Source organism: Mus pahari, chromosome X (genome assembly GCF_900095145.1).
Source record: "Mus pahari chromosome X, PAHARI_EIJ_v1.1, whole genome shotgun sequence".
Taxonomy (NCBI): domain Eukaryota; kingdom Metazoa; phylum Chordata; class Mammalia; order Rodentia; family Muridae; genus Mus; species Mus pahari.
The window spans coordinates 29,808,302-29,864,313 of NC_034613.1; the positions used below are offsets into that span (position 1 = coordinate 29,808,302).

The 56,012-nt window shown below is 43.1% G+C and overlaps 2 protein-coding genes across 2 annotated transcripts; one reads left to right on the forward strand and one right to left on the reverse strand.

Annotated features, from left to right (window-relative positions):
• Positions 1-7,967: 7,967 nt before the first annotated feature.
• Positions 7,968-14,332, reverse strand: LOC110314259 (rhox homeobox family member 1-like). The gene is made up of 4 exons (XM_021188698.1): positions 14,085-14,332; positions 11,673-12,099; positions 11,059-11,104; positions 7,968-8,179 (listed from the first exon to the last, which is right to left on the reverse strand). Exons 2-4 carry the CDS (start codon positions 12,089-12,091, stop codon positions 8,084-8,086), a joined length of 561 nt encoding a protein of 186 aa, XP_021044357.1. The 5' UTR covers positions 12,092-12,099; positions 14,085-14,332; the 3' UTR covers positions 7,968-8,083.
• Positions 14,333-28,998: 14,666 nt separating this feature from the next.
• Positions 28,999-35,507, forward strand: LOC110313284 (homeobox protein Rhox13-like). Its single transcript, XM_021187299.1, has 3 exons — positions 28,999-29,537; positions 30,776-30,821; positions 35,284-35,507. Exons 1-3 carry the CDS (start codon positions 28,999-29,001, stop codon positions 35,401-35,403), a joined length of 705 nt encoding a protein of 234 aa, XP_021042958.1. The 3' UTR covers positions 35,404-35,507.
• Positions 35,508-56,012: the final 20,505 nt, after the last annotated feature.

Here is a 56,012-nt window from a genome sequence, read left to right on the forward strand (position 1 = left end):
CTCAACCTTTGGTGCGGCTACCTCATCCCCACTATTGTGGCTTCCATTTCTTTCTTTCTTTCTTTCTTTCTTTCTTTCTTTCTTTCTTTCTTTCTTTCTTTCTTTCTTTCTCTCTCTCTCTCTCTCTCTCTCTCTCTCTCTCTCTCTCTCTCTCTTCTTTTTAATTGCTGGGCTGACTTTTATTTATTCTTGGTTTTTCAAGACATAGTCCCCTTGTGTGGCTCTGACTGCCCTGGAACTCTGTAGACCAGGGTGGCCTTGATTGAACTCAAGAGATCTGCCTGCCTCTGCCTCCAAAGTGCTGGGACTAAGTGCTGCCTCCCTCGGTGTTGGGCCGATTTTTTAGCCTGGGGTCTCCAGAACGACCTGAAGGGTGACAGGGAGTACTTTGGGGGAGAACATAATAAAGTCCTCTTACACACTGTGTCACCCAGTCAGGAGAAAAATATATACCGCAGAGTTTTCCTGGTAAAACCCACACTCCGGCTCTCTATTTGCCTCAGCACTTGACCAGCTTTAGCGCCCGAAAGACTCCAAGTGCAGGGTCTGTGCAAAACCCTCTCGACTTAGGGTTTTAATCATGAAGACGTTCCTCTGCAAAATGGAGGAAAGGACCTGGGTCCTCAGCAAGCGTGCGCTCCAGACTTCAGACCAGGCTGTCCTGCGTGCACGCGGAGGGCAGCAGCACCTACCTCCCGCGACGGGAGGGGGGACGCACACCGTGCTGCGGAGCCCGTTGCTCCCCTCACCTCGACCCCAGAACCCGCGGAACCGTCCTCCACCTCTGCAGCCCGTCCTGCGGATCACATTGGGCGGCTGTGGCTTCCATTTCTATCTGGACTCCTGGACATCAGGAGGTGGTGCTTTACCAAAAGCAACATGAGAAAAGATGTAAACACTTAAGACCCTTTCCACCTTCTTAAGGATCTCTATAGTGTCCCTTTCACTTCTTCTCAGAGAAGATTGAGAATAGGTACAACTCATGGACCACATGAAGCTCGAGAGGAAGGAAGACCAAAGAGTGGATGCTTCAGTCCTCCTTAGAAGGGGGAACAAAATAATCAAGGGAAGTAGAGGGTGGGAGGGACTTGGGAGGAAGTGACGGGAGGTACAGAAAAAGAAAGGAAGAATCAATCATGGGAGAAGATGGAGGAAATGTATAGGGGGTCAGGAAATTGAACAGAGGTCTGTAGCAATGGGGGATGGGAACTGAGGGGAGCAACCAGAAAGTCCCAGATGCCAGGAAAGCAAGAATCTCCCAGGACCCCAAGGAGATGACATTAGCTGAAATACCCCACAAATGTTGGGAAGAACCTGTCGAGACCATATCCAGAAGTTAGGCATCCCCCCCCCCCGACGTTGAGGGATGGGGCCACCCACCCATCTCCAAAATTTTAACCCAGAATTGCTCCTGTCTAAAAGAAATACAGGGACAAAGAGTGGAACAGAGACTACAGGAAGGACCATCCAGAGATTGCCCCACCTGGGGATCCATCCCATATACAGTGACCAAACCCAGACACTATTGCAGACACCAAGAAGTGCTTGCTGACAGGAGCCTGGTATAGCTGTCTCCTGAGAGGGTCTCCCAGAGTCTCACCAATACAGATACAGGTGCTCACAGCCAACTGAGCACAAAGACCCCAATGGAGGAGTTAGGAGAAGGACTGAAGGAGCTGACGGGGCCTTATCTGGCATCAGTGGGAAGAGAAGCCCTTGGTCCCGTGAAAGCTTGATGCTCCAGTGTAGAGGGATGCTAAGGTGGGGAGGCAGGAGTGGATGGGTGGGCGGGGGAGCCCCCTCATAGAAGCAGGGTAAGTGGGATGGGATAGAGGGTTTGCAGAGGGGGAACCTGCAAAGGGGATAACATTTGAAATGTAAGTAAATAAGGTATAGAATTTTTTTAAAAAAGACAGAGAGTTGGAAAGACAAAAAGAAAAAAAAAAGAAAATCGGTACAGTTGGGAAGGTTTGAGGACCATACTCTCCCACTGTCACACACCCCAGAACTGCCGAGGAGGATAGGAAAGCTAGGCTATGAAGCTCTGTAACTCTAGCAGCTTCTCTTCCTCCTCAGGCTTCCCATTCATACTAAGACTCCAGGGGCTCAGGGCCACAAGAAGTAGGGAAAAGCACTGGACATTAAGAACCCACCCCAGCCCCACTACAGCCTCTCCATTTCTCATCTCTAAGTACTCCTTCACACTGGCAGGCTTCAGGGACGGCTGGGGAAGGAGTAATAGGGAGAGGCACCTGTTCTCTGGTGGGGCACTCTGAGCCTGGGGAGGCCACTGACTTCAGTGTGGCTCAGGTAATGTGCCCTATGACTAGAGAGGAAGAAAGGTGGCTAAAGCGCCTAACCACCTAAGGCTTGCTGTGCTCCAAAGCAGAGTCTTTTGTCTTTGGTCCTCTTGGCCTTGTTTTATCCCATCGTGTATACCAGAGAGACACATTTGCTGATGGCTTAGTCTCCTAGGCCTACTTCAGTGGCTCCCATGCAGTTAGTTGCCTTCTCCCAGGCCTCCCTGAAGAATTCCTTCAGGATTTGTTTGGGTACTTCAACTACGGACCCCTCTTGGAACTTCTGAAGAGGTAAGGCAGGATACACGGGCCTTAAAGCAGCAATCAATGGAAACTAGGTGGCAGTTCTAGGTTCTTGGTTGTTCAACGCCCATACTTGCAGGAGATAGATGTTCTGAAGGTACAGGAAAGCAAATGGGTCTTAGAAGTGGCCAGAGGAAAGTCGTCTGGAGAAACTTCCACAGAAGAGAGGGTCTGATAGATACCTGCTCCCTCCAACAAGGGCCCCTCCAAGCGCAATGGGTACCTGCACCTCGTGCTTCTAGTATTTTATTTAAATTATTTTTCCAGGACCACATTTCATGGGACCATCTACATAAATATAAGAGATTTCATTTCTTATTTGTTTGAGTTGTATGCTGCCTTGAGTGGCAGCTTCCAGCCTGGGTTAAGCTATGATTTTGGAGTTCGAGAAGCCATTATGACTCAGTCCCTCCTATAGTCTGTGAGAAGGGGGAGCATTAATGGCTCCTCCCTGGCCCAGAACTGTCTGTTCTATTATTGGATGTTGTTGTTGTTGTTTCCTCGCGGCATCACACGCATTGTCTGTTACCATGTGAACGTTAGAGGATGAGATCAGCTAACAGAGCTGTTAGTGAGATGAACAAAGTCAAGTACTTATAAAACTGTATGGACTAAAAAGCATTCAAGAGAAAAATTAATTTTTAAATTACATAATCTGGGCCCTTTCCTTTTTCCATTTATTCGTTTACTCATTCATTCATTCATTTTACATACTGATTGTTGCCCCCTCCCAATCCCCCAGCACACTCTCGCTTCCTCATCCCCCTTTTGTTCTCCTCTGAGAAGGTGGGGACCCCCTGAGTGTCCCCTCACACTGGCACACCAAGACTCTGCAGGGTTAGGCACTTCCTCTCCCACTGTGGCCAGACAAGGCAGTCCAGCTAGGGGAGCAGACGCTTCAAAGCTCTTTCATGCTCTTGCAGTCTATTTCCTAAATACCTTCAATGCAGTGAGCCACAAGAGACTTACCCAACACACAGGGAGAACCAATATACCTCTCCAGCGATTGGACAGTTGTCTGCAGGATCCAGTTGCTGTATAGGCAATTAATTCCCACAGGCTTGTAGATTTACAAGTTCACTAAACATTGTTGTGTTTGTGGATCTGTAAGGAAATTACTGAGGTGTTCTTTGAGCTAACTGCTACAGGCTAATGGTTTGGAAGGGTTATTTCTGTGTGGTTCTGTGCCCCAGACATCACTCCATAGCCTTCTCAGCCTCTCCACCGTTGGATGGGCAGTCCTCAGAAAATTTCTGTATGCAGCCCCTGGCTACAGAAAGAGAGACCTTTTCTATGTCTTTAATTTGATGTGATGGGGTGTTCTGGTTTCTGAGACTAGAGAAGTTTGCTAAGCCATTAGCAAGAGTCTTTCCGGAAGTGAAAAAAAATGGAAGCTCTGTCCAGTGTGAGAAAGTAACTTTTCTGTTTACTGTGGGACTTGCCACATACAGCTGTCCAAAGCAGATGGACCTAAGGAAACAAAAGCACGTAAATCCAGCAGGTTTTTCCCAAGGCTTAAGGCCTGCGGTCAGATTCTAAATATGGGTGTAATAAAGCTGTGGAAAGCCTTTCTCCTAGACCTGTCCATTGCCTAAGTGAAGTTAAGTCTCTGCTGAATAATAGACCGTGACATCCTCAGTGCAGAACCTGACATACTTGAAAGGAAAAAAGACACAGGGCAGAAAGGGCTGTGTGACACCACCAGTGCTTCTGCTTATGTTTTGTGTATTACGTGGGCATATATATATATATATATATATATATATATATATATATATATTGCTCAACATATATTTTTCTTCTGGAACCCTCTTGAATCATGGGCAAATATCCATGGAATAATTTGAAAGGGGACAATTGCAAGCTCGTCAAGTCAAGTAATGGTGTATCCATTTTATAGTTGTAGTTTCATCAGAGAGCCATTAAGGTATATTTAAAATCGAGGTAAACGATAAATGCATGGCATGGAGGCTGAGCCTTAGTATGTAGCCCAGGCTGACCTTGTACTCTAGACTCTCTTGTCCCAGACTCATAAATGCTGGTGCCATAGGCATATACCACTACACACACCATGGGTTTCTGTTTCATGTGTATTTTTTATACATTATTAGAGATATATGCTAAAGAGAATTACTGGCACACTAGAGACATATCTCAGTGGTAAAGAGCACCAACTGTTCTTCAAGAATAGCTGGGCTCAGCATTCATTCACGCAGGTAACTCACATGCATCTGTAACCCCACATCCAGAGGGATACAGCACCCCCATATGACTTCTATAGTTACCAAACATACATGCATGCAGCAGACAAGCCAAACATTCATACACATAAAGTAAAACAAATGTGAAAGTAAAAATTGAGAGAATTTCTATTTGTATCTAAATGGCACCTTACCATTTAGCATATTCTTACAATGATTTGTTCCCTTCTCCATCCCAACATTTTAGGAGTGGAAAAATGTGTCCTTTAAATGTCTGAACTCCTATCCACTAGATTTTTTTTCAATCACTCTGCAGTCATAGACCCCCAAAGCATCACCTGTCAGTGTTAAAGTCAAAGAAAGGTGTTCCCTAAGACCCAAAGCAAAAAGAGCAAATGGATCACTGGTAGGCTGGGAAGAAATAGGTATGGTGGGCGTGATATATTCTCACAGCCAGCTTTGTGAAATCTGCAGGCAGAAGAGAGACAGGACACATGCAGCAGAGAGGGCACTGAATAACACACAACCCTGCCACACATCACTGAAACATCTGGCTGAATTTCAACTGAAGATCTGAAGACAGGATGCAGACAGGAGCATGGAATTAGAGAAGCAAGTACTTTATCGCAGGAGACACTGCCGCTGTGAGACGCTGGTTATTTCTCTGGACTGCCATGACGTCACCAGCTGGCTAGCATGGCTTTCTTGAGATGCCCACAAACTACCTGCATGGGATGTGTGACAAAACTGTTCCTTGTGAGACAAAACACACTTGTCTCTACCCACTGCAAATAGAGAACCCAGGATGGACCAAAGTATGGATACCACCAAAGTCCAACTTGGTGAACCGATGTATTTTACTGGGGTTACTTACAGGAATGTAGGGGAAGGATTATTTACAGGAGGAGAAATGTCTCGAAGGCAGCGGGATCACCAAAGCCCACCCCAACCTGGATGACAGAGAACTAACAAAACTGGGAACTTGGAGCAACTGCACAGCCTGCATTCAGCTCGACAGGTTGGAGCATGACCTTTCCAGGTGCCTCGATTGTTCTAAACCCCCTCCAGGAAGCACGAGTGTTTTCTGCTTCTTCGGGGGCAGCTGCTCTGGTCTGGGCTCTTGTTTGCAGCTTTTGTCTTTTGAGAGTCTTCTTTGCAGCTCGGCCTTTCTTTCTCTCCAAGGGACTCTCTGCTTTTATTGTTTACTCTGGCAAAGAGGCACCTAGGGAATCTGGTCAGTTTGGGGAAAGTTCTTGAGGTTATTTTGTATTGTTTACCTCCCTGCTTGGAAAGCCTGCAAAGTGAAATGTTTCAATCTCAGAGCAAACCGTTACAGAACAGCAGCAGCCCACTAGGTTGGGTGAGAAAGACGTTCTGGCTAGCCATTGCACTGAAGCCACACTTGGCCACCTCAGGGGCCTCCTGTCTTGACCCTTGTGGTAGTGGTGCTCAGTGGTCAGGGTTTTGAGATCACAGCTTGCTGAAGAGCTTTTGGGAACGGAATCTAAAGATTTTTTTTAGCAAGCCAGAGGAAAAGGAAGAGCATGGTTTGTTGTGGGAATGACAGTCGCTGGATTAGGAACACACACCACAATGAGGTCATCTTCCCATATGTCTATTGTCTACATACACTTTGCCTCTCCTGGTTTTGGAGCTGTGGGTGCTCGCTCTAGACCCACATACCTGGGGTCTGGGTACCAGCTGTGCAAGCCTTCCTTGTTGGTCTTTGCTATTTAAGTGAAGAAGCTTCCTCTGCACTTGTTGGGCCCTGATCTGCCAGTCCCGTATTGTGTGACCAGCCATTCTCCAAGTCTCAGGACTATCCTAGGAACCTGGCTGTGTCCTGTGGTATGTAGACCCCAGGGAGATTTTGTCCCTACCTCCACCTCACACCCTTTCTCTGCCTGTGTAGGTATCTGTCTACTGTGCCCCCTTCCTTCTAGGTCCTTCTCATGTTCCTCAATCCAGCAGCCACCCTGGTGCTTTCAACTCCAGCACACGTGACCCCAGTCCTGCTTCAGGTAGAAGGATGTTCTCTGGCCTCCAGACACTTGCTGTGTGGATCCACTTCTTCCATCCTTCTCAGTGCCTCTACCATTTAGAAACCTTCTTAAATATACTTTGCCAAATACACTCTATCCTCCCCTCCTCTGTCATACCAGACTGGTAGACACATGTTCAGTAAATAACTATTTACATATCTTCTCTATTATACATTTCAGATTTACAATTACCCATACTCAGTTTCCACGGAGGCCTTCAGCACACGCTGCTGCACCCCTCTTTCTTAGAGATTGCCATAGTGCACAGCATCAAAACCAGCTCATGCCTTGGCCAGAATCTCACAGTACCACAAACGCTACCCCCCCATGACATATACCACCATGCTACGGCCCCTTTCGTGTGTCTGTCCTGCTAGAACTCAGGCATAGGCCTCTCTGTATACTTTCCACACTGCCTCTCCTCCAATAACCCTTGGGCTAACACAGTCCCATTGCTCCCCACATGCCTTAAAACCTGCAGTCTGGCCTTTCATCCCAGTACTCAGGAGGCAGAGGCAGGCAGATTTCTGAGTTCGAGGCCAGCCTGGTCTACAGAGTGAGTTCCGGGACAGCCAGAGCTACACAGAGAAACTGTCTCAAAAAAAAAAAAAAAAAAAACCCTGCAGTCTGTGTCTCCCCGTAACCTGGCGTGGTATATATCTGCTGAGAATCTTTGCCTCTCTGGCCTGGTCTCTTGTACATCTTGTACATGGCATGGGAGAAGTAGCCTCTTTCTAATCTGCATGGCATGGGCTCTTCTGTTTCCTTTGAGGCAGTAGGACCTGTGGCAGATGACTCCTAATACCATGACAGGAAGGACAGTGAACAGGAACAGGTGGAACTCAGCCCTCTTTGTGAACCGTCTTCTCACTGGGGACTTGCCCTGCTCCTGCTTTAATATATTTGCTCTCACAGGGTCAAGGGTCATGGTGAGGATAGCAGCAACAGGGAAGAATGTGTGTCTGAGTGAGGACTTCTGTAGCTCCTGAGAAACTTTTGTGATTTGTGCAGTAATAAAGATGACCCTGGGTTGTCATCTCTCTTTGTCCTTCTGTTTAAATGATATTTTTCTCAATAATTTACATCAACAACTTACTGACCCCTAGAAAGGACATGAAACATTGAATGCACATCTCTTTATTGCTTAAGGGATAAGGATCCATGGTTAGTATTAGTGCCTAACATGCCTTCATCTGGTGGCTGGAGAAGATAATGTTTCGGAACTCCTCCAAAAGCTTTACTGCGCAGCATCCTGGCTATCAGCAGGCGCACACTGGAGCAGCCGAGACCGCTGTTCTTTCCTATATCGGGATCTTCTTTTCTTAAACCATATCTGCAATGACATGATGACAGAGATGGCTTTAGTATAATTCAGCAGTCAGTATAACAGTTGGGGAAAAAACCCACACTGTGTAACTGTATATGCCACTGAGCCTTTACATTGAAGGTTTCACTTTTGTATTTTTCATAGTTTTGTTTTCTTTAAAAGTATTTTATACAATATAATTATGATTGTTCCTCTCTAAACACTTCTCACATTCTCCACACCATCCTACCCACCCAACCTCTCTCTCTCTCTCTCTCTCTCTCTCTCTCTCTCTCTCTCTCTCTCTCTCTCTCAAATAAGACAATAACAAAGCAAAATGAAAATCAAAGCAAATAAAAAATAAGGCAAAAACATACCAAAACAAGTGAAACAAACAAACAAAAACCACAAAAAGTACAGAGTCAGCCAGAATATTCCTGGGCATGGGGCCTGCCTCTGAGCGTGCTTCATGCACCCAGTGTCAGTCCATTAAAAAAAAAAACTGATTTCTTCTCCCAGCAGTTATCCATTGCAAATAGCTCCTTGGTTGGGAGTGGGACTTCGTGAGCAGTTCCCCTTGTCAGCACCGGGGTTTTGTCTGGTTTGAACCCGTGCAGGTCTTATGCTTGAGAGTGAGAGGCTTTGTGTCAGGGCAATACCACAAAAACGTTCCCCCATTTCATATTCTTGCTGAGACCATTTACATTTAACTAAAATTGGATGTCCTTGATGGGGAATCCCATGGAAAGTTATCCAACTCTATTCTAGGAACCAAAGATCAGGAATGTCCTCCCTAACATATCAAAGCTTCAGTTAAGCTGCCAGTTTGTACAGAGCCTCCAGCCCCAGGTAAGTAGCTATTCTTAGCTTAGGTTAAATAACTTGCGTTCAAGTGTTTACTTCCGCAAAGCCCCCTTGCAGCTACTGAGAGAGATGCCAGAGCATAGTTTCTGCCTTTAAAAACCCCGTGTTCTGGACCATCTGGGCTACACCTTGGTGCCACAACACCTGACTGTGGTCCTGGAGGGCTGGAATAAATACTTTCAATCAGCTGGAAACTGTGTCTGAGTGACCATCCCCAGAAACAGCATTGGCATTCTGAGTCCTAAGTGGGATGTCAGCATCAAAGCCCTTACCTCAGGTCTCAGGGAGCCATGCAGAAGAGGAGGCAAAAATATTATAAGAGCCAGAGGTGATGGATGACTCTAAGGAAATAATATCTATTTTCTGTATGAAAGGATCAAAAATAAGAATGAAGTGGACACACTTCAACAATCACACCCTGATTGTTTACAGACTGACTGAAGGACTTGTGATGTCTTACATAAACAGTTAGATCCTAACTCTCAATGGTGCCACCTCACATGTACATATAATATTTTATTATATTATATATACAGGGCTTTTGGTGAAGCCTGTCTTCGAGGGTGCCTAAGGCACCCTTAGTCCTTAGACTCCAGAATTCAAGGGTGGTCAACTAAAGGAGGTCAGTCCAGAGCTATGACATTGTCACCTAGAAGGTTAGGAAAATGATACCAATTCAAATAATCATTCACGTGTCTTGATACTCCCCTGCTTCCATGGAGTTTAAGGGAGGGGGGAGCCACTTCTGCCCTCCCTCTTTTCCATGCCCTCCTAAGTTTTCTGGGCTAAGGACGAAGGAAATGTTCTCAGCAAGAACTGCAACTTAAAAATATTGATGCCCTACTTCCTGCCCAGCATGACAGGGCATCCTGGGTCCTTATTCAACCAGGACATTCAAAGCCCTAAAGTTGAATCTCCATTCAGGAAGGTGATCTGCCACAATGTGGACAGCAGTTAACAAAACTGCTTCTTCCTTAATACATTGGCTAACTATGGACATACAGACACAGTCACCTGTTAGAGGTCACCACCATCTCAGACTCCTAGTGAACGGCGTTCCATGTATCTGCTACATTAGGGAGTTCTCAAACTGCACATTTGTGACTGCTCACACTTTTTCTTCCAGTCTGGAATCCTCTATCAGGGGGATGTACTGTCTAAAGAAGATCAGCGGACCGAAGCCCTGCTGAGGGGGACTTGAACCTACCACCAGGATGCCTCCATGAACTTAACCAAAGCCCCAGCGGCTGACTCACGGGAGTTTGTGTTAGCTCAGACTTCCCCATGTTTGATTCTTCAAGCTCATCGATTATGTTTGCCAGAAGAAAAGGGAAATCAGGCAGGAAAGCCTCGGGAAGTTTACACTGCCGCATGTGCAAACGGGAGCACACGAGTGTTTTCTCCTCTCTCATGTCCTGTGGCCGTGCTCTCTCCCAGGAGCTGCAGTGCATCAGTGTCTCTACAGATGCTGTGCACTGGCCTGTGAGCATGGAGAGGGGAAAATCTCCTACTCCTTCAGCTTTTCTTTTCCTCTCACTGTCTCTCCATCCTGGGGAAAGCCTCTCTTCTTCCTCCCAGAGTCTCCCACGTGAGCCTGGTCCTACTGTAGATCCTACTTATGGTGTTAGGATGCCAGCACTCAGGGGCCTGCTATGTGGGAATGCTGTTCTGCAGTATCTACTGTAGCCTGCTTATGTCATGGCTATACACATATGTCCTCCTATATACATAGAATTATAGTATTTAATCCTGTCTATTCATCTGATGTGTACATACAGATTATAAGTTGTCTGATTTCTTTGGGGTTTTTTTCCAATTAAACGATCATGCTGCTTTTAGCAGTAGGAAAGGGTTATAAGCTGCTGGGTGCTTAGTCCATTTTCTTTTCTGGAAAACTCTGACACTCATTGCTTGATAGCCATTATACAACATCCAAGGACACTGCCCACCACACCTCTACTCGCTTTTAATAATGCCTATAAGAACATGGTCCATGTCCTGTAGCTGAGTGTTTTACCCAAAGCTGTTTCAGATTTACTGACCTGAACTCTGGATTCTGCTAGGTACAATTGCTTTGCAAGGTTCTTCCTATGAAAAGAAAATGGGAAAGTGAAGCTGTTAGAGGGAGACAGCCTCTTAGCTTGGCAAGATGAAGAGACTTCTGGAGATAGGTCACATACCAATGTATAAATATGTAAAGATGCTGAGCTCTTAAGTGTAAAAGTGGCTTTTCATTTATCTCTATTTCACCACAATAAATAAATACATTAATTAATTAAAACAAGAGAGATATGGCATAGTAGTCCGGTTGCCTAGAAACCACCAGGTCTTGAGTTCAATTCCCATTACAAAGGACAGGGGACAGAGAGAAGCATGAAGAGGAATCGGGGAGAGAAGGAAGGGGAGAAGGAAAAACATAAACAAAAAGAAAACTGAAGGAAGGCATTGAGAGGCACCAATCAATTTCTAGACATCAACACTGAATGAATAGATTGCCTTTGATCTCCCCCCAAAAATTCCTTCCCATATTCAGCAACACAAAGGTCCCCATGCCTTGGGGTTCAAGGCATATGAGGGGCCATGGCAGGAAGAAGGCACCTCCAAGGTAGATCCTAAAGGATGGAAGTTGGGATTGCTCCTAAAACAAGTTACATACCTTGTGAGTGCATCAGGGTACTTAGTTTTTTCAAAAAAGTCTTCCAGTTCACTCAGCTGCCTGGCCGTGAGACCCAACTGGATCCGTGGCCTTGTGCGCCGGAACTGTGGAACTCTGGCAGCCGCCAAGTTCTTCTGCTCCTCCTCCGGCTGTGGATCTCCAGATCCTTGGTGGCTCCCAGGGCACTCATCTTTGATGTCATTGCCAACGTCCTTCACGTCTCCAACGTAGATCACATCATCCTTGTCGTCTGGGATGCCCTGGTACTTTAGTTTGTCTGAGCCATTTAGAGAACCTTCTCCAAAGCTGCCTCCCTCTGCTGCTGCATCAGCCTCTTGATCAGCATCAAGTGTCACTTCGATCTCATTCTCCCCCAGTTTGTAGAAATTGGGGTCCACATGATGGGGTTGGAGAGCCATGGTGGGATCTGCAAGGGAGTGGCGTTATCTCCACAAATGTTTTGTGAATTGAAATGGAATAGCAGCCTATGAGTTTTTAGCAAGTTTCATATATGTCCTCTTTCCATCCCACGACCCCTATAAGAGACATATGCTCAGTGGAAGTAGCTCTAGGGAGCATGGACAGAACATGTTCGACTATGCCTAACCCTGCAGAGACTCGATGAACCAGGTTGGGGGGATAACTAAGGGACCTCACCCTCTCAGAGAAAAGGGGGAGGGGATGTGGGGGAGGGACTCTGTGAGGAGAGGACTGGGATGGGGGACAGCATTTGGGATGTAAACTAATTAACTGATTGATTAATTAAAACCTTCAGAGGAAGGGGCTGGAGAAGAGCGCAAGCTGTTGTGGATATACAAGTGGGGATGAGGACAAGAACTCACACTGAATACACGTCCTCCGAGTGAACTGCTGGAGAGCTTCTAGTCTCTATAGTTCACTGGGTGCACATTGCAAGAACTGAGAATTATGTGGACATGGTGAGCTCAGTTGGCGCACACCTTTAATCCCAGCACTTGGGAGGCAGAGACAGGCGGATTTCTGAGTTCAAGGCCAGCCTGGCCTACAAAGTGAGTTCCAGGACAGCCAGGGCTATACAGAGAAACCCTGTCTAGAAAAACAACAACAACAAAAAAACCACAGTCAACAACTGTCCTCCAACAGCAGAAGTGGCATGTTGGAGCCAGGCTTGTGTTGCATTTTGGTAGACAAGACACTGCAAAGAAAAACCTTGATGCCACCATTAAAAGAGATTTGTGTGTGTGTGTGTGCGCGCGCGCGCGCGCGTGCGCGCGCATGCTTATGGGAGCACTGAATCCCCTAAAGCTCGACTTATATACAGGTGATTCTGTTGCACCTGAGGTGCATGCTGGGAACTGAACTTTGGTCCTCCAAAGGAACAACAAAGGCTCTTAACCATTTAGCCATCTCTCCAGTCCCCACCTCCAAGTGCAAATTTTTTCTTTCCTTTCAACTGTAGAATCCTAAAGCTTTGTTATATTAGGGCAGCTAGTAAAATTCCTATGAAATTGTAGTGTGAATATCTTATCTTACAAATGTGAAAAACCAGTGTCCATAAATACAAAAGCCTTGTCCGATAACCATAGAGTTAGTAGCTGAATAGATTAGGATTCCTTTTAATTACTGAATTTATTTGATAAGTGTGTATGGACCTGTACCATAGTGTGTGTGTGCCACAGCCATGTTTGGATGTCAGAACACAACTTAAGAGAATCAGTTCTCTCTATCATGTGTGCCCCAGGGCTCAAGCTTGGGTCATTAGGCTTAGCAGCAAGTACTGAAACATTACATACACCTACTGAAACATTACAGAAGACCTCCACCAGGTTGTTTTTTTATGTACAAAGGTTGTGCTCCAGGCAGAGTCTCCTGAAAGTATGCCTGCTCAAAATCTTCAAAAAAAAACATTTAGAGTACCTTTGAATATTCAACTTACTGGACATTGAGCCCTGTGTACATTGCAAGGACTCATAACTCATAGCCACATTCCCTTCTACCCCGGACTCTTGGCCCAAGTATATCCCATCAAACACCTTCTAAGCAGCCCCTTACTGCCAGGACATCCTTGGATTCTAACCTACGAGAAGGAAGAAAGGAGGAAAAGAAGTAGGACTGAACGAGCATAAAAAGAATAGAAAGAGCAGGCAGCTGTGAGGTAGTAAGTGGGTACCTGAGGCCAAAGCCTGTATGGATCTTAGGACCCTCAATGACTGTGTCTGATTCTCAGTTATATTAACCTCCTGTATCACTGCTTTACCTCTTTCTTTTTGCCTCCTAAGAACATTTTTGCACTCAGCTGCTACTGTGAAACAGATCTTTTCTAGGGAAACAACACACATTTACTTCCCAAAGAAAGGGAGCCCATCGCAGCCCAAAGTAACAATTACACGTCTCCACCTTGGTGAACAAATAGGTTTTGCCAGTGTTACTTACAGGAATATGGGCGAGGGGTTGCTTTCAGGAGCAGAGATGACTCAAGACAGCTTCGTCACCAAAGCCTATCTCAGCATGAGTGGTGGCTCATAAAATCTGGAAACCCAAAGCACACTCTACGGCCTGCAGGCAGCTCAACAGGTTGCAGAGTTTTTCCAGGTGGCTCGGTTAGTCTGAACCTCTTCCAGGCAGCTCAACTGCTCTTTGCTCCGTCTAAGCGGTTCTGCTGGTCTCTTCCAGGCTGCTCCTCTGGTCTGAGAGTGACCCGCAGCAGTCTTTCCTATTTATATAGTCTTGGGGAGGGCGGGGCCTAGTGAATCTGGTCAAGGGGCATTTTTTTTTTCAGGATACAAGGTTTCAATCCAGGATGAAACGGCTATGAAACATCCGTTTAAAAAAAGAAAAAGAATCAGTAATAGAAACTCACACTTCAGCTTATCATGCTCCTTATTACACCTCCCCAAGAAGGCACATAATACTTGGAAATTGGTACAGCATTATAACTTTCAGATACCTAGTAATATGGCATAGTAGGCCACAAAAGACACCCCGTCATTGTTGTTAAACACATGTTTCTGACACATTTTGGATATAACACAGCTTGTTATTCCTAGGCAATGGATCAGACCATATGTAAAAATGAAGACAGTGGAGAAGCAGCAGAATGGTGCTGAGGTTGGGGTGTACTCACCCAGGCTTATAGCAGCGGCCCAGACCCCAGATCGCCTGAGTTTGTGGGAAGGATATGCCACAGGAAGCACCAGGTTACAGCACCACTCAGAACACATGTGCCACTTGATACTCAAGAGCCCATGCACAGGGTACTTTGTTGGACACAGTAAACACTGGCCAAGTTTGAGGAACTTGATGACAGAATTGTGGTATAGGATGACTGCAACGCCACTGAGTTTATCTGACTTGGCTCACAGAGAGCGGCCTTCTATAAGATACTAAACCAGTGCTTCTCAACCTTCCTAATACTGTGACCCTTTAATACAGCTCCTCATGTTGTGGTGACCCCTAACCATAAAATTATCTTCATTGCTACTTCATAACTGTAATTCTGCTACTATTACAAATCATTGTGTAAATATCTGATCTGCAGGATATTTGACATGTGACCTCCAAAGGGGCTGTGATCTACACGTTGAGGACCAAAGGGGCTAGCATCCAAGCTGCATGTACCTGGTTTACTTCAAACTAATATCAAGGAAGTCGGACACATTCCTGGCCCGACGACACTGAAGCCCACTAGAAAGTTCTACATCCCTAATCAAATACATATCTGCTGCTGTCTGCTTGTATACATGGCACATTCAAAACAAGTCCTCCCCCCCCTACTCCCCCCCACACACCGCCAAAACAAGTTTTAGGAACCAGAAGTACAGTCTGTGTTTTGGAAGGAGCTGGTAGCCTGCCAGGTACTGCCAATGGTCTCCAGTTCAAACGCTTACTGGTACCCCAGCTACCTAACATTCATTCCAATTCCTCATTTCAAGATGCAATGAAAAGGTACACTTGAGAAAAATATCTTTTTCTTTCCTTGTTTCTGTGAGTTACGTGAATATTTACTTTATTTAAGTGCTCATTTATTTCTAGGCCAATTTAAATAGAAATCCTTTAAGAGAGTTGGTGCAGGAGCTGGAGAGATGGCTCAGTGGTTAAGAGCACTGACTGCTCTTCCAAAGGTCCTGAGGTCAAATCCCAGCAACCACATGGTGGGTCACAAACATCTGTAATGAGATCTGATGCCTTCTTCTGGAGTGTCTGAAGACAGCTACAGTGTACTTACAGATAAATAAGTTAATAAATCTTTAGAGAGAGAGAGAGAGAGAGAGAGAGAGAGAGAGAGAGAGAGAGAGCATTCATTATATGCATGTAACCAGATATAGAAAATATCTAGCATGTATTATGTATGTACTCATATACAAACACACAATTGGAGGGACAGATCTTATACCTGCCATTCTAAATGTTAAATCATACATAAATAAGTAAGACAAAAGCCAATGGTACATTAGTACTTTTATACACACATACATACATACATACATACACACACACACACACACACACACACGCACGCACGCACATACACACACATGTGCACGAGCGTGCAATGAATATTTGTGGAGAAGTCTGTTCAATTTCTGTGGATCTTAACATGGAATTTTCTGTAATCTATAGACTGTATATTTGGTGATGGATAAAGGAACCCTACTTCTAAGTCTGCACTGCCCACCTGAGGGTACAAAGTACTAGGTATCTGGCTGGCAGGTTTTCTTCTACTAGAGGTTCATGCCAATGTTGTTGACAAATCTGAATCCTTACTGAGCCAGTGACAGTACAGCACACACTCTGGAGTGGGAAGGAAACAGTGTGGCAGGGTAGGACAGAAGAAGGGAAGGATTTACAAGACACTTATTAAGTGAGTCATGGTCAGAAGGAAAAAGTATTGAAGATGACTAGAGGAGGGAGGAGGACAGAAATGGAGAACAGAACTTCTTATATCTGATAAGGTGACTTCTGTATCCCAAATACTTCGATGAGTGTTCTAGTTACCATCATCAAAATCCTGTCCCCAATACTAGGTCAGAGTCAGTAGGGGTACAAGAATAGGGTTCTACTCAGATGAGATCTCATGTAAGATCACATAGAACAGAGATTTCTCTTAGTCACCAGGGAAAACCTTTCAAGCACAAGGAGTCTGGGAATAGTGCCCATCTAAGGCAAAGCTTAAAAATAAAGTTATTTGAGCCTAGGACGATTCTTTCTTTCGAAAGAAATTTGAGGTTCTAACCCAGCCTCACAGATATGTCCACCTTAGCCAGCCTTCATAAAGCTGCCTGAAGCACTGCTTCTGGAATATGATTTATAACTAGATGCCAAGCGCATAGGTCAGGAGTGAAGGCCCAATATGGAAGTATGAATACCTGAGCTCTAAGGTGATAGGTCCAGGGGCTCAGGGACGCCAGAGTCACAGCATTGGAACTATAAAAGGAAAAGGACTTTCAAGACAGGAAAATGGAAAGGAGCTGAGCTCAGATTCAGGTCTGGTCCAAAGTCAAGACATAGCTTGTAGCCAAGTCTCCCCTTTGACCTAAATCCTGAGCTACCAGGCCTGTGGCCCTGACTGCAGAGGAGAAAGATACGTTTAGCTGCTTCTTCACTGAGGTCATGCATTGAGGGCCGTAACTGAGGTCACTGTCTCTATAATGAAGCCTGGCTGGGACTAGAGAGATAGCTCAGTGACTAAGAGCACCTTGGTGCTCCTTCAGAGGATCTGGGTTAAGTTATCATTAACCTACACGCTGGCCTACAACTGTCCCTAGCTCCATTTCCAGGATATCTAATTCTGTCTTCTGACCTCCACAGACTCCATGAAAGTATACAGGCAAAACAGCCATACACGTAAACTAAACTAAACCAATCTTTAAAAGAATCAATGGCAGTATATGCACGTGGGACTGATAACTTGAAAGCTGGGGGAGGAGTGGTAGAAGGAAACACATTCACAAGCATCCCTTGTGGTCAGGGAGAATCCTGGATGGATAAAGATAAGAAGACTTTGCGTAAGTCAGGCCAGGGTCTCCAGACTTCTGTTGGGTGTATGCATGAATAAGAACAACCCAAAGCAGACACTGAGAGTGCTCGGCTACGCAGGACGGCTCAACTGACTGAGCATGAGCTTTGCTGAACCTGGACCAGGTAGACACAAAGTCACAAGTTCAAAGTTTGGACCAGGCAGACAGGAAGTTCAGAGCTCACAGGAGAGACTGGGTGTCTGGCTCCTCCCCTCCGTGAGCTCAGGACCGCAGGGGTGGGAGGGTGGGGGCGGTGAGGTGGGGGTGGAATAAAAGCACACCATGCAGTGGAGATGGGGGAACACCAGTGAGGCGGAGGTGCTAGCCTTGCCTCCTCCAGGCAGGGGTGTAAGGGAGAGCGGGAGGAGCAGGGCACTTCATGAAGGGAGAGGGGAAGCTGAGACTGTAGAGAGCAGGGTGAAGAAAGGGCTGCGCAGCCTGGGATGGAGTGAAGGAAAGAAAGCATGGGAAAGGGCACAAGGCAGGCGGGGAGGGAAATGGCTTCCCTCATCACTGTAAGGGAGAATTAGCTCTTCTTCATTAACTTGGGGGTGATCTACTAAATGGACGAGGAGATGCTTAAGAGCACAGCCACAGTTGTTAACAGAAGTTGGACTGTTTTAGGGATCTTTGGTTGAAGCCACACAGCAGAAGACTCGTTCCAGTCCTCTGAATACAAGTGTCAGCCAGAGAGATGCCCCACCACAACCCTGAATATTTTCTGGGCTGGGGCCTCTCTGGACTCTCTAGACATTACTGGGCTTGATAAAAGGTTCCTAAGAACCTGAAACCTCAGTTTCTAATACAATAAACTAATTTAGAGCCATAATAAGTGTATGATCCAGGTACAGTGTCTGTTATGTATTTGAAAGAATCCAAGACATCATAGTATAGAGGTGCATATGCACTACTCCCAGTAGCCAAGATAACAAATATCTATCAACAAAATGGACAAGGAAAATGTGGTGTATTTACTACACATTCTTATTGTCTTTCTCTTTGCACTTTAAAAATGACATTAAAATCACAAGTGAATGAGCCGAAGAACACATTAAGCAAAATGAGCAAGACTCAGAGAGATGACACACAGTTTTACCTGAATATGTAATATAGGTAATAAAAATAAAGAGAGAACCCAAGGAACTGAAGGGGGCTGCAACCCTGTAGGTGGAACAACAATATGAACTAACCAGTACCCCCAGAGCTCGTGTCTCTAGCTGCATATGTAGCAGAAGATGGCCTANTCNGCCATCANTGGGAAGAGAGGCCCCTTGGTCTTGCAAACTTTATATGACCCAGCACANGGNAAGGCCNGGGCCAAGTAGTGGGAGTGGGTGGGTAGGGGAGCAGGGGCGGGGGGTATAGGGAACTTTCGGGATAGCATTTGAAATGTAAATAAAGAAAATAATAATAATAAAAAAAATAAAGAGAGAAAATGGAAGAAGTACCAGTTAGGAAGAGCAGGTGATGGAGGAGGAGAGGTAAAAGAGAGGATAATCTGAGAGGCGACCATGATCAAACTGCCACAGCCAGATGTGAAACCGTCATTGTGTGCAATCAATGTGTGTGGTCTGGCGCCCATCCACTTCCTCTCGGGCATCAGAGGTCACTGTATGCCAGACAGAGGAGGGTCAAGCAGAGCTGTGGACAAAGGTTCCACTGGCCTCCAGTCCAGCTGAGAATGCTGGATGTGTTACATCTTGTGGAACAAAACCCAAGAGGTTTGGGAAGCCTGTGTGGAGCAGGTAGCCGGAGTCCTGGGTCTCTCAGCTTCAGATGCAGGGGCGGGGGCAGGGGCGGGGGCGGGGGCGGGGGCACAGGCAGTGCTGTGAACAGCCACTGCCCTAATGTGAGCCTCTGCAGGCAGAAGGAGGCTGGCCAGCCAGGTGGGTGAAGGCTTCAGGGAGAGAGAGTTCTTCCTGTAAGTGATGCAGCTTAGTAAAGACAGGCACTCTCAGGCAATGCTCAGTGAAATGACTTCTGGGCTTTATTCCATGTGGATGGACTATGTGAACCTTGAGGAGTGGGGTGGGATTTAGGGGTAAGTGTTTCCTATTGGCTGAGTTTGAGATGTTAGTGATGCTCTATCTGCATGGGGAAGGATTCCAGGGGCTACATTATGTGACTGACCGCCAGTGGCCCTTTAGGTGGGGGGGTGTTGTGAGTACATGTTCCAGAGCAGGTACAGAAATAGAGAGCAACCCCACTCCTGCCATTCTCAAACCTCTGAGAGTCCCAGGATCTGAGCTCACTCAAACTCGCCAGTTCTATATGCTGTCATAAAGTGGGTGCCATGGCCCACTTTCCCTGCAAACACTGGATAAACAGAAATTTAAAAAAAAATAGAATATAAACTTTTTTTAAACTTCCTAAATTTTTCCTTCTTAGCATATCATACCATGAAGTAATCTAAAAGCTTTCTGAGAGACAGTTACATTTGTGGATTTATTTATTTATGTAACAATAATAAAGAAAAAGAGACCATGGATTTCAGGGATAGTTCAGAGGCATGAGAGAAGTTAGAGGGGGAAGAAGGAAGGGCAGAAATGGTGTAATTATATTTTATCTAAAAATAAAATGATTTTTGAAATCTCCTAGAAGGAAGGGTGAGGCCTGATGGTGGTACTGCCATGCTCACTATGGGATCTTGGCTGGTGGTGCTTACAGCAAGCATTAGGAAGGAGGAAACTCCATTAGAGAAACTTGAGGCAGGGATGGACAGAGAGCATAACACACGTGGGTGCAGGAATTACAGTATAGATGATCAGGACAGAACAGGGTATTTTAAGTTCTCTGACATTTGAGGTATGGTCAGCTATTTTGTTCTGTTCCTGAAAATAGGGGTGGTTTAAAATTGGTTCTCAGGCAAAGCTAGCAGGTTGGGAGCTGCTGTCTGAGGAGTTCTGTACACCTCATTTACATGGTCAGCACACTTCTCTACAAAATGTGTTTGAGTAAGTTGTTGTCTTAGTCAGTGTTCTATTGCTGTGAAGAGACCCCATAATCACAGCAAATCTTATAAAGGAAAACATTTAATTGGGGATGACTTACAGTTTGAGATTTAGTCCATTGTCATCGTGGTGGGGAGCATGGCAGCGTGCAGGCAGACACAGTGCTCTGAAGTAACTGAGAGTTCTATGTCAGATCTATAGGAAGTAGAAAGAGAGAGTGACTCTGGGCTTGGCATGGGCCAAGGAAGTGACACACTTTCTCCTAGTCCTTTCAAATAGTGCCACTTTCTGGTGACCATGTATTCAAATCTATGAACCTATGGGGGCCATTCCATTCTCACTCAAACCACCAAATTCCACTCCCTTTTCCCTATAGGCTTGTAGCCATATATATCTTAATGCAAAATACATTTTTTTCCAACTTCAAAAGTCCCCATAGTCGGGCTGGTGAGGTGGCTCAGCGGTTAAGAGCACTGACTGCTCTTCCAAAGGTGCTGAGTTCAAATCCCAGCAACCACATGGTGGCTCACAACCATTCGTAACAAGATCTGACGCCCTCTTCTGGTGTGTCTGAAGACAACTACAGTGTACTTATGTATAATAAATAAATAAAATTAAAAAAAAATGTCCCCATAGTCTATCAGCATCTCCATACTGTTTAAAAGTTTAAAGTTCAAAGTCTCTTCTGAGACTCAAGGTAACCTCTTAACTGTAACCCTGTAAAATCAAAATGAAAAAGCAGAACACATACTTCCAACACACAATGGCACAGTTGTCAAAATTCAAACACCTCAAAGTTTCATACAAACATTTGGGCCAAGCTTTAAAAATGAAACCATCTGGCCGTGATGCTCTAGTGCTTATTTCCAGGAATACTAGGCTGCCCATAGAGCCATAGTCTTTCCTGGTTTGCCACAGTCTCTGCTCTGCTTGATTCTCTTAATTACCTGTTACCTGTCTAGCCATGGTAGTGTTTGCACACTGATCATTGTACTTCCTTTAGGAAGAATGAATGAATGAATGATTTATTTATTTGTTTGTTTATTTTACACATATGGGTATTTTCTTGCATGTGAGTCTGTGCATCACACAGAAGCCAGAAGAGGATTCTGATCCCTGGAAGAATGAATGAATGAATGAATGAATGAATGATTATGTGCTTATTTACTTATTTAGTTTAAACATGTGGGTGTTTTCTTGCATGTGAGTCTGTGCATCACACAGAAGCCAAAAGAGGATTCAGGTCCCCTGGAACTGGACTTACGGAAGGGTATGAGCCACCATGTACTCTGAAGAGTAGCCAGTACTCTTAACTGCCAAGCCATCTCCCTAGCCCCAACATTGTACTCTCTAATGATGTAAAATGTCAGACATTTCAAAGCAAAGAGAATCACAGGAAACCTATGAACCCTAATCTAGTTTCTATAATTATTCATAAACATCAATAATTATATAATTATTTCATAATCATGGAAACATCAAAATCAAAATACATAACCTTCAGATTTTTAAGACACAATCTGCACTGGGTTTTAGAATGGTTGCCCTGCAGAAGAAACTTCTGCATGTGACCTACAACTGGTTTTAGTCATCTGCATAGATCTTGCAAACTCCTTTCTTAATGGAAAACACACACACACACACACACACACATACACACTCCACAATTTGAATTATGGATTAAACAACATATACAGAATTCATTTTAATCTTATATGACCCTCTCTGTCCCTCTTGCTTGATACATACTCAAATGAAATACATTCAAATGAAATCTTCTTTTAGGAATGGTTTCTCCCCAATGCTAAATATAAAGATCATCAAAGATCATCAAGGACTCACAATTTCAAATGAATAATATTTTTGAAATATTTTGGAAAATGAAAAAGATTAATATGAGTCTGTTTTGAATCATGTATAAAAACATCCTGTGAATGTTCATACACACACCTGTGCCTTATACTCCCCTCTCTTTGGTGCTGGGAAGATGTTGGGTCCACTATTATAAGCAATGGTTGGAAGGCCACTGCAGCCTTGGATATCCTGGCACAGAAAGGCATGAAATAAGCCAAGTAGTGGGGAATGAGGCCCTTGCTCAGGCCATCGAGTATGGTGCTTAACCCACGGTCACATAGAGACACGGAGTACTTAGGGAGATATTCCCTCAGCTCCGGAATCACAAGATGAAATCTGGGAAGTCTAGGGGCTGCTAGACTGACTCCAGGCTAAACATGCTCCGGGCTACTTCTACCTTCCATTATGTTCCATTGCTATAGTTACTACGGCAGAGGGGCAGAGGTCTCTGTTCCTGACAGTATTTTGCAATCATTCTCTCTCCATCATCCAATTCAGAGTTCACAGGATAGGTAGTCACATCAGAAAATGAACACACACACAGGGTTCTGGGGCAGAGGGAAAGAGCCTGCAGACTCAGAACTGAGAAAATGACATTTGGCGATCTCAGAGAAGTGTAATATCCTGGAGTTCACTTGTCATCATCCTGACTATGACCATGAAGCCTTTCCATGTTCTCTTTCATGCTCAGACTGATATACAGTGTGAGCTGTCACTTAACCTGTGCTGAGGCTCCATGCCCTGAATGCAGTGTGATGAAAGCATTTGCCTTGACAGATCTTGTGCTTTGGCCCTCAGTGGTCCTTAGGTGGGTCCAGGGTCTCAGTGGGATCTGCTCCTCTTTGAAATGCCTACTTCTGATGACAGCCTATCTGTTACAGGTTCCAAGTGTACTTACTATCACTTAGATGAAGGTATTGCCTTTCTGTGAAGAGGACTTGGTGTTTACATGGTTGAGAAAGAAAGCCTTCATAATCTAACAATAGCCAGCAGGGCTGAAGGAATCAGGGTGTGCTTTCAGAAGAGGGCCTCCATGCCTAACTATATTTGCCTTGGTGGGATGGGTATTTTGGGAAAATGTGCTCTCCTTGACTGTCCAGGGGGATTTTGATGTTTAAATGGGAGCAGAGATTTCCCGCCATCCACTGAGGAAAATTTGGAAATATCCCTTCACCCTTCTATTTCCAGGACCTAAAAAATCCATCATGGGTAATTTTTTATAGTAATGTTCATATACTACCTTAGATACATTCTGAGAAATGAGTTCCCGGGCAATTTAATTAGCATGCGGACATTATATGTATATCCCATGGTATAGCTTACTGCTCACCTTTAGGCTCTGTGGTATATCCCATTGACAAACACAGTATGTGGAATGCTACAGTAATTTTTGACCCAGTCTCTAATCATCCCAACAGCATCAGATTTTAATTGTGACTCTAATTTTCATATATAAACTCAAGCCCAGTAGTTTATATTTATATAAGATATAGTCAAAAAATCTGGGCATGGTGGCACGTGCCTATAGTTCCGGCATTAAGAAGACAAACACAGGTACATTACCACAGATTTGAGGCAATCCTGGTCTACATAGCAAGTTACAAGTCAGATAAGGATACATAATGAGAGCTTGTTCCAAACAAACAAATAAACAGCATAAGAGAATCATATCTGTGTGTAATATAAATAGAAACAATACAAATAAGCTATAGTCTCAACTGTTGTGCTGGCTAATTTTATTTCAACTCAACACAAGCTAGTTATTTTGGAAGAGGAAAGCTCAACTGAGAAAGTGCCCCCATCAGATTGGCCTATAGTGCATTTTCTTTCTTGTATCAACAAAACAAAATATAATAAGATAAAACAAAGCCTCACATTGAAGTTGGACAAGGCAAACCACAGAAAGAAAAGAGCCCAAGAGAAGGAACAAGAATTGGAGAGCCATTCTTTCACTCTCAAGAGTCCGATAAACATACTCTAGAAAGCTCTAATATATACACAGGGGACCTGGTACAAGCCCTGTGCATGCTGCCTCAATCTCTGTGAGTTTATATGAACTTTGCTCAGTTGGTTAGGAGGGCTTTGTTCTCCTAGGGTCCTTCATGATCTCTGGGTGTTTTCTCCCTTTTCTGACTCTTTCTCCCTTTTCTTCCCTGGGGTACCCTGGGCTCTGAGGGAAGGGATTTTAAATGATGGAGAAATCCCATTTAGAGCTGAGTATGAGGAGCAAGGAATTGTTAAAGACAGCTTGATCAGACTATTTTCAGTAATACAGAAGTCAGAAGCTTCCATACTGTCAAAGGCTCAGGGAGTACTAGCCTAATGTTGGGACTGCCATTCAGTTAAGGACCCCTAATTTGGAGCAAAACCATATGTGCCCCACCCCACATGTACTTAATGTATCTTCCCACACTACATGAGCTCTGGAATGTCTAATGGCATATGACCTGAACCGTGTCCCATCTGTGGCACTTCTGGTTTCAGGTGTCTCCTGAGCTGGACTCCTGCTATGGACCTGGATGAGTTTCAACTTTTCCTCTGCCTCCTTCCTCTACCTGGCTGCTGTAGATGTGAGCAATGTCAAAACCGTGCCAGGGGAAATCACCTCTTTAACGTACTTGATACAGTTGCCTTTGCGGTACACTGCACTTTGTTTTTATTACATACATGAAAACAATGATGCTATACTCATTTCAAAAATATTAAGTGCCCATCTCCTGAGCATCCCAGAATGTAACCAGGTGCACGTCAGGGTTGAATTCACACGCCCATTCTCTCCTGCTGCTGGTTGCAAGATGGTCCTAGGAAGATGAGACCAGTGCAAGCCAGAAGACAGAACGCTAACACAAAATCTATCTTATGTGGTGAGTTCTTGGGCATTGTGGAAGAAATCTAAAGGCTTGGGGAGATGCTTTTCAGGGGGAGTAAACAGTAGTTACTGATGCACCGGCTTTCGGAAGTAAAAGTAAAGGATGTCAAACCCTGCAGTTAACTCAATAAACTCTGATGATCTCCCTGTCCTGTGCCATTGGTGTTACCCCTTATTTCACAGTTAAGGAAGCTGGGAATGAATGAGGCATTTCATTCAGGGTCCCAAGATATACAGAGCTGAGGCGTGGAGATTTAGCCTCCCCTTCTCACTTCACAACACCCTGCTCATCCCATTTTCTTTCTTTCTTTCTTTCTTTCTTTCTTTCTTTCTTTCTTTCTTTCTTTCTTTCTTTCTTTCTTTCTTTTTTTCTTTTTACAAAAATTTTTGGAGGGAGTACTGTCTGTAGAGTTCTCCCCTCCCATATAGGGTGAAGTAAAAGCTGAGAAGCTGCGGTCTTCACAGTCCCATTGGAAGGCTAGGCTTTATGATTTAAAGCCCCAGTGGCCTGCAGGTGCCTAGGGATGGGGGGGAGGGACAGGGGGAGGTTTCATGTCTGGATAGCTTGCTCCTCCTCTGGTATGGGGCACTGCGCAGATAAATGTTATCTTCTCAGACCTCCTGCCCCCAGGGAGTTTCTGAGGGATTTTTTTAAATGGGGTCACATGCAGTTTGGGCAGCCATCTAACATCCATCTACTTCCAGCAATGGCTCATGTACTGGGACACTCTGACACCTTTAAGGGAAGCCCATAATGTCCCAGTGAACTTGGTAATGAAAACACCAATGCTACTTATCAGCTGTTCTGAGGTACCATACCCCAACTCCAAGCATTTCCCCTCCTCCATTGCTCTCTTGCTCCTCTGCAGTCAGAACCCAGAGGTCTCCTGGAAAGTGCATGGTAGTCAACAAAAGGGGAAAACTGTCCTCTGGGGCCCATGTCCAAGGAGTAAGAAACTCAGGACCACCCACCCCAGCAAGGACACTGAGAGCAAGAAAGAGGCCCTTGGTTGCTGAGGAGTCCCTATCCCAACTCGGCCCCTAACACTGAGCATCTCCCTCACAGTTTCCATCCTAGGCCCCCATAATAAAGGGGGGCCTAGGGAGCCCTCCCTACTCTTGAATACCACCAATAAAGTTCACTGCACCCCACCCAAAAATGTCAGGACCCTTTCCATGGCTCAGCATCACTGGAAAGATACCAGATTCCTGTGTTGGAAAGTTGCAGACTCAGGGTCTCTTCTCTCTCTCTCTCTCTCTCTCTCTCTCTCTCTCTCTCTCTCTCTCTCTCTCTCTCTCTCAGATTTTAGGGATATACAACTTAATTTTTGTTAGATATTTTCTTCATTTACATTTCAAATGCTATCCCGAAAGTCCCCTATGCCATTCCCCTGCCCTGCTCCCCAACCCACCCACTCCCGCTTCCTGGCCCTGGCCTTCCCCTGTGCTGGGGCATATGATCTTCACAAGACCACTATAAAACCTATGGGCAGCCAAGTAATCAAGTTTTATAAATACATGAAAGGCATTATAAGGGCACATGACACTTTTTTCAGAAAAATAATAGGTGTGTGTGTTAGCCACTGTCAGGAGTGGGAGAGAATCAGTAACCCTCTTCCTGACAGATTTCCTAGGGTTTTCCTGCTTTGGGAAGTTATGGAAGGTTGGGATTAAAGATTCAGCCAAATGTGGTTTGTTTTAGATTTATTCTTATTTTTATTTATGTGTATCATGTGAACACAGGTAAATAGTACATGTATGGGAGTATCCTCAGAGTCCAAAATAAATGCTGGATGCCCTGGAAGTACAGTTACAGGTGGTTGTGAGCTGCCTGATGTGAGCTCTGGAAGCCAGACTCTGATCCTCTGCCAGAGTAGTAAATGCTCTTAATCAGTGAACCATCTATATCTATGGAGTCCTCTAATGTTTACTTGTTTATTTTTATTTTTATTAATTGTTTTATTTATTTTTACCAAAACTTTTGTGTAAGCTATTTAAAAATTTATATCCTTGTACATAGCTTTTGAAATGTAAATGAAGAAAATACCTAATAAAAATTGGAAAAAAATCCAAGTTAAAAAAATATATGCAGTTAATTTTGCTTTTTTACCTAAGTTAGAAATAGCTTATTAAATTACAAGTTTCAAAAGAAATCAAATGATTCCCTACTCAACTATGAACAGATTTATCCACTCATTTTACATCTATATCATGTATATACTATGAACTATACCCCAAATATTTTTTAAAGTTTGAATATTTAAATATTTATCTTCACTCCAACAGGAGTAGAGGACCTTATCAACATTCTCAGTCTCAGTGATAAGAATTGAACCAAATCCAGCACTCGGGAGGCAGAGGCAGGTGGATTTCTGAATTCGAGGCCAGCCTGGGCTACTGAGTGAGTTCCAGGACAGCCAGGGCTACACTGTCTCGAAAAAAAAAAATTGAACCAAATATTTCATGTGGAATGTAATAGAGATTAACTATGAAAATCTGGGGTAACTATATTTTATTATGCAGATCATTCAAATTTTTTGGAGCGGGTAGTAGTGTGTGCCTTTTGTTGTTGTTGTTGTTGTTGCTTGTTTTTTGGTTGATTGGTTGGTTGGTTGGTTGGTTGGTTGGGTTTTAGTTTTCCGAGGCAGAATTTCAGTGTGTGGCCCTGGCTTTCCTGAAACTAGACCTGTAGACCAGGCTGGCCTCGAACTCACAGAGACCTGCCTGCCTCTGCCTCCCGAATGCTGAGATTAAAGCCACACAGCACCACTTCCCAGCTGTTTGTTTTTTGACAGTGTCATTAACTAGGTCAGACCCAGTCTGAAGATCTTGGTTGTACTTAAAGAACAATGGCTAGCTAGCACTAAGTGTACTTACAGGGACTCTTGAATTAACAGCCACTAAGCTGATCATGTCCGCTTAGTTTTCAGCCCGTGCTCTAAGTAGCCAGTGGAAATTTCTAGATGTTCACACAAGAATCCTGTGGTCAGTATGTGTTCTTATCTTTCTCCTATACTATATTTCCAAATTATTTTTCATTTCTGCACAGTCTACCAGTCGTGGTAATCTCTACAATCCATGAAGAATAGGTAGCCCATGTATGTGCGTATGTGCATGCAAGGGTACAATTTAAAGCAACCACACGCCCCTACCCCCCTCACAACCCGTCCGCAGGTCCCACATGTTTTGGGCCATACCCCTGTCACTTTTATGACTAAACAAACACCATCTATTGCAACAAGTGGGCAGAAAGCCACTGGTAGTCCATCACTGAAAAAAGAGCCAGTAGCACCCATTTGTTTTGTTTGTTTGTTTTTTGAGACAGGGTTTCTCTGTGTAGCCCTGGCTGTCCTCACTCTGTAGACCAGGCTGGCCTTGAACTCAGAAATCTGCCTGCCTCTGCCTCCCGAGTGCTGGGATTAAAGGCATGCGCCACCACGTCTGGCCAGCAGCACCCATTTTGAGGGGAGTATGATGACGTCGACCGCGACACACATGGAGAACGTGTGGAGCATGCGCACGAGTTCCCGGTTGTCGTCATCTCTCACCCGGGTCCTCACTTTCGGCTTCCGTCCTGACCGTAACAGACGCCAGGCTTCGAGGTCTTTATTTCGTAGGGCCCCGAAGCTGTTGGTGGCTTCAGCCCGGTTCTAGTCATGGCCGACAGGGTCCCTTTTGACCACAATTACTACATTGTGGAGTGTAAGGAAGAAACAAATGCTAGCGCCCAGGCAGGGGCCGTGGCCTCCACCTCCTCAACCGAGGAGGCCCCAGGGGCTGTGGCGGTGGCCCAGCCAGGGGTGGTGAGCAGCCATGACAATCAAGGAGCCGTAGGCAGTGCCACTGTCAAGGAGAATGAGAGCGACTCCTCCTCTTCCTCCTCTTCCTCCTCGAGTGGGAGCGACTCCTCTTCCTCCGAGAGTGGGAGTGACTCCTCGGATGAGAGTGATGACTCGAGCTCCAGCGACGAGGATACTTCAGATACTGAGGAGGAGGCAGCTCCCTCGGTGGCTGCTGCTGTTCCTCCAACTGTTCCTGTTGCCGCTGCTATTCAGATTCCGGGGCCATGTCGCTACCGCCCCCGCCCCCGCCAACATCGTCGTCGTCGTGGAACCCCATTCCACTTCACACAGTGGCAGGTCAAGGAAATGGAAAGCCTGTTTGAAGAGACCCAGTACCCGGATGTGCTTACAAGGTATGTGGCTGGCATCAGGAGCACCTCCAGCCTTCGTGGGCTTTGGCTCATGTTGCTGGGGGGGAGGAGGCTTTCGGTTCTTCCAGGCCCTGTTTCCCCTATGGCTGTCTAAGCCACAGATGCTGTCTCTCCCAGTAGTGCGTATGGGACGGTGCTGCCCTGGGTGGGTATCAGGGGCAGTATTGGCTAATGAGCAGTACTGGTGTGAATCAAGTGTACCTTCTGGTTGGCACCACTCCTTTCCAGTTATATCTAAATTTCTGTAAAAATATGGAGAGAAAAAGAGTATAGCATGCCAAATTACTTTAATTGCTCCAAGTTCACCAGCGGTAACTATTTGCTTTTTGTTAGGTGGTCCCTCACCAGTAGTCTCGTCACCTTTTTAGGGACTATGTACCCATCCATCAACTCCTTTCCGTTTTCCTTTACCGTCCCTCTAGTTCTTTGCACCTTGCTATGTTTTCTTTGAATTTAAGACCCCCCCATCCCCTCGAAGTAACTGAAATTATGTCACCTTTAGCCTGAGTCTGGTATGGTTTTTTGCAGAATTCCCTTCCTTTTAGAAGTTGGACATTATTCCATGATATTGGTAGCTAATGTTTTGTTTTAAGTGTGCGTGTGCGTGCGTGTGTGTGTGTGTGTGTGTGTGTGTGTACATTTCTAAATACATATATACAAAATGCTCAGTCAGTATTAATGTTAGTTATATATATGTTTTCAAGGCTGTATTCCTCCCTGGGGAAGATTATTTCTCCCTTAGCATCCTTGCTGTCTGTAACTCTTCTCCTAGGGTTGAGACCTCAGGATCAGGCCTCGTTCACATCACCATATCTGTTGTTGCTGTCCTTGCTCGGCTCATGTTTAGGTAGTCATTCAGTTTTACTGGCATCAGCGTCGGAAGTATGAGGAGCGTTGCTGTGCAACTGCAGTGACAGAACATTTTTGGTTTGGAAATTAGTATAATTTGCTCAGCATAGAGTTCTGTGTTTGTTTGTTTTTTGTTGTTGTTGTTTTAATAGTCTGTTAAAAAAATTATTCATCCCAGCTAGTGGTGACAAACTTTTGTCATAAGGTGAGACCCTTTCAAAGTAAGGCTGGTTCTGAGAATGAAAACTAAATGTTTGAGGATTTTTAAGGGAAGATGGTGGATATTTAAAAAAAAAACATAGAAATCATATATTAGGTTGCATTGTATATAAAACACTGGATGCTATATATTTGTGGTTTTCTTTCCACAGAAGAGCACTTGCAAGAACTTTGAATGTTCCTGAGGTCAAAGTGAAGGTCAGTAAATAAAAAAAGAAAAATGCAGTTGAGAAGTCGGTCTAAAGCCTTCCCTGGGTTTTGAATAGCTTTGTCCTAGATGCATTTATATCAATGAGTTTTATTTTCTTTTTTATGTTGACAAACATATTTATTTTTTTAGTGTGTGTATGTGCACATAAGAATACCTGTACATATGTGTATTCATGCATGTGAGTGCATAAACACACTATCATGCATGGTATACTTGTGGAAGTCAGTGCACAACCTCAGATAGCCGTCACCATTTTCTGCCTTTTTAAATGCAGCTCTCTTTGTTGTTAATCGCTGTACAAGCCCAATTGGCCGTTCTGGACATTATCAGGGATTTTTGTTTCCACCTCCCACTTTCAGCTTCCCGTGGGTACTGGGGGACTTGGACTCAGTCCATGAGCTTGCAATAAAAGTACCTTACCCCCCTTAATTCATTTATCTAAACCCCAAACAAGTTTTGAATTTTGTATTTCCAGGTTGGAAAACAGAATGTGGATGTCCTAGCTTGTTGTTCTTTCCCACTACTGCAGAAAATCTGATAAACAATCAGATAAAAGGAAAAAAAACTCTTTCTTACTCTGCATGCATACATATATATATATATATATATATATATATATATATATATATATATATGTGCATATAATATGTGTCCAGGTCCTGATATAGTGGCCTCTTGTGAGGCTATGCCAGTGCCTGGCAAACACAGAAGTGGATGCTCACAGTCAGCTATTAGGATGGAACACAGGGCCCCCAATGGAGGAGCTAGAGAAAGTACCCAAGGACCTGAAGGGGGCTGCAACCCTGTAGGTGCAACAACAATATGAACTAACCAGNACCCCCTGAGCTNGNGTCTCTAGCTGCATATGTAGCAGAAGATGGCCTAATCGGCCATCATTGGGAAGAGAGGCCCCTTGGTCTTGTAAACTTTATATGACCTAGCACAAGGGAAGGCCAGGGCCAAGAAGTGGGAGTGGGTGGGTAGGGGAGCAGGGGCGGGGGGTATAGGGAACTTTCAGGATAGCATTTGAAATGTAAATAAAGAAAATAATAAATAAATAAATAAAGCTGAAAGGAAAAAAATATGTGTCCAGGTATGCACATGTGCATAAATATCTGATAATTAAAGTTTATATCCTTTTTTTTCCTTGCTTTAAGGGAAACTATCTATATAGAGTCATTTTGGATGTGATAGGACTTTGGAAATATTTAAATTAATTCAAGGGGTGCCAGTGGCAGTGAAATTTGGGGCAGAGACTGGGCAGACTTGAGCATAATTCCTTGCTATTTTAACATTGTTTCTTTCTTTCAAGGTTATAGGTATTTGTGTATATTTAGGGGTCTCAGGTAACTCAGGTTTGCCTTAAATTCAGTGTGTATCTAAGGATGACCTTGAACTAACAGTTCTTTTGCATCTACCTCCTGAGTGCTGAGTTTATTGAGGCATAATACACACGTTGCAACATCCCTACATAAAAGGAGTATCATCTCTAAGTAGGCAGCCTTCTTAGCATATGTTGTTCATTGTGATGCAATTCTTGTGACTCAGTCAGAGTCTTAGACCCCTTGCCCTTCATTCTTAAGTTGTCCCCATTTATCTGGTTTGTGTCCAGAACATCAGGGCTAAAAGTGCTAAATTTCATAGGAAAACAACAACAACAACAAAACAGACATTTGCATCGAAGTGAGTGGTAAAGCTAGAAGGAAACCGGAGAGTCCCTTTTGTCATATTTGAGTAAGGGGATAATAGAGAGTGGAATCCCTTAATTTTGATTTTTCTGCCATTCTGAGTTGTATCCAACCTGCCAAAATAGTTATATTGGTGCTGAGAGGCCTGGAAGAACTGTCTAAAACTTAAAAAGACCAATATTAAGCTATTTCAGCTAACTTACTAAGGACACAAACTTCGTGGGAAATTACATAAAGTCAAAATACAGGTTGCAAATTCCAATGGCAGATGTATACATGAGGCTCTGCATAACTGGAAACCTGGGAAATTTATCATTTAAAGGGTGCTACTTTGAAGATATGGGTTTTGTTCAATTTCTGGAAGATGAACTTGACTTCAGGGAAGTTCTACCTGTCCTATTCACAGTGATTTTCTGTCCTAGAGACAGCAAAGACTTAATACCTCAGCCTTGAACCCAAAGAAGCTAAATGCTTCCTGGCAAAACAAACAAACAAAAAAAGGGCAAAGGAAACATGATATGTCTTAGTTTCAGATCTTGCTCGGGGCAATGCAGAACAGCATTCCCACATAGCAGGCCCCTGAGTGCTGGCATCCTAACACCACAAGTAGGATCTACAGTAGGACCAGGCTCAGGTGGGAGACTCTGGGAGGAAGAAGAGAGGCTTTCCCCAGGATGGAGAGACAGTGAGAGGAAACGAAAAGCTGAAGGAGTAGGAGATTTTCCCCTCTCCATGCTCACAGGCCAGTGCACAGCATCTGTATGCACTGATGCACTGCAGCTCCTGGGAGAGAGCACGGCCACAGGACATGAGAGAGGAGAAAACACTCGTGTGCTCCCGTTTGCACATGCGGCAGTGTAAACTTCCCGAGGCCTTCCTGCCTGATTTCCCTTTTCTTCTGGCAAACATAATTGATGAGCTTGAAGAATCAAACATGGGGAAGTCTGAGCTAACGTGAACTCCCATGAGTCAGCTGCTGGGGCTTTGGTTGAGTTCATGGAGGCATCCTGGTGGTAGGTTCAAGTCCCCCTCAGCAGGGCTTCGGTCCGCTGATCTTCTTTAGACTGTACATCCCCCTGATAGAGGATTCCAGACAGGAAGAAAAAGTGTGAGCAGTCACAAATGTGCAGTTTGAGAACTCCCTAATGTAGCAGATACATGGGACGCCATTCACTGAGAGTTTGACTCACAGGTGACTGTGACTGTATCTCCTTATTTAGCCAATATTTAGAAAGAGCTGATTTATTTATTTATTTAGAGAGGAAAACTAATTTTTATTAGATGTTTTCTGTATTTACATTTCAAATGCTATCCCGAAAGTCCCCTATACACTCCCCCTGCCCTGCTCCACAACCCACCCACTCCCACTTCCTGGCCCTGGTATTCCCTTGTATTGGAGCATATAATCTTCCCAAGACCAAGGGCCTCTCCTCCCAAATAATGGCCAACTAGGCCATCTTCTGCTATATATGCAGCAACATGGTTGTTTTGATTTGCATTCCCCTTATGATTAAGTATGTTGAACATTTTTTCAGGTGCTTTCTCAGCCATTCAGTATTCTTCAGTTAAGAATTTTTTGTTTAGCTCTGTACCCCATTTTTAATAGGGTTATTTGCTTTTGTGGAATCCAAGTTTTTGAGTCCTTTATATATATTGGATATTAGTCCTTTATCAGATTTTGGATTGTTCAGGAATTTTTTCCCCTGTGCCCATATCTTCAAGACTTTTCTCCACTTTCTCCTCTATAAGTTTCAGTGTCTCTAGTTTTATGTGGAGGTCTTTGATCCACTTAGACTTGAGCTTTGTACAAGGAGATAAGAATTGATCAATTCACATTCTTCTACATGATAGCTGCCAGTTGAGCCAGCACCATTTGTTTAAAATGCTGTCTTTTTTCCACTGCATGGTTTTCGCTCCCTTGTCAAAGCTCAAGTGACCATAGGTGTGTGGGTTCATCCCCGGGTCTTCAATTCTATTCAATTCTATTCCATTGATCTACCTGTCTGTCACTGTACCAGTATCATGCAGTTTTTATCACAATTGAAAGAGCCGATTTATGACCCCTTTCCCTGACACTGTTGTCTTTTACTCTTTGTAAATCTGTACTCTTTCTTTGCCTTTCGAAGAAGATTGAGCTTTGTATGCCTAGTCTGCCCTCTGTGCTCAGCAGGATTCTGGAGGTATAGCTAAGCTTCCCATTCAATAGAAGAGATATTTTTAAAGTGTTTAGATAAAACCATGGCCTATTGAAAAGGTTAGCACACAGCTGATCCTTGCTTTTGTGAATCGAATAGAAAATTCAGTGTTGTGCTCGCGAGATGGCTCAGCAGGTAAGAGCACTGACTGCTCTTCTGAAGGTCCTGAGTTCAAATCCCAGCAACCACATGGTGGCTCACAACCACCTGTAATGAGATCTGACGCCCTCTTCTGGTACAGCTACAGTGTACTTATATACAATAATAAATAAATCTTTGTGCCAAAGCGAACAGGGACTGAGCAAGAGAAGTTGACAGGAGTGAACGGGCTTGACTTGAGCAAGTAGAGGGAGGTCCTAAAAATTCAATTCCCAACAACCACATGAAGGCTCACAACCATCTGTACAGCTACAGTGAACTCACATACATAAAATAAATAAATCTTTAAAACAAAAGAAAAAGAAAAAGAAAATTCCGTGTTATGAGCCTTCGAGTGATTCTTTTATCTCTTGGCTCTGGGGGTGGTAGACAGTGCTAACCCCAATCCTGTCATCCTCTGATTTTAGGTGTGGTTTACCAATCGGAGAGCAAAGCAGAGGAAGATTGAGAGACGTGAAATGCTAAGAAACATCCCACCTGCTAATGAAGACTTCATTTTCATAACCGATATGGAAGAGCCTTCTTAATGTGCCATATTTGGTCAGTAGACAAAGGGCAAATGGGCAACCTCTGTGTCCAATGCCAAGCTTACTATTCAGCATGCATGTTAACAATAAAAGCATGAATTTCCAAGTCATTTAATTGTATGTGCTTTCTGGGGTTTTGTAGGGCACAATGTATGCTATTCAGGATGTATGCTATTTAAGCAGAATCACAAGTTCTCATTTTATGGGGTGATGTTTCTAAGTCACTGTGTTGCTTGCATAGAGGAATACTCTCCATGCATGGTAGTTGTGAGACAGTGGGACACTTAAGCCTTCTTAATTTAGGCTCACATGATCCTTTGAACAAGGGATTCAATAGGAACCCTGTAAGCAAGGAACTAAAGAGAAGGTAGGCACAGAAAATATTTATGATGATGGTTATTTTTACTGGTGGTGTATACCAATTGTTTTTCCATTTTAATGAAAATAATTTTTTCTCACATAATATATCCTGATAATGGTTTTCCTTCCCTCTGCTCCACTCAGTCCTCCCCTCTCATCTGGCTCCACCCCCTGTTTGTCTCTCATTAGAAAACATACAGGTTGCCAGGTGGTGGTGGTGGTGCACGCCTTTAATCCCACCACTTGGGAGGCTGGGTCAGGAAGGTCTCTGTGAGTTCGAGGCCAGCCTGCTCTACAAAGTGAGTTCCAGGACAACCAGGGCTACACAGAGTAACTCTATCTCAAAAACAAGAAAAAAGGAAGAAGGAAAGGAGGGAGGGATGGAAGGAGTGAAGGAAAGGAAGGAAGGAAAGAAGGAAGGAAAGAAGAAAAGCAGGCATAGAAGCGTGTAGCATCTAAGGGTAATAAAATGAAACAGAATAAGTATAACAAAACTAACACATTGGAATTAGACACAATGCTATGAGTCTGGGGTTGCTCATTCACCATGACGATGAATAAATTTTAATAAGAAGAAGCTTTATTAAATACTGGTAGGAGAGACTCATGGTACCAAGATTGCAACTGAGAGTTACTCCCAAGTCGCAGCATCTAGTCAGATCACTCCAGGGTTTATGGAGTGAAAAATCACAAGATTACATGCACTCTGTCTACATGTAGGCAGGATCTAAATTTAGCATAGATATCTTGCAGTGGTCCTAATCATTGATCAGAGTTAGCAAGTTTGATTACAAAAGCAGAAATAGAAGTTAGTTTTAAGACCTAATTATCTTGCTAGAACCATAGATTTTATAAGATCAGTCAATAGTATTCAACATCTAGGGGTGGGTGATGGGGGAATTGGGTTGTTAGGATACAGACTACACAAGATAAGAACTTGTATGCTAAAAGTGGGGTTTTTGTTTGTTGGTTTTGGGTTTTTGTCTCTCAAGTATAGTAAATCTAAACTTTAAATGTAGTGTTAACTATTGCATTCTCCCCTTGAGTTGTATGAGGTAAATCTTCGATATTGTGGTGGCTACCTATTATTTCTAAAGTCTAACTTCTAAAGTCTCAACCTTTTGGTAGAGGGGAACTCTCTACCAAACAAAATATTAGGTTTACTTTGAACCTAATATTCCAGCCTTTTGTTGAGGATAAAGGGCTAAGTACTCTTTCCTGTAACTGCTTCTCAGCTGAAATCAGGACTTTGTTGTAGGTGCTCATGAAGTCTGAAATGCTAGCCAAAGGCCAAGGGTTGGGAGTTTAGGCATTAGAGGGAAATTTGTCACTGACCCAGCTGAAGAGACACCAATCGTATCAAGTAGACTGGTTCACTTCAGCTTTAGCAAGTCTAGGGCGCCAGTCTGCAGCTGCCAACAGAAGGGAACCTTGGGAACTTAAAGGAAAAACTTTTCATTTAGAACTTGCCCCTCAGGAGTAAGCAGAGTTAGATTCAAAACTTCTTAGAATTTCACTGAATAATACATTAAAATTATGAATTTAAATTAAAATCAGAAATGTTAATATCATAATCTATCTTCTTAGAACCTTATAAATTATATAAACCTCAAACCATTTTCTAGTCATTGCAAAGGACTTTTTTTAAAACAAAGGAACAGTAAAAAGTTACAGCATGTCAGCAAAGTCTGTGAGTTTCTTCTTTTACCAGGAGACCTAATTGACCAGGCAGCTACTATTAAACTGATAAAGCTACAGTTAGCCATCAACACCATTGGTCATCTGAGAAGGATAAATTTGAACAGGGAGTATAAACCAAATGGCCTATGTATCAATTCAAATGACAGAGACTTATTGGCTCTCTGCGCGGTTACCCTAGGCTCCTCTTTAACAGTTTCAGTATTCTCCATGGATGGAGTGGCTCCAGTCTTCATCAGTCACATAGGGTGACATTAACACTTTCATTGCTACACAGGACAGCATTGGCCTTTGGCTGCCAGGCCAAGAAGATTCCCGAGGGTGAGAACTTGAGAGACTGACCTACCTTGGCAAGGCAAAGAGGGACAGTCAGTTCTCTAGTAGCTAATCGATCCACAGTTTAAGTGAGGTCCTGGTGGCAGGCAAGGTATGAGGCATTCTTTACCTGTGGTTAGCACTACCCAGGAGGAGTCACCTTCTTGAGATTAGACCTGAGGTCCCCCATTAGGACCTAGTATTTTTCTCTATTCTGGAAAGCTTCATTAAATATTTTAAATGCCATATTCACTAGATCTCTGAAATTTTTTCAGGGCAATCTAATAGATATACTTGATTTTAAATAAATTTTGTTTTGAGTTACTTGTTTTAAGTTTAACCTTGAAAATATATATAGAAAGCCAAAAACTATTGTCCCTATAAATGATTTATATTTGTACTTAGCATGACTACAAGTATGGCTCTGAGCATATTTAAAAAAATAATTTTTAAGCCCTAAGCTAGGAAGTCACCTAGGCTAATTTTTTTAACTATTTAAAGGGAATTTTCAGGCCTAGTCCTTTATTTGAAGTGAAAACTACAAGGAGGATTTCTCCATATGTAAAATGACAGCATCTCTAGTTTGCTAAGGGAAGACTTAGTGAATTTGAGGACATTTAAGGATTAACATTTTGGTTTAATCTATGACATATGAAATACAGTTGATACCCAGAAGACCTGTTATGAAATTTCTTTTTTCAAAAGAACAGTTACTAATCATAGTAAACAAAACCCCATTTATATTATCTTAATTGAGGTATAAAATTTTTTAAAGCTTTTATTTCTATCTTAAATTATACTGTAGTAGTCCTTTACTGATGGTTCTGAATTTTTGATTGCTCAGTTATTTTATCAATGACCATAATAAAGGTAAAAGAGAGAACTTTCTATATTTTTTATTTATATAGCCTTTTAGTTTTTCATAAATGTATATAGGTATAGCTTTAATATATTATTCATTAAACATATTTGTTTTGAATCTTATTTTTATAAGTCTTGCTTTTATGATGTTCTTATTTTTTATTTTTATTTGTAGGACTATAATTATAAGAATTTATTTTAATCTAAAATATTTTGAACAGCTTTTGTCTTTTGCCAGTTTATATCATGTGGTTATCTTAACTAAGATAGTAACGAAGTTACATGGCTAGAATTTAAAAAGCATCCTTTTTTTCAACAAGCGTTGAATCCAAGTTTTACATATATATATAAATTAATTAATTTTTTTGATTGTTTGCCTTCTTTTCCATCTCATAAAATCAGGTGGTTTACCTGTCGCCAGACAGGAAATTTTTGGTGCAGACTTTTAATTCCAGCACTGGGAGGTAGAGGCAGGCTGCCGGCGTGGTCTATAGAGTGAGTTCTAGGACAGGCAAAGCTTCACAGAAAAACTCTGTCTACAAAACCTCTATGCCCATGAGAATTGGATTCAACAGGTAGCAAGGTGTTCCTCCCTTGAAATTCAAATGTTGTCTGTTTTAAATGTACAAGTATATGTGATCACTACATCTTTATTTCTGACTGGTCTTAAGTGGATATGTTTACTATGTGCTACATGTCCTGGTTATAAGATATTGGTTTATAATTTATGGTGTATAGTTAAAAATCTATAACATTAGTAACAGAAAGTTGGATTAAAAACAAATAACTCAGGATTAAAGCCACTCAGGGCAACAACACAGGACATAAGCTGGCCAAGGAAACAGGTCTCTAAAGATACTTTTAAATTGGGATAGTATGTTCATTTAATTCCTGTCCTAAAAACTAGATTTGTAAAAGATAAGATTTAGAAATGTTTCTTTAATGAGGTATTAAAGCTACACCTCTATGCGTTCATATATAAGAACTTTTCTTGCTGGCCGTCAATATTTATAACACGTAAAAGAGACACTGGATTTTTTTAACTGTTAAAAACTTGGATTGTCTTCTAAAAATTGTAGTTATGCTCTATGATTTTACTCTTGTTTTTTTTTTCTTTTCTTGGATATTTTCTTATTTATTTGTTTGTTTATTTTTTTTAGATTTTTTCTTTATTTTACATTTCAAATGTTATCACCTTTCCTAGTTTCCATTCCCCTCTTCCCCTGCTCCCCAACCCACTCACTCCTGCTTCCTGGCCCTGGCATTCCCCTATATTGGGGCATAGAGCCTTCACAGGACAAGAGCCTCTCCTCCCATTGATGACTGACTAGGCCATCCTCTGCTACATATACTGCTAGAGCCATGAGTCCCTCCATGTGTTTTCTTTGGTTGGTAGTTTCGTCCTAGGGAGCTCTGGAGGGACTGGTTGGTTCATATTGTTGTTCCTCCTATGGGGCTGCAAACCCCTTCAGCTCCTTGGGTACTTTCTCTAGCTCCTCCATTGGGGACCCTGTGCTCAATCCTGTCAGCAAGCACTTCTTGGCATCCACAATAGTGTCTGGGTTTGGTAACTGTATATGGGATGGATCCTCAGGTGGGACAGTCTCTGTGTGGCCTTTCCTTCAGTCTCTGCTCTACACTTTATCTCCATATTTGCTCCTGTGAGTATTTTGTTCTCTTTCTAAGAAGGACCAAAGCATCCACACTTTGGTCTTCCTTCTTCTTGAGCTTCATGTGGTCTGTGAATTGTATCCTGGTTATTTGGAGCTTTGGGGCTAATATCTACTTATCAGTGAGTACATATCATATGTGTTCTTTTGTGACTGAGTTACCTCACTCAGGATGATATTTTCTAGTTCTATCCATTTGCCTAAGAACTTCATAAAGTCATTGTTTTTAATAGCTGAGTAGTACACTCCATTGTATAAATATACCACATTTTCTGTATCCATTCTTCTGTTGAGGGACATCTGCGTTCTTTCCAGCTCCTGGTTATTATAAATAAGGCTGCTATGAACATAGTGGAGCATGGGTCCTTATTACATGTTGGAGCATCTTCTGGGTATATATATATGCTCAGGAATGGTATAACTGGATCCTCAGGTAGTACTATGTCCAGTATTCTGAGGGACCACCAAACTGATTTTATTCTGATATTGTGAAAGCAACTTTAAAAAATTGTAGTTAAATATATAAAGTTATGTGGCATTTTAAAATTTAATAAATATTTTATTAAAATGTTTTTATTAATATATGGTAGTTATAGTGACAGAGGAAATTTTAATGAAAATAACAATAATGATGATGGAAATTGTAATGACTTTAGAAATTATAGTGGACAATAGCAATTAAATTATGGACCCATGAAGGAGAGACAATTATAATGAAAGAAGCTCAGGCAGTCACTATGATAATGGTTATGGATCTAATGATAGAAATAATAGATATAACAGAAGGTTTTCATTTTTAAAAATGTAAGCCGGGCGTGGTGGCACACACCTTTAATCCCAGCACTCGGGAGGTAGAGGCAGGCGGATTTCTGAGTTCGAGGCCAGCCTGGTCTACAAAGTAAGTTCCAGGACAGCCAGGGCTATACAGAGAAACCCTGTCTCAAAAAACAAACAAAAAACAAAAAAAAAAAAACCAAACAAACAAAAATGTAGCTATTGGTGACATTCAAAGTCTATTATATTTTCTTGTATTGACATGATTTGGCTACAATATTTAACTGAACATAAAGGCATCATGCCACAGTCCAGCAGTCTGGTTGACACTTGTATGCTAACGTCACCATTTTCGCTTGTACCATTCGTTGCAAACCTCCACAGTTAGACTCTGCCCAGCCCCTCAGCTCTGCCAATGGGGCATGAACACAGCTGAAGACCCTGAGTCTGGTTATTTTCTAATAAAATGTCATTTGTGGACACTAAAAAAAAATGTAGCTATTGATTAATGTAATATGCTGGCAATCAGATATACATTCCTGAGGGTTTTACTTAAAATTTGTTGCACCTTTTTCCTTTTATTTTTATTATATCAAATGTATTGTCCTGTAAATTGCTGTAATGATACCAGGAATAAAAATTAAGTATTTTTTTAATTTAGAACTATATTAAAGTGTTAAAACATTTAAAAAGGTTAAGAACAACTGGCTCCTGAACTCTACCACTCTTTCAGTTTTCCTGATTTCTGGTGAGGCTCCAGGAGCCTGCTCCTTGCAGATCACAGTTCTCCAATTCTCTCAGCCAAGACCCTTGCCGTTTTTTTTTTTTCCCAACTTGTTAACCCTTTCCTGTTTTGACACTGCCTTCAGCTTAAATTAAATCATACAGAAAACTGTTATGTTCTGTAGTAATATACCAGATAAAGGTCAGAAAAGTTCCCAGTTTCTTTATGGACTATTTAAGTTTTATTTTGATACTAGAAGAGCTTCTAATTCAAAACTATGATTTTTTTATTTTTTTAAAAAGATTTATTCATTTTATTTATATGAGTACACTGAAGCTGTCTACAGATGCATACCAGAAGAGTGCAACTGATCTCATTACAGATGATTGTGAGCCATCATGTGGTTGCTGGGAATTGAACCTGGAACCTCTGGAAGAGCAGTCAGTGCTTTTAACCACTGAGTCATCTCTCCAGCCCCAAAACTATGATTTTTTTTTAAAGGTTCAAATATAACAGGGATTGATAGTCAGTAACCTTGTAAATGATCAAATCCTTTAATATGTTCAGAAATATATATATATGAAGTCATGCTAAGGACTGATGCAGTTAATTTCAAGATTAAGCTTTAGTCTCCTACTTTATGTTTGCAAGGTACAGTTTAGAGCAGATATCTAAAAACAAAGTGTGTTTAACTCAGGTATGTTAGGTAGGTACTAGCCCTCAAACCTATGAGAGATCTGCTGAATATGGCATTTAATATGTTTAAACTTACCATGACAAAGCCTCCCAACTCTTTTTTAAATAATTTTTTTCACTTTATATCCTGCTTACTGCCCCTTCCTGGTCACCCACCACAATCCTTCTCCCATCCCCCATTCCCCTTTCCTCTGAGTGGGTGGAGAGCCCCCTGGGTATCCCCCCGACCCTGGCACTTCAAGTGTTTTCTGGGTGAGGTGTTTCCTCTCCCACTGAGGCCAGATAAGGCAGCCCAGCTAGAAGAACATATCTCACAGACAGGCAACAGCTTTGGGGACAGCCCCTCTTCCAGTTGTTCAGGATCCACATGAAGACCTAGCTGCACATCTGCTACATATGTGAGGGGAGGCCTAGGTCCAGCCAGTGTATTCTCTTTGGTTGGTGGTTCAGACTCTTGAGAGCCTACAGCATCCAAGTTAATTGACTCTGTTGGCCTTCCTGTGGGACTCCCAAATCCTCACAGTGATTCCCCAAGGTTTCCAAGAAGATATAGACACAACAACAATGGAGAGCACCAGGATTGTGGTACGATAATCACTGGGCATAACTATCCCAATGCCTTACCCACTGCCAGGGTCCAACCTGAACTGTGGACAAAGAACGACTAGAGAATTGATTGCCACATGTGGCTTAAGACAAGCTGGAGTCAGTTTCTCTCATGTTCCTCCTCCACAGAAAAAGCCTCTTCATCTTCTGGGTCTGATGGCCAAAGAATGGCTCTGTCCTTGATGGCATGTAGACCATAGGAACCTGGGACAATTGTCCAGGTAATGAAATATGGCCTAGTCTCTGTCATTTTAATTGACACATAGGCCATTTTGATAACACTTTATTCTTCTCAGGTCCCTGATCACATTGACGGTTAAGCTAGTTGTAGCTTCACAGGTAGAGAGCAACAGACAACTAGCTCCTTAATGTGTTAGTCCATTAGTCAATTCATTAGTTAATGAAAAGTACTAGGTCTCTTATTAAAAAGGGCAAACAGGTTCACCTTGTTCACAGACTTTGTGTTACAGGATAAAAAGGTTTAAATTTACCTTTTCACTATTCCTTAATTTAAATAACTGCACTCAATAATCAACACTCTGTATCTCATAATAAATAATTGGATAGAAAAAAATTAAAGTTTAAAACGTATATAAGGTCTGAGAATCTAAAAATGTTTAAGGGTCTAGGAAAATGATGTTGATAAATGCAAATTATGTTAAAAGGTCTAAGATGTTTTAATATATATAATCTGTAGAGATATAAAAATAACTTAAGGTAAAAAATAGGAAATGTTTCATATTTCTTCCCCCCATGCTATTGTTATTTCAAATTTCAGAATTTTGATATTGATAATGGAATTCTGATAAGCTAATGGAACACTGGCAGCTTACAATTAAGTCACAAGCTCAAAATTTTAAATTCTCTTTGGCTTTCTTCTGCCCTCTATACTGAAGAAAAGAACGTTCTGTGCCTTTTGATGAAAGCCTATAGCTTTTACTAGGTCTCAAAGGCATGAACCTACTCCTGTGGTCTTACAGATACCTGTTAACTACTTTTTCTAAAATACAGATTTCAATGGTAAGACTAATGTATATCCATTTGTAAAATAAAATTCACATGAGCTTCAGGAAATCAAAAAATAATCATGAGAGTTGGATTCATCTGCCACATATCAAATGTACTTCAGGTAATTACATCTACCTGTTCATGAAAATGGGATTTTTCCTATTGATCTTGGGATTCCTCAACTTCCCCAATTACTAAACAAATTTAACTTCTGTCCCTAGTCTATATTTGTCTCAGCAGATTTTTCACCTGGCTGGCAGACTCCATCTCACCTGTGGAGCTCCTGAACCCTGGATTTGCTGAAAAGTGATGTTAACCAGTCCAGCCAATATCATTACTCCCTGTCTTTCATCTGAATCAGCTAATCAGATACTTCTGATGAATACCCCATTGTCCCATCTTTGACTAGCATTTCAGCCTTCCTGGACCCCTGTGACAATGTCCTAATATCAGCTGGAAGTAGTTACAGAGAAGAATACATCGTCCGTTGTCTACCTAACTGGCTGAAATGTTAAGTCAAAAGGAAACTCCGTGGCATAAGGGACAAATGGCTACCTAAAATGCCAACTGACATACCACTAAGAAGCACATTTTCACTGACCATCTTATGGTCCAGACCCAATATGGTCCAGACTCTCTGGCCTCAGAGGAAAATTTTGAACAACTCAAATGGGGGAATGTTGAGGCCTGTTCCTTTTATCATAACTGTAGCCATTTTGTATTTAGTCTCCATTTTGCTCATAAGGTGAAATTAAGTTCAGGTTCTCAGACCCCATTTCCCAGAAATAATTGTCCATTGCTGACACTGACAAAATTCTCCTAAAAGTTCAGAACACATTGCTGTATTATTTATGTTTTATTATCTCAATGCTCTGAAACTGCCATGCTCTCCACCTGTCCACCACACCTCACTTAGGACCAATCAGCTTAAAAGTCAACTGATGATAATTTGTCTAGTTAGCCAAAATGTAGTATTGCCTCCACCCTTGCCTTCTGAACTTCTGAACTTGGGTTTTCCTATAAAAAGCCTTCCCTAAGAACAGACTGGTACCACAATTAGGCTCCCAAGTCCTTTCTTGTGGTTCTGATTGATCAGTCTTGGGGTATGTGTTCAATAAAATATTCTTGCTTAACTATGATTACTGTTGTATGTTTTGCGCGGTGATTCTTATACTCCAACAGAATCCATTTAAAGTTAGCATGGCAGGAGGTGGTCAGGTGAGTTTTAGTATCTTGAATTTGGGAGCCCACATAGAGAGTAGCTTCCTCTAGAGCATTGATGATATTAGTCAGTCCTCTATCTCATTACAGAAGCTGTAGTATGTCACATTACAGAAGCTGTAGTATGTCTGGCCTGGATGGGAGATAAGCTAGTCAGCCTGCCAGCTCTCCCTTATCCACACACACCAGGGCTAGCTCCCCAGCACTGCCCCAGCTCAGCCACACAAAGCTGCTATTGGCAGGAAGCAGGGTCAGCTCTCCTGCCCTCAGGGCCTGCTCAGCCAGAGCCATGTCTCCAAAGGCAGCTCCATTGTGCTGCCCTGCTAAGGTGCAGGGCCCACTCTCCCAAGTGCTACAGCCAGTGAGTGGGCAGGGACAGGTCTTCTCCTCTCCTGACCCCAGGGCCAGCTTTCCCTCGTAGTGCTGGTAGCAAGTGGGAGAAGAGGTGCGCATCTCTCCAACACCCATACTACCTCACACCAGATGAGTGGCAGGGCCAGCTCTTCTGTATTCTCACCCTTTGTGCTGGCTCACGTGTGCCCCTTCCACCAGGGCCAGCTCTACTAATGCTGCCAAGATGAGGTTCGGGGCCCATTCTCCCAGCCAGCAAGGGACAGGGCCAGATCACCTGTTCTCATGACCTCAAAGCCAGTTCTCCTGACTGCCACAGGTGGTAAAGGGGGAGTGGGAGAAGGGCATCAACCCTACACCCACACCACCTCATGGAAGACCAGCAGTGGGGCCAGTTCTCCTGCATGCTCACCCTCAGGGCTGGCTCACCTGCTCCCCCTCAACCAGGGCCAGCAGTACTGTGCTGCCCAGGTGAAGTGCAGACCCTGCTCTCATGAGTGCTTCAGTCAGTGACAGACAAGACCAGCTCTACGGTTCTCAGGACCCCAGAACCAGATCTCCCTACTGGTACAGGTGCTGAGGGACAAAGGGGAAGGCATCCCCCACTCCCAGCACCCAAACTACCTCGTGGCCGACTAATGGCAGTGTCAGCTCTCCGGGCATTCACCCTCAGGCTTGCTCACCTGGGCCACTACCAACAGCGTCAGCTCTGCCTTGCTATTCAGGTGAGGTACAGGGCCCACTCTCCCAAGTGCTGCCGCTGGTGAGGGATAGGACTTCGCTCATGACCCCGTGGGCTGCCATAGGTAAGGAGGGGTGGGGTGGGGCATCATCTCTATTCCTGTGCCACTTCACGGTAGATAAGTGGCAAGGCCAGCTCTCCCACACTCACATCTTCGGGGCCACCAGCTCACCTGTAACCCTGCCACCAGGGCGAGGCACAAGGCCTGCCCTCCCAGTGCTGCATCCCTAATGAGAAATGTGGCCAGCTCTCCAGAATGCCACATCCAGTGAGGGACATGCACAAGGTCCCTACTGGCTATCCTGGTCAGGGACATCTCTACATTCTGTACTTTGACCCCTGCTGCTGCAGTAGTGATGGCTTCAGATATAGCCCTCAGTGGCAGCTCTGGCTAGGGCCTCACCACAGCCTCAGGTGACAGGGCTGGCCACTCACAACAGACTACTCTCTTCCTTGGAGTCTCCAGTTTCATCTCATTTCTTAAGGTTCAAGCTGCTCCACTTTCCTTTCTCTTCCATCTGACACCACATATTTGCACATTCTGGTGGCTCCAGTAGCAGGTTGACCAGGAAGCTTGTAGGGGGCCCTAGGTGACATCCTCTATCTGTGCTGCATGGCTTGGTGGCAAGTGGGTGTCTATAGCCTGCCTCTGCCATACACTAGAGGGCAGTCCACAGGTCTCTGTCATTGTCATCTTCTTCTTCTTCCTCTTCTTCCTCTTCCTCTTCTTCCTCCTGCCTCCTCCTCCTCCTCCTGCCTCCTCCTCCTCCTCCTCCTCCTCCTCCTCCTTCTCCTCTTCTTCTTCTTCTTCTTCTTCTTCTTCTTCTTCTTCTTCTTCTTCTTCTNCTCCTTCTCCTCTTCTTCTTCTTCTTCTTCTTCTTCTTCTTCTTCTTCTTCTTCTTCTTCTTCTTCTTCTTCTTCTTCTTCTTCTTCTTCTTCTTCTTTGGTTTTTTTGAAACAGGGTTTCTCTGTATAGCCCTGGCTGTCCTGGAACTCACTCTGTAGAGCAGACTGTCTCCTTTTTCTCCATCTTCATCTCCAGGTCCCGCTCCGACTCCACCTTCATTTCCGGCTCTGGCTCCATCTCTGGCTCGGGGCTCAGGCTCGGGCTTCATCATCTTCATCCATCTTCGTATGTCTTCGCCCATCTTCGCCCATCTTTGCCCATTTTCGCCCGTCTTCATCTTCTTCATCTCCATCTTCTTTGTCTCCATCTCCATCATCTCCATTGTCTCTGTCGTCTTCGTCTTCTCTGTTTCCTCCTCCTTCTCCTCCTCCTCTCCCTCCATAGGTATGTGAATTTAGAGATAGGAAAACTCTAATCAATGAGCTAGAGAACAAAGACCAGTGAGAGTCTGTCTCAAACAAATAAATGCATAAGTGTGTACTTGCACATATTTATGGGTGCGCACATGATTAGTTTTGGTTTGGAGTTTATTTTGTCAGATATTAAAATGGTTATACCAAGTCTGCTTTACTATATTACTTGTTCTTTTCTCCTTGCAGCTTTTAATATTTTTCTTTGTTCTGCATGTTTTATGTCTTAAATTTTATGTGCCAAGGGTTCTTTCTTTTATTGTCCAGTTTATTTGATGTACCTTTATGGGCATCTCCTTTTTTGGATTAGGAAATTTTTCTTCTATGATTTTGCCGAAAATATTTTCTGGACCTTTGAGCTGGGTTTCTTCTCTTTCCTCTTTTCCTTTAACAAAGATATATGTTTCTTCTATTGTGTCTTCAACATTTGAGAGCCCCTCTTCCATCTGTTGGTAAGGCTTGCCTCTGAAGTTCTTGGTCAAGTTCCTAAATTTTGCATTTCCAATTTTCTCTCAGTCTGGGGTTTCTTTATTGATTCTATTTCCGTATTCTGGTCTTGACTGTTTTGTTTATTTCCTCCCATTGTTTGTATATGTTTTTTCATATATTTATTTTTTCCTCTTTAAGGACCTCTATCATATTCATAAAGGCTATTTTAAGGTCTTTTTCTTGTACTTCAGCTGTGTTGCAATATTCAGGTCCTGCTCTGTTGGGGTTTCTGGGCTCTATTGGGGACATATTATGGCTCTTAATAATTGAATTTTTACACTGTCATCCAGGCATCTGGGTTTTGAGAAGAGTGTAATCCTAGGTGCTATTCTCCAGTCTTGTCTTGATTGGGTGGGTGTTTTTTCCCTCAGTTTCTGTTGTTCTCTCTAGTTCTTAGAAGGATGTGGCAACTGTGTGTTGCCTGATAGGAAATTCTTCTGGGTTCCTGATATATATGGTCACTGAGGCTTCCAAGGTGAAATGTGTTTGTATGTATTAGGAGCTAACGCTTAAATAAGAATAGGCTAGGAATTTGGGGTGGGTGGCGCTGAAGGTATCTACTAAAGGGATGAAAGCAAGTTGCATTCTATGGGAACTGTTTAGTCTCCTGGAAGTGGGGCAAAGAGTAAGAAGAGACTGTAGCAAGTGATCTGCTACAGAAGTGGGGATGGGATTGGAGGGCTGATCTTGGAGGAAGAGGAGGAGAGCTTAAGATCTGTAATTATCCTACCTACTTCTGGGCTGGAGTAACCTGTGGGTTCCCAGGATGCCAGTGTTCTTCTATAGGTTATCAAGAATTACAAATCAGTATGAAGGAAATAGTGACAGGGAAGGAAATTAACATTTAGATTACAGGATTTGGGTCCTTTCATAAACAGAGTAGTTCTTTTTTTTTCATTTTTTTTTATTATTTTCTTTATTTACATTTCAAATGCTATCCCGAAAGGTTCCTATACCCCTGCCCCCACCTCTGCTCCCCTACCCACCCACTCCCACTACTTGGCCCAGGCCTTGCCTTGTGCTGGGTCATATAAAGTTTGCAAGACCAAGGGGCCTCTATTCCCAGTGATGGCAGATTAGGCCATCTTCTGCTACATATGCAGCTAGAGACACNANCTCNGGGGGTACTGGTTAGTTCATATTGTTGTTCCACCTACAGGGTTGCAGCCCCCTTCAGCTCCTTGGGTACTTTCTCTAGCTCCTCCATTGGGGACCCTGTGTTCCATCCAATAGCCTGCTTGTGGACGTTGTACATCGTGGTGCGCACTAGGCTCCGCACCACGATGTACAACGTCCACAAGCAGTCGCCAGCATCTGCTGTCACCTGAATTTTTAATCTTAGCCATTCTGACTGGTGTGAGATGGAATCTCAGGGTTGTTTTGATTTGCATTTCCCTGATGNCTAAGGATGTTGAACATTTTTTCAGGTGTTTCTCAACCATTCGATATTCTTCAGTTGAGAATTCTTTATTTAGCTCTGTACCCCATTTTTAAGGGGTTTTTTTGAGTTTCTGGAGTCCACTTTCTTGATCTCTTTGTATATATTGGATATTAGTCCTCTATCAGATTTAGGATTGGTAAAAATCCTTTCCCAATCTGTTGGTGGCCTTTTTGTCTTGTTGACAGTGTCTTTTGCCTTACANAAGCTTTGCANTTTTATGAGGTCCCATTTGTCAATTCTTGATTTTATAGCACAAGCCATTGGTGTTCTGTTGAGGAATTTTTTCCCTGTGCCCATATCTTCGAGGTTTTTCCCCACTTTCTCCTCTATCAATTTCAGTGTCAACAGAGTAGTTCTTAAAGCTTCCTTTTCCCTTGTGGTCCATCTCTCATACAGTTAACTTTGTAATTGATAAGAGAGAACAAAAAGCACATGGAGTATAAAATACCTCCTTAACAACTGCTATTGCCTGCACGATAAAGTTTCTGTGAAGCCAATTCACCTTGATTTGGGGAACCTAGCAGTTTCCCAAAGACTTTTGATGTGTGTGTTTAAATCAGTTGGTTACTGCATTGTGCTGTGGACAAACAAGCATGGCGTAAAGGAGTGTGGGAGGTCTGTGTTGCTTGGGGCTGTGCTATAGATCCAGACATTGCTACCCTTTTACATATACCTCTCTCCAATTGGAGACAGATATCCTCAGTGGACTCTTTCTCTGATCCCTGGGCATATAACAAGGCCTTTTTGTGAGTGATGCTAACTCATGTGCAAGTGCCTATGCTGGGGCTCAGTAAAAGAGTACTTGGTAGTCTGTGACTTAGACCTTTGGTACCAGGACCTGCCGCGTGCAATCAGCCAAAGCCCAGGAAACTTCAAAACTAGTCCGGAAACACATCTGGAAAACTCTTTTCAGATTTTGGGGTGCTTTGTGGATTAGAGCGTGGCTACAGAGGCTGAGGCGCGAGAACCAATCTCCTCACTTTTCAGTTCGCCATGAGCAAACTTGAGTCTGCTCTGAATAACAGAGCACTTCCTTTCGAGTCAGGAGTCGAATATACATGAAAGGGAAGAGACATGGGGGAGGGGATGGTTGTATAACACAGAAAGACTTCTCCCTGTGTTTTAGGTACTGTGGAAAGGTGGGGAGAAGTGACGGTGTAGACTTTTTAATGTACTCAATATAATTTTACTGGGAAAATATAAATGGAATAGGAAGAACGGGATCTACTGTTTAACCTTATTGCAAAGTGATGATTTACTTATTCTATGTATGTAAAGCTTAACAAAATGTCTCAGTGGATAAAGGTGCTTGCTGCTACTCCAGATGATCACAGTTAAAGCCATGGGATATGCATGGTGGTACCATGCCCCGGGCAGGTAGTCTTGGGCTGTATGTGGAAGCTAGATAACTCAGCATGAGCCTGAACAAGTGAACCAGCAAGCAGCATTTTTCCATGGTTTTGGCTTTAAATTTCTGCTTGAGTTCATTCCATGATGGACTATAACCTGTAAGTTAAAAGACACACACACATACACACACACACACACACACACACACACACACACCAAGAAGAGAAAAAAGAGGCCTGAGACCTGAACAGAGAGTTCTCAAAAGAAGGGGAAGTAGCTAAGGAATATCTCAAAAAGGTTCACCATCCCCAGCAATTAGGCAAATGCAAATCAAAACAACTTCAATCTTTCCTCTTACCTCAGTCAGAAGGGCGAAGATCAACAAAACAGCCAGCAACAAATGTATCCTAGGATGGCTCATTAAGTCTGGTTTACAGTTTTCAGCCACTTAGCTAATTCAAAATCCCCAAGTCTTCCATATTTTTCTGAAAAACAACATGACCAGGATTATCACAGCAATAACCTATTCCCTAGTACCAACTCCTGTCTTAATTACTTTTTGATTGCTGTGAAAAGATACCACAACCAAGTAATTTGTAAAAAAAAAAATGCTGTATTTGGAGCTTACAGTTTCGGAGAGGTAAAGTCCATGACCATCCTGGCAAGGAATAGGCCACTAGCACTAGTAGTAGTCCCTGAGAGCAGATATCTTGTTCCACAAGCGTGAAGCAAAGAGAGCTAGCTACTTGGGAATGGTTTGGGCTTTTGGACCCTTAGAACCTGCCACCAGTGACACATTCTCTAACAAGGCCACACTTCCTAATCTTTCACAAACAGTTCCAACAACTGTGACCAAGCCTTCAAATAAATGAGCCTACGAGTGGGGCATTCTCATTGAAACCACCATACATATAGTGCTTTCAGTGAGTGGAATTCTGTATGTGCCTATCTGTTAGGTCTAGTTGTTTATATTTGGTTTGTCTGCTTCTTTACTTATCCTCTTTATACATATTGTGTTATTGAGGTAGGAATTTGAAAGTTTCAACAAGTATTCTAAAATTATATTCTTTTCAAATTTTGTCAGAGTTATGACTCGGCATTATGTTGTTTGCTGCATATATATTTATGATTGTTAGGAGAGATCAGGAGTGATAAATTGATATTATAAAGCGGCAGGGGTTTCAAGACCCTGTGGAACCCTTTTATGGAGGTCATACGTCAAATATCCTGCCTTTCAGATGTTTATATAATGATTCATAACAGTAGCAAAATTACAGTTATAAAGTAGCAACAAAAATAATTTTATGGTTGCAGGTCACTACAACATGAGGAACTATATTAAAGGGTCATAGCATTAGAAAGGTTGAGAACCCCTGTCATAAAAATCTATTAATAAACTTACTTAGGAAATATTAAGTTATATATAGTAAAATTTAGCTAGAGAAGGCTGCTTATAATATAACACAGGCTGAGTAGCATACTGACTACACTTGTTAGGAACTGTAGGACCAAATATTTTGTACAGCTAATGTAATTGAAGTTGCAGCTTTAAGGGGGTGGCCGGGGAATAGCTGTCGCCAAGTCCTGGGCTGCCATCAGAACCTGGTTCTCTCGGAAAGGCATAATTCTTTTTTTTTTTTTTAAAGATTTATTTATTATATGTAAGTACACTGTAGCTGTCTTCAGATACTCCAGAAGAGGGCGTCAGATCTTGTTACAGATGGTTATGAGCCACCATGTGGTTGCTGGGATTTGAACTCGGGGCCCTTGGGAGAGCAGTCGGGTGCTCTTACCCACTGAGCCATCTCACCAGCCCGGCATAATTCTTCCAAGAATGCATGATGACCCTAGTAACAACTGAAGAGAACAACAATGGTTTGTTGAAAAGGCAATCCCAAGCTGGATGTGGGGAGTAGCTAGCTCTGAAGGCAGAAGTCCCTGATGTTTCAAGTGAGAGTCTGGAGAAAGAAGGTGAAATAGTTAAAGCAGAATAGAAGAGCAGGGAAAATTGGGGGACATAAGGAAGGAAAGAAGCCCTTCACCCAGGCATCTGGATGGAGCCTCCCACCAAGAATCCCAGCAAAGAGAAACAAGGTAAGTCCAGGAAGCTCAGACATAAGTGTGCATTGATAGTGGAAGTGGTTGCAGTTCTTGGGTCTTTTATGTACCACTACACAGGAGACTATGATCCTCCTACACCCTCTGTCATCAAGACAGCTAGAAAATACACGACCATCTCTAATTTAGGAAACCTATTAGCCCTTGTTTTTGTGGTTCTCTGTGATGAATGAAATACTAGTATCACTATACTATTTATGTGAACCCCTACTTGCCTGTGTTTCTAAGGCATGACAGGAATTGCAATGAATTCACCTCATGACAAATACATAGAACCATTTCATGTTAGCTTCTTGAGGTATATTTTTTTTAAAAAATCACCATTATGGCTGTAGTTAAGAAAGATAATGTGTGCTGGGTGGTGGTGGCTCACCCCTTTAATCCCAGCACTTGGGAGGCTGAAGCAGGTGGACCTCTGTGAATTCAAGGGTCAGCCTCGTCTACAGAGCAAGTTCCAGGCCAGCCAGGGCTATACAGAGAAACCTTGTCTAAAACAAACAAACATGGAAGATAATGTGTTCTGTGAAACTTATTTCTCTGTATTATGGCTCTATCTTGCCTAAGCAACAAGACCATGGGAATTTGCAGGCTTACTGTTGCTTATAACTAGCTCAGTACCAGCTTTGGCACCAATAGTACAAGGTCTATTACAGAAGCCACTGCTCAAGGTAAGGAAATTTAGTATGTAGCAATTGATGCTGCAAATGCATACCTCTTCAGCCAGGCGGTGGCCAGCTTGCATTGCATGTCATGGATTATAAAATGATGTGGTGGGACTGGAGAAATGGTTCAGTGGTTAAGACCATTTGCTGCTCTTCCAGAGCACCTGGGCTCAATTCTCAACACCTTATGGTAGCCAACAGTCATCTGTAACTCCAGTTCTAGGGTATCCAACACTTTCTTCTGTTCCCATTGGCACTGCCCCCACATGCAGGAAAAAACACTCATAAACATAAAATGAAACATTTTATAAAATGATGTGGGGGTTTCAGGCTTTCCAATTAATGGAAGCATTTGTGGAGGCTTATGGAGGTGTGGTCTTTTTGAAGGAAGTATGTCACTGTGGACAGGCTTTGAGGTTGCATAGCATCATGCCACTCCTAGTGTGTACTCTCTGTTGCCTGGTTCAAGATGTAAGCACCTCCTGCCATGCTTGTCACTTGCTGCAATGCCTCTTGCCATGAATGACTTTTATCCCTCTTAAACCATAAGCACAGTCTACAAGTTTAAACATAATGCACAGTTCTCAACACGAAGTGATTAGTTTGATGGACATAAGTTTCATTATATTGTCCCAGATATTATTTCATTAAAATTTAGTTGAGTTTATATAATCTCTTTAATGTTGCTAGAAATTAATAAAAGATTGTAATTTTTAAAAAAAAAACCATAAGCACAAATGAACTCTCTGTTTTATAAGTTGCCTTGATCATGGTCTTTTAATACAGGGTAAAAAAAAGGGGGGGTAACTGATATACATACCTTTAGTGTCTTTGTTTAAATCTCCCAATTAGCTAAGACACTGTACTCAACAAAGTTGTCTTTCTGATATGAAGGAAAGGTAAGGACTTATACAAACAAAACCAAAGGGAACTCATCAGATAAGACCTGTCCTACAAAGAACACCGAAGGGTGTTTCATATCGACTTATCATAGCAGTTTTATTCATAATAGTCAGAAACCAGAAACAACCTAGATTTCCCCCAACTGAAGAATAGATAAGGAAAATGTGGTACATCTGCACCTGCACTATACAGCTATTAAAAACAAAGACATCATGAATGTGGTAGGTAAATGGGTGGAACATGAGAATATCCATAGAGATGAGATAATACAGAGCCTTTAAGTGGGCATTAACCATAAAGTGCAGAATATCCATACTACAATACTCAGACCCAAAAAACTGTATAGTAAGAAGGTCCCAAGGGAGGAAGTATGAACCTCACTCAGAGGGGGAAACTAAATACTTATCTGAGATGGATGGAGAGAGGGAACTGGATAGGAGAGGGGGTAAGCAGGGGCACAGTGAGGGCTATCAGGTGTGTGGTAGTGAGACACAGTTGTGGGTGAGAATGGAAATTGGTGATGGGGGAGCATCTGTGGGACTAGTTGGAGGCCTGGGACTGGAGAGGATATGGGGAGTGTATGGGGGTGACCCTAACTGAGATTTCCACCAGAGGGCAATATAGAGACTGAGGTGGACACCTCCTGCAGTAAGAGATGACTTCCAGAGGAGGGCAAGAGATATCAATCCACCCACAAAACCTTCAACCCAAAATTTGTCTTGCCTATAAGATGTGCAGAAATAAAGATAAATTGGAGATGGAGGGAAGAGTCAACCAATGACTGCCCTAACTTGAGACCCATCCCATGGGAGAAAGCCATCCCCTGACACTATTAATGATCCTCTGCTATGCTTGCAGACAGGAGCCTAGCATAACTGTCTCCTGAGAGGTTTCACCCAGGAGCACATGGAAACAGATGCAAAGACCCACAGCTAAACACCAGACGGAGCCTGGGGAGTCTTGTGGAAGAGTGCAGGATAGATGTGAACAAGTTGGAGGGGTCAAGGACACCACGAGAAGATCCACAGAGTCAACTAACCTGGGACCATGGGGGCTCACAGAGCCTGGGCCACCAACTAGCAAGCATGCAGGAACTGAATCTAGGCTCCCTACATATTTGTAACAGATGTGCGGCTTGGTCTTCATGTGGGTCCCCTAACTAGTAGAGCAGTAACTGCCTCTGACTCTGTTGCCTGCCTTTGAATCCCCTTCCCTCTACCTGCACTGCCTGATTGGGTCTCCTGCCTAATCCTACTGGGACTAGATGCCCCAGGGCAGGGTGTGGTAGTACTCAAAAGAGGGG

Bases quoted from the DNA above. Each gene is read 5' to 3' on its own strand.
- LOC110314259 (XM_021188698.1), bottom strand. From the start codon at position 12,091: ATGGCTCTCCAACCCCATCATGTGGACCCCAATTTCTACAAACTGGGG. The intron at 11,105-11,672 runs GTATGTAACTTG...TTCTTTTCATAG, and splicing joins TACCCTGATGCACTCACAAG to GAAGAACCTTGCAAAGCAAT. The intron at 8,180-11,058 runs GTCAGTAAATCT...ATGTCATTGCAG, and splicing joins TAGCAGAATCCAGAGTTCAG to ATATGGTTTAAGAAAAGAAG.
- LOC110313284 (XM_021187299.1), top strand. From the start codon at position 28,999: ATGGCCGACAGGGTCCCTTTTGACCACAATTACTACATTGTGGAGTGT. The intron at 29,538-30,775 runs GTATGTGGCTGG...TTCTTTCCACAG, and splicing joins TACCCGGATGTGCTTACAAG to AAGAGCACTTGCAAGAACTT. The intron at 30,822-35,283 runs GTCAGTAAATAA...CTCTGATTTTAG, and splicing joins TTCCTGAGGTCAAAGTGAAG to GTGTGGTTTACCAATCGGAG.